At 59.6% G+C, this 57,959-nt stretch overlaps 6 protein-coding genes across 13 annotated transcripts in view; 3 read left to right on the top strand and 3 right to left on the bottom strand.

The window, feature by feature from the left end:
• Positions 1 to 11,038, bottom strand: part of EPHB4 (EPH receptor B4) — a 12,936-nt gene extending 1,898 nt beyond the window's left edge. Inside the window, exons 1-12 of the mRNA XM_040972876.1 lie at positions 10,900 to 11,038; positions 8,437 to 8,507; positions 7,995 to 8,282; positions 6,878 to 7,274; positions 5,717 to 5,872; positions 5,276 to 5,608; positions 4,923 to 5,047; positions 4,313 to 4,478; positions 2,651 to 2,753; positions 2,433 to 2,497; positions 2,234 to 2,347; positions 1,903 to 2,150 (exon numbers count right to left, since the gene is read on the bottom strand). Coding sequence (XP_040828810.1) covers positions 1,903 to 2,150; positions 2,234 to 2,347; positions 2,433 to 2,497; positions 2,651 to 2,753; positions 4,313 to 4,478; positions 4,923 to 5,047; positions 5,276 to 5,608; positions 5,717 to 5,872; positions 6,878 to 7,274; positions 7,995 to 8,282; positions 8,437 to 8,507; positions 10,900 to 10,951 — 2,118 coding nt within the window. The 5' untranslated portion in view covers positions 10,952 to 11,038. The remainder of the gene's footprint in view (positions 1 to 1,902; positions 2,151 to 2,233; positions 2,348 to 2,432; positions 2,498 to 2,650; positions 2,754 to 4,312; positions 4,479 to 4,922; positions 5,048 to 5,275; positions 5,609 to 5,716; positions 5,873 to 6,877; positions 7,275 to 7,994; positions 8,283 to 8,436; positions 8,508 to 10,899) is intronic.
• Positions 11,039 to 21,019: 9,981 nt separating this feature from the next.
• SLC12A9 (solute carrier family 12 member 9) lies at positions 21,020 to 29,670 on the top strand. Of its 2 annotated transcripts, XM_040972877.1 has the most exons (14): positions 21,020 to 21,077; positions 21,596 to 21,814; positions 21,957 to 22,091; positions 22,474 to 22,605; positions 22,778 to 23,086; positions 23,437 to 23,544; positions 23,642 to 23,753; positions 23,876 to 24,033; positions 24,150 to 24,232; positions 24,405 to 24,529; positions 24,624 to 24,816; positions 24,929 to 25,103; positions 25,242 to 25,388; positions 28,411 to 29,670. In XM_040972877.1, the coding sequence occupies exons 2-14, from the start codon at positions 21,634 to 21,636 to the stop codon at positions 29,301 to 29,303; spliced, it is 2,751 nt and encodes a 916-aa protein (XP_040828811.1). In that variant the 5' UTR covers positions 21,020 to 21,077; positions 21,596 to 21,633; the 3' UTR covers positions 29,304 to 29,670. The 2 variants fall into 2 exon arrangements, with proteins under 2 accessions (XP_040828811.1, XP_040828812.1); XM_040972878.1 differs by lacking the exon at positions 21,957 to 22,091.
• A 222-nt stretch (positions 29,671 to 29,892) lies between these two features.
• On the top strand, positions 29,893 to 33,627 carry TRIP6 (thyroid hormone receptor interactor 6). Of its 2 annotated transcripts, XM_040972887.1 has the most exons (9): positions 29,893 to 30,122; positions 30,298 to 30,440; positions 30,538 to 30,663; positions 30,885 to 31,265; positions 31,441 to 31,534; positions 31,617 to 31,786; positions 32,859 to 33,037; positions 33,121 to 33,241; positions 33,364 to 33,627. In XM_040972887.1, the coding sequence occupies exons 1-9, from the start codon at positions 30,014 to 30,016 to the stop codon at positions 33,493 to 33,495; spliced, it is 1,455 nt and encodes a 484-aa protein (XP_040828821.1). In that variant the 5' UTR covers positions 29,893 to 30,013; the 3' UTR covers positions 33,496 to 33,627. The 2 variants fall into 2 exon arrangements, with proteins under 2 accessions (XP_040828821.1, XP_040828822.1); XM_040972888.1 differs by lacking the exon at positions 30,885 to 31,265.
• Positions 33,628 to 34,720: 1,093 nt separating this feature from the next.
• On the top strand, positions 34,721 to 45,835 carry SRRT (serrate, RNA effector molecule). Of its 4 annotated transcripts, none has more exons than XM_040972883.1 (20): positions 34,721 to 34,920; positions 35,680 to 35,819; positions 39,611 to 39,739; positions 39,938 to 40,084; positions 40,210 to 40,398; positions 42,155 to 42,324; positions 42,419 to 42,603; positions 42,713 to 42,811; positions 42,895 to 43,012; positions 43,140 to 43,297; positions 43,464 to 43,525; positions 43,600 to 43,678; positions 43,760 to 43,948; positions 44,155 to 44,328; positions 44,414 to 44,567; positions 44,671 to 44,864; positions 45,004 to 45,160; positions 45,272 to 45,361; positions 45,466 to 45,571; positions 45,662 to 45,835. In XM_040972883.1, exons 2-20 carry the CDS (start codon positions 35,698 to 35,700, stop codon positions 45,735 to 45,737), a joined length of 2,598 nt encoding a protein of 865 aa, XP_040828817.1. In that variant the 5' UTR covers positions 34,721 to 34,920; positions 35,680 to 35,697; the 3' UTR covers positions 45,738 to 45,835. The 4 variants fall into 4 exon arrangements, with proteins under 4 accessions (XP_040828817.1, XP_040828815.1, XP_040828813.1 ...); XM_040972881.1 differs by having other exon boundaries at positions 45,445 to 45,571; XM_040972879.1 differs by having other exon boundaries at positions 45,260 to 45,361; positions 45,445 to 45,571.
• A 2-nt stretch (positions 45,836 to 45,837) lies between these two features.
• On the bottom strand, positions 45,838 to 46,778 carry UFSP1 (UFM1 specific peptidase 1 (inactive)). The gene is made up of 2 exons (XM_040973701.1): positions 46,761 to 46,778; positions 45,838 to 46,707 (listed from the first exon to the last, which is right to left on the bottom strand). The coding sequence occupies exons 1-2, from the start codon at positions 46,776 to 46,778 to the stop codon at positions 45,919 to 45,921; spliced, it is 807 nt and encodes a 268-aa protein (XP_040829635.1). The 3' UTR covers positions 45,838 to 45,918.
• Positions 46,779 to 46,792: 14 nt separating this feature from the next.
• ACHE (acetylcholinesterase (Cartwright blood group)) lies at positions 46,793 to 51,741 on the bottom strand. Of its 3 annotated transcripts, XM_040972885.1 has the most exons (5): positions 51,644 to 51,741; positions 49,169 to 50,266; positions 48,357 to 48,841; positions 47,711 to 47,880; positions 46,793 to 47,105 (listed from the first exon to the last, which is right to left on the bottom strand). In XM_040972885.1, exons 2-5 carry the CDS (start codon positions 50,234 to 50,236, stop codon positions 46,984 to 46,986), a joined length of 1,845 nt encoding a protein of 614 aa, XP_040828819.1. In that variant the 5' UTR covers positions 50,237 to 50,266; positions 51,644 to 51,741; the 3' UTR covers positions 46,793 to 46,983. The 3 variants fall into 3 exon arrangements, with proteins under 3 accessions (XP_040828819.1, XP_040828820.1, XP_040828818.1); XM_040972886.1 differs by lacking the exon at positions 51,644 to 51,741 and having other exon boundaries at positions 48,357 to 48,577; positions 49,169 to 50,260; XM_040972884.1 differs by lacking the exons at positions 46,793 to 47,105; positions 51,644 to 51,741 and adding an exon at positions 47,377 to 47,606 and having other exon boundaries at positions 49,169 to 50,263.
• Positions 51,742 to 57,959: the final 6,218 nt, after the last annotated feature.

Here is a 57,959-nt window from a genome sequence, read left to right as displayed (position 1 = left end):
CTGCCAGCTAGCCCTGCCTCCAATGCGTGTCCCTCCCAGGTCCAGCCACTTCTGCCTAGTGCCAAACGATAGCCTCGCACGTGTCCCCAGTACCCAGCCAGGGGGAGCTCCTGGTCACCTCCCTCTTCTACCTAAACCCCCCCCCATACCCCAAAGGGCTTCACCAGGCCCACCCACCTCAAGACCCCCACTGCTGCTCTGCTCTGATCCCTGGGACCTCAGTGTGCTCAGTTCCTGCCTACTCGGGGTTCCACCTGTAGTCTACAGCACACGACCCCATTCCTCACGACCCTTTCACACCTACCAGGGCATCTCTGGGTCTCCCGTCTTCTACCCTCCCCAGCAGCCGCTCACTGCAATGACCCCAGAGGGGAACTGGACGAGCCTCAGACTATCCACACTCCGTGAGCCTGGTAGCGCAGTGTGTTAAGTCATTTCTTCCCACACAGGCATCCCATGAGGACACCCATTTCAATCCCGCTGCTCCACTTTCCCTGCTAATGCCCCTGGGAAAACAGTGAAGGATGGCTCAAGTCCTTGGGCCCCTACGCCCACATGGGAGATCTAGAAGTTTTTCCTGGCTCCTGGCTTCAGCTTGGCCCAGCCCTGGCTGTTGGGCTATTTGGAAAGTGAACTAGCACGGAAGATTCTCTTTCTCTCTCTCTCTCTTTTTTTTTTTTTTTAAAGATTTATTTATTCTTATTGGAAAGTCAGATATACGTAGAGGAGGAAAGACAGAGAGGAAGATCCTTCGTCCGATGACTCACTCCATAGTGACCACAACGGCTGGTGCTCATCTGATCCGAAGCCAGGAGCCAGGAACCTCCCCCAGGTTTCCCATGTGGGTGCAGGGTCCTAAGACTTTGCGCTGTCCTTGACTGCTTTCCCAGGTCACAGGCAGGGAGCAGGATGGGAAGTGGAGCCGCCGGAACTAGAACCGGCGCCCACATAGGATCCTGGTGCATCCAGGGTGAGGACCTTAGCCGCCAGGCCCGATTCTCTTTCTCTGTAACTCTTTCAAACTGACAAATCACTAAAAAAAAAAAAAAAACTCCAGAGGCAGCAGCTGGCAATAGCTGGGCCTTGGTTTGGATAAGCAGCGGTCAGGGGAATTTTTGAAACCGTCAGAGAAACCAATCGGGTATTCTGCTATGTGCAGTGTTATTCTACGGAGCAGAATGTTTTTAAGAAAGCTACCTAGTAAAGCTAAAAAAAGACTGCAATTCAGTAAACCCTGGTAAAGGAACAAGAATAAACGTGCCCTGGGGCCCGCTGCCCCTCCAGCCACTTGGCCAAGACTCTGTTTGACTTCTCCCATCTGATCTGGGCTGTCCATTCGTTACTCTTTAGGCTCCCCCAGAGACCATTTGCACCCCAAGAGCAGAAGCCCCAAGCGCCACGTCCTTGGCTTGCTTCCCGGGAGTGTGGACAGGGGCTGGCAGGCAGGCCGAGGAAGTATTCATAAAGGAGCGGGATGGGCAGTCAGCATGGCTGATATTGCTCACCACACTGGGAGAGGACAGCCTGGGCCTGAACCAGCTTGGCAGCCTCTTTACTGCCTACACATTGGCACCCTGGGAGGCAGCAGGTGATGGCTCGAGTTTGTGGGTCCCTGCCACCCACACGGTGGACCCCAATGGAGTTCTCGGTTTCTGGCTTTGGCGTGGCTTATCCTGGGTTGTTGTGGGCATTTGGGCAGCAAAGAGGAGACTTTCTTTGTCTCCGCCTTTCCACCAAGTATGAGGAACCAATTTAAGGAAAAATGACAAGTGCCGACTGGATAAGTCAGCTGGATCCACAGAGAGGCCAGATGAAAAGGCAAGAACCAGGAGCTCCGTGTCTCTCAGATGGGAAACTGAGGGGACAAGGAGATGGCCCCACGGCCGGCCCAGGGCAGCTTACCCGCAGGAAGGAGTCCAGGGCGCCATTCTCCATGAACTCAGTGAGGATCATGACAGGCACGCTGTTGGTGACCACACCCTCCAGGCGGATGATGTTGGGGTGTTCAAACTGGCCCATGATGGAGGCTTCGCTTAGGAACTCCCGCCGCTGGCGCTCCGTGTAGCCACCTTTGAGGGTCTTGATGGCCACGCAGCTCTCCTTCTTCCCAGGGGCCTTGAGCCGTCCCCTGCACACCTCTCCAAACTCCCCTATGGCAAACACAGATGTGCAGCTTCAGCCACCTACCGCCTCTGGTGTGCTCCACCCTCCAACAATGCCAGCACCCACTTACCTGCACCAATCACCTCTTCAATCTTGACATAGGAGACGTCGATCTCTTTGGCAAACTCCCTCACAGCCTCATTGGGGTCTTCGTAAGTGAAGGGGTCAATGTAGACCTTCGTACCTGTGGGGGTGATACAGAGCCTGTCTGTCAGCTCCCACCACTCCTGTTCCCAGCCCCAGCTTCCCCCAGGGACAGGTGTACCCACCATGCCCGATGAGATACTGTCCATGTTTGTCCGAGTACTCCACGTCTCTCCCACTGCTCTGCTTCCTATGGCCAGTGGGAAAGAAGCACGGGATCAACCCAGACAGCATCTCTACATCCCCAGAGGAATACAGGGAAGGGGCAGTTGGGAAGGAGGACATGAGACAACAGACTGGTGGGATGGCAGGTGGCTACAGCCAGGGCTCTCAGGGCCCTTACCTGAGGCAGAGGATGGCGATGACCACGACTACCAGCACCAGCACCACTCCCATGACTGCTGTGCCAGTGATCAGAGCCAGCTGCTCCCGCCAGCTGTCACCCTCTAGGGGAAGAGGAGCTGGTCAGCAAGTGGCCCCTTGCAGGACCCAGCCCTGGCCCTGAGCCCCCAACACAGCACCGCACAGTGTGGCACAGCATGGAGCCACCAGGAGCTGCCAAGTGCTCCTCATGGCAACAACAGGAGGCAACAGCTGTCCTGACCCTATTGCTCCCAAAGTAGGTTCGATTTTTATTCCATGACCAATATGAAGGAACCTCAGAAAGTTCATGGAAAATGAAATTGGGAACTAAGCTGATCGTGGGGCAAAAACACATCTTTGAAATTCATGCATAGTTTCTTAACATGAAGTTGGGGCGGGGGGCATCATTGTGGCATGGCGAGTTAAAGACTCCACTTGGGCCATGTGGGCACCAGGCTGAGTCCTACTGCTCTACTTCTGATCTAGCTCCCTGCTACTGACTGGAAAGCAGCAGATGACCCAGGAGTTTGGGTCCCCGCACTCTGGTTGGAAGCCCAGATGAAGCTCCTAGTTCCGGACTTTATCCTGACACAGCCCTGGCCGCTGCAGCCGTTTGGGGAGTGAAGCAGTGAAATAAAGACCCCTCTCTCTGCCTCTCCTTCTAACTCTGGCTTTCAAATAATGTTTTATAAGGTAAAATAGGAAGCTTTTAGAATATTAATTTATTTAAAAGGCAGAGCAGCAGAGAGAGAGGGAGCAAAAGAAAGAACAGAAAGATCTTCCATCTGCTGGTTTATCCTCCAAATGGCCACAGCTGGGGCTGGGCCAGGCAGAAGCCTGGAGCCTAGAACTCCATCCAGCTTCCCAGAGGGGTAGCAGGGGTTGTATGCTGCCCCCTCAAGTGCATCCACAGGGAGCTGGATCGGAAGTGGAACAGCTGGGACTCGAACCAGGGACACAGGGTTCCAGTACCAGAAGCTGCAGCTTAATCCATGACAGCATATGAATGTTCCACCAATTTTTTGAAGGTCCCGTGTACTGAGATCTAGAAAGAGCCTCATCTGGAAGAAATCTCCCAAAGGCAAAGAATTAAAAAACATATATAGCCCTTGAATGGAAAACCTGAGTGTCTGTGGATGTATATGGGAATACAGTAAATGTGTTGGATCAATGCAATGGGTTATTCCTTAGCCACTGAAGAAAACCCAAATACTCATTCATGGGCCAACACACATGAACCCCAAAACAAGAAGGAAACTGCAAGCTTTGGTCAGGCCAGAGCACGCAATGTGGATCCTGTTTGCATGAAATGCGTAGAATGCCTGAGTCAGTGCGGACAGGAATGAGGCAACTGTTTGCTAGGGTGGGGTGGCCACGGGAGGAGGCTAAGGGATACTGGGCTGCTTCCTAGGGTGCTGGGAAGCACCCTCAAATGAACTGTGGTGAGTCTCGCATCACCCTTAGAATACATGAAAAATCCACTGGATTGTATGTCTTCCATGAATGGGTTGACAGGCATGGGAATTACATCTCCAGTTCTTTGAGGAATATTGTGGGTTGGGAGTGGGGACGGGCAGGGGACCCTTGAAAGGAGGGGCATAGGTAAGACCTCCTGCCCATACCCCGCTCGCCGGAGGCTCACCATCCAGCTGGGTCTGGCTGTGGTGCTCCTGGCCGAAGGGCCCATAGCCAGCTTCGGATCGCGCCCGCACCTGCACCAGGTAGCTGGCCCCGCGCTTCAACCCCCGCAGCTCAGCCCGATTTTCTGACGTCTTCAGGAACCTCACGCTGCTAGGGCCCTCTGCACCCTGGCCGGAAGGAAGAGGGGTCTGGGGGTAAGTCAGGGGCTCCCCAGCAGCCCTTACCACTCTTTCTGTCTTCCCCTGCCCTCACCCCAGTCACCAACCCTGGGATCCCCATGGCTGGCGTGGCGGTCCTGATGAAGCAGCGGCAGCCTCAGAAGTCCCACGTAGGTATGTGCCAGGTGAGTTACTGAGCAGCCCTCACCCCAAACACTTGGGCCTATCCATCTTTTTCCAGCATCAGGCTTAGAATAGCTGCATAAGCCATATTGTGCTATGGTGGTTTTAGAATCTGAAGCTCACCATGCACGTTATGTTTATACCACACATGAGACACCGAGTGTGCAATGTCCTGCGTGCAGTGTCAGGTGCAGGAAGTTAAAGATCCTGGTGCCTTTGCAATTTGGAGGCAAGGGTTGCTACCCAACCCGTGTGGCCAGGCATCCTCACCTTCTCGTGGTACTTGACCTCATAGTCCAGCACTGCCCCGCTGGGCGCCCGGGGAACTGCCCAGGCCAGGCTTAGGCTGCTTGGTGAGGAGCGGGTCACCCGGATGTCAGACACAGCGGGAGGCACTGTGGGAAAGAGATCCCGGGGGCACTGTTGGGCAGCCCCTCTCCTGGCTCAGCCTGCTGCTACGCTCGGGTTGGCCACAGATTTTTGCCTCCCAGCCCTTAGCCCTCCCGCCACCCCACCTTTCTCAGTTGCTCTCTGCCTCTTGCCCCAGAAGCCCCAACCCTCTATGCTTTCCACACCCCATCTTCCCTGCCATCTCCCTACCCCAGCCCGACCCCCAGTCTTACCTTCCCGGTCGGTGGTGACATTGACGACCTCAAATGGGACTGGCCCGCTGGCCAAGGAAGACACCCCGTTCAAGGCAGTGACCTCAAAGGTGTAGGTAAAGTCGGGACGCAGCCCCCGCACTACCACCCTGGGCTCCACCAGATCTCGGGGGCCAGGGTCAAAGGTCAGGTCTCCCCCACAGGGCGTGCAGGAGCCCCCAGGGCGGCACTCTCGACAGCGGATGGCATAGGTGAGGTCATTTCGGCCGCCCGACTCAAGGGGGGCACTCCACTCCAGGTGCAATGCCGAGCCATTCAGGCGGGGAACCACACTCCGCGGGGCAGAGGGCAGAGCTGCGGAAATCAGAGTGTCAGCAGAGGCGGGGAGGGGACAGATGTGGGGTTAGGGGAAGGGAGGGTGGGTAGCCAGCATGCAGGGGAAGGGACGCCCCGTGAACTCACTCGTGCAGGGTGCACTTTGGGGATCTGCACGGGCCCGGTAGTACCCAATGCGACACTGGCACATAGTGGACCCGATGGTGTTGGAGTGACTGTTGGGTGGGCATGGCTGGCAGGAGCCCTCCCCCGACAAGGCCTTGAAGGTTCCCTGGCCGCAGGCTGAGAAAGACAGGGAGAATCACCAACAAAAAAAAGCTGCTTTTAAGGTTGCATGAAATGCCAAGATGGGAGAACAGCTCCTGCCCTTCCCAACCCTCATCTTGGCCACCTGGTGGGGCCCAAACACCCTGTGTGAACCTACAATTTTACACAGACATCATGGAGCCAGCAATATGTCCAGATGCATATAACTGAGTACTGGTTTGAGTTCCAGCTGCTCCACTTCCAACCCAGATCCCTGCTAAGGAGCCTGGGAATGTAGCAGCAGATGGCCTATCCTGCATCCACATGAGCAGTTCCAGGCTCCTGGCTTCAGCCTGGCTGAGACTTGGGGAGCGCAGTCATTTGGGGAGCGCACCAGGAGGTGGCAGATAGATCTCTTTCCTTCTCATGCCTCCCTCTCTCTAAATCTTCAAAATAAGAAAGTACGGCCCAGCACCATGGCTCAAGTGGCTAAATCTTCGCTTTGGAAGTGCTGGGATCATATAAGAGCACTGGTTCATGTCCCAGCCGCTCCACTTCCCATCCAGCTCCCTGCTGCGGCCTGGGAAAGCAGTAGAGAATGGCCCAAGCCTTGGGACCCTGCATCTGCCTGGGAGACCCAGAGGAAACTCCAAGTTCCTGGCTTTGGTCTGGCCATTGTAGCCATTTGGGGGAATGAACCAGCAGATGGAAGATTCTAAGATTTTCTGCCACTCTGCCTTTCAGATCACTAAACTTAAAAACAGAAACCACAATATCTTTGTCCTGAGCCCAACAAGGTGTCCCCTAACCAAGGATAGTCCTGCACCCCAGCCAGCTTCCAAAAAGAATGCAGAGAGATGTGCTGGGAAATGTCTGGAAGAAAGAGAACACTGCCCATCATGACGGGGGTGCCCCAAGAAGAGGCCCTTCAGCAGCCAGGGCCCAGGAGGCAAAAGCTGCTCCCAGGAGATACTTCCACTGGCCCAAGAGCAGGGGACCACATGCTCCCCGCCACAGGAACCTCTGCTCCCCAGCTCTCACCTCTGCATTTGGTGTTCCCCTCAGCGGCCTCAAAGCCTGGACCACATCTGCAACCTGTGACAGGCTGCTCGGCCCACTGGCCATCCTCCCGGCAGTACAGGCTAGGGTTGGGGCCAGAGGCAGGGACAGCGTCCGCCACGCAGATCCCGGCCACAGGCACCACGAGTTCGCGGGGCACAGTCTCTGGGAAGTAGGTAAGGTTCAAGGTGAGCTGTGCACACTTCTTGTAGAAGAGATGCAGGGAGAGCAGGGCCATGCAGGCGCCCTGGTCCTGGAAGGCCAGGTAGAAGCCGGCCTTGCTGAGCGGGCCCAGACGCAGCGTCTTGATGTTCACCTTCCCCGTGCCCTTGGTCCCAGGACGCTTCCGGGTCAAGTGCTCTGCGGCCACTGTGTCTACCTGTGGTGATGGGAGACACCTTGCCACTGTCCACACAGCCCTGAGGACCCCAGCAGCAGCCCCTCCCCAACCTCCTCGGTATATACCAAGAAGGTTCTAGAACCTTCTCCCCACCTTCTCCAGGGACCTTCTCTTCCTTCAGGCTCCAGCACTATCCAGTAATCCCAGCCTGTATCCTGCACATCTGCCCCACCGTCCACTGGCATCTGCCAAGATCTGAGCCATACCAAGCTCTGACCTGAGCCCAACTAACAGAGGAGTGAATCGCAGGAGAGTGGGATTAATCCTCCACCTGCAAGCGCTGAGATCCCATATGGGCACCGGTTCGTGTCTTGGCTACTCCCATCCAGCTCCCTGCTTGTGCCCTGGAAAAGTAGCCCAGGTCCTTGGACCCCAGCACCCACATAGGAGACCTGGAGGACACTCTCACATCCCAAAACGCCCAGCTCTAGCCAGTGTGGCCATTTGGGGAGTGAACCGGCAGATAGAAGATCATTCTGTCTTTCCTCCTCATAGTTAAATCTGCCTTTCCAATTAAAAATAAACAAAAACCCAGATATGTGGTTAAGGAATGGGAGAAAGGCAGTGGGCTAGAGCACAGTGGGGATTCAGTGGCCCAGAAGAGGGAGGGCCTCCACGGGCAGCCCCATTCAGCCCCCTCAACCCCACGCTACCCCACCCTTCAGCCATGCCTCAGCTGTTGTGAGGTACCCAGGGTACCTTGATGTAGGGGTTCTCCATCCAGGCTGGCGTGAGGGCTGTGGCAGTGTCGGCGTCGCTCTCATAGTAGAAGACGGTGAAGGTCTCCTTGCAGGAGCGGCCAGCCCGGGGAAGTGACAAGCACTCCAGCATGGTAAAACGTAGTGTGGCGTACACATGCACAGCGCCACGGCGAGGAACCCAGCCTGTGCGCAGCCAGTGGGCCGTGCCCGGGGTGCGCTGCAGGTCACACACCTCGTAAGTGCGCACGCTGTGTTGCTCCTCATCCAGGCCACTCAGCTCCTCCCACTGCATGGAGAAGGACAAGCATGTGTGGGCACAGGGGAGCGGCTCGCAAGACCCCTGCCCAGAAGGGAACAGTGAAGCTGGCAGCAACAGTGCAGGTACCCTGGCCCCCTCCTCCCGCTCTTCTCCACGACCCCAGCGCCTGGCCCCGGCTCACCTGCCCATCTGCCTGAGGGAAGGTCACCCACTTCAGGTCGGCAGTTTCCAATTTTGTATTCAGGAGGGTCTCTAAGAGAGGGGTGGGCAGACAGTCAGTGCTTGGGTGCAGGGTGCTGTCGGGAAACGCAGCAGGTATACCAGGTTACCTCTCAGCTACGATCAGCAGGTGAACAGACAGGAGGGGGCACACTTGCCCTCTGCAACACCCTCCCCTCGGACTTCTGGCACCACCCCCAGCAGCTGGCAGGCACCAGCTGGCCCCAGATTCCCAAAAGGGCTGTGCCCTGCCAGAGGGAACAGAAACCAGGAGGCTGCAAAGGCAACAAAGTTCGGTGTCTTACACAGGGTTAAAACGAGAACCCTGCCCTGGCTCTGACCCCACCTGGGTCAGGGCCCCCTCCCACCCTGCCAAGCCAACACCCCTCCCTGCAAGCCCATCTCAGGCCCCACATTCCTGTCCAACTCCCCCCACCCCCTACCATTCCCAGAACAAATATTCTGCTCTTTCTTTCCCTCTCTCACCTAGACAGGGCCCTGGGGGGGGGGGGGCGGACACCCTCCTCTAACTCCCACTGCCCCCCAACTCCAGTTTGCCACTTTCAGAGGGAGAAGCACAGAGGCCTGGAATGCTGGGTGCCCAGCCCGGCCCCTGCAGGGGCCTCACATCTGGAGTCATTTAGGGCAAGGAGAAGGGGAGGAGGCTGCAGGGGTGTGTGAAGGGGGGGCACACCTGGCTTGCTCCTGCACTGTCAGGACAGGGAGGGGTCCAGGGAGTAGAAAAAGCCCCACAGGTCTTGGTAGGGGAGGGTGAGCGAAGTCGGGGTGGAGGGGGGGCATGTGAGGAGGCCCCCAGGGGAGGCAGCAAGTGAGGTTGGGGGTGGACTCGACCCAGGCCAAGGCATGATGGCAGGGGCAGTGGGAACACAGCCAGCCCGAGGTGAGGCCCAGGGCCCAGATGGGTGTCAGGAGACAACCCCGCTGGCTGGGGACAGGATGCCCGGGGTTCTGGGAAGAGGGTGGACAGACGCAGCCGTCTCCACCCTCCATTGTTCCAGCGTGGATAGTGTTTTCCTGTCTCCAATTTACACACTGTCTCTGCCTGGGCGGTCCTGGGGGCCAGTGCCCAGCAGCCCTGCTGCACTGGCCCTCCCACCTCCCCGGTGGCCACTGGCCATGGTCACCTGCCTCTTTCATCCCGCCTACCCCACTTCACGTCCATTCCTCCTCCTCCTCCTTCTTCCTCAGCCTTCCCCCTGCCACCCTCCTTTAGGGGGAGTGGCACAGGACTTTACATACATGAACATTTCCCAGCCTCAGTTTCCTGATCTGTAAAATGGGAGATAGTCTCCCCTCCCACCCCCATGGTGGAAGTGACATCTGCCCAGGGGTCAGCCCAGCAGAAGGACAGGGGGCTGGATGGGCATTTCCCCTGGCCATCTCTCATTCCTTCTTGCCACCTTCCTTCTCTCCCTCTAGCCCCAGCCTGGCTCACACAGTCCTCCTTTCAATGCCCCCCCAACACACACACACCCTGCCTTTGATCCCCAGCCCAGAGCAGAGCTGCCCAACCGGGTGTAGCCTTTGATTCCTCCTCTCCAGGTGCTTTCCCCATGGCCCACTCCCTCAGAGACTCCTTTAATTCCAGGCAGTAAAGGGGGCTGGGGAGACAGGGAGGCAGATCAATGAAGGGAGATTAGGGATGTGAAAAGGTTAGCTTGGGGTTCCTGGACCTTAAGGCTGCATCTGGAAGGGAAGGCAGGCAAAAGTGGAAATCTGAGAGCCCCAAGAAGGTGGTGGTTGGGGGGGTAGGGGAGCTCATGCAGCCTAGTTTCTTGGAGCTCCTAGGCCTGGGGAAAAACCTGGTGCTCAGGCAGGGTTGGGATTTAGAAGGCTGGGGTGCAGCCCGGGGTGGGGGGTGGGAGGAGGGCAGGGCGTCTGCAGAAGCCAGCGGCTTGGGAGGCTGTGGAAAGGGCCGGCCTGACGAGCAGCACCGAGTACAGATCAAGGTGCGACAGTGAGGGAAGAGGCGGTGGAAGAAGGGGGCAGCTAGGGGCCCAGCGCAAAGTTCCACCCTCCTGGCCTCCGCTCCCTCTCCCCGCTGCTGGCTGCAGTCGCGGTGGGGAGATGGGAAAGGGTCGGGGTGGCAGAAACTTTGGGGATAGTTTTGAGGACTGGGGTGGGGAGGAAGCAAAGGTTGCCAAGGATCTCTGGCGCCGCGAGTACAAGTCTAGGGGAATGTCCCGAGCAGGAGCCCGGCTCCATCGTTTTCCCAAACAAAAGAAAGCTCCACTCCCCGCCGGGCGCCTCCTCCCTGTCCACCCCCCCTTCCTGCGCTATTGGTCCCAAGTGTTTGGAAGCGGGGCTGCCGGGGTCTGGATGGAGAAAGATCGGCCCCTTCGCTCTCAAGCCCAACTTGTGGGGGGCCCCCGGGAGTGGTGGGGCGCCCCTTGAGGAAACTCACCTTCTAAGGCGGCGGCGAGGGAAGCCCAACAGAGCAGCGCTCGGAACTCCATGGCGCCGCCTTGCTCAGGCTGGATCCGATCCGAGTTTGGGGGGCCCTAGCCCCCCCAGTTCTGACCCCCAAGCCTGGCGGGTGGACGCCGACTCACCACCCTCCCAATCCCCTCTTCGCGCAGGACACCGGGTCCGAACCCTCAGCGCGGGCCCATGCGGGCGCGCCGGGCACCGGGGCGGCAGGCGCCCAGGTGTGGCCCCGCGTCTCCGCCGCACACGCGCTGACGACCGGCCGGCCGGGGGGCGTCCAGGCAGTGGCTGCGCCGGGCGCACGCTCAGTGCAAGACGTGGCTGGAGTTGGGGGTCCCTCCGGAGCCTCGGGGTCCCGCCCCGGCTGGGTTGGAGGTGGGTCGGCCGCTCGTCGTCTCCCCCCCTCCCGGGAGTGGTGCTGCTCACGCAGCTGGGCTGAGCGCTCCGGGGCGGCCGGGGAGGGTGGGAGCCCGAGCACCGACCGAGTGGGAGGGAGGGAGACTGTGGAGCCGGGTGGGCCGAGCCGAGGCCGGGCCGGGCCTGGGCCGGGTGGCGCCTGGGCCGGGAGGGAGGGGCGCGCGGGAGCAGCTTCCCCTCCACCCCGTCGGAGCGCGGCCGGGGGGTGTTCGGGTGCGCTGATTGGAGCGCTCGCTGCTGAATAATTCATGAGGGAAGAGGAGCGGGGCGCCGAGCGGAGCAGGTCGGGAAGTTGGGAGAAAGTTTGGGGAAGGGGGAGGGGCGGCTGGAGTAGAGCTCGGGGACCGCCCAGACGTGCCCGGCGGCCGTGCTCCTTGTCGGGGACTGCGAACGCGTGTTGGGGCCGGGACCCAGGGACCCTCCCCGTCCCCCGACTCCTGGAACAGGCCCGAACCAGGCCGATTCCACGAGGAGGAAAACGCGCCCCATAGAGAAGAGGAGTGCACCGACGCGCGGGAACGTGCACAGCTCACACAAAGCCGGCTCTGACCTTGCCGCGGACTTGAGATCGCGCGCGCTTGCCAGAGTTGGCGAATGGGGGCTACGTTTGCAAGAGCAAAGGGGTGCAAACTTTTTTGAAGATAGAACAGCCCCCTAGGGAGCCATGCCAGCAACGTTAACCGTGGAGCGAAGCTTCACGCAGCCGTTGCACAAAGTCGAACTTGAGGAGCTTGAGCGTGCACGGGCGTTAGAAAGGGGGCGGAGGACTGCGAAGCAGGGGAGAGAAAGTGTCCGGAGCACGGGTGTGGGAGTGGCGGGAGATCGAGGGGTTCACCATCGTCGGCAGTGACCCCGGGGGCTGGGGCTACCTCGGCTCTTTCCTGAGGCAGTTTCCTGTCTGGCTCCTGGGGGCCCTCGGGATGGCTGGGAGGGGCCCTTCCTTTCATTGCCAACATCCCCCCCCCATCCATCACTTGGTTGGCGGGAGGGTCCAGGAAAGCCGAGCTCTTCCCACCTTCCCTTTCACGCTGGGGTGGGCCACCTACGGAAGGGGGTTCCTGCTGCAGGCTTTGGCTGTGCAGCCTGACTCGGAAAATCATAACAGGGGGATGATCCAGTCCTGGGGAGCTGAGCGCCCAGAGAGGGAAAAAGCCCAGTATCCTTGGGGGAGTGAGGGACTGCCCAGCACCCTGAGCTCCCCCTTCCCCAGGACAGCCAAGCCAGCGATGACTTGTCCCTTGGCACTTATCTTCCAGTCACAAGAGGTGCTCCCACACCCCTGCCCTTCCTCGTCCCCCTGAATGGGTCCTGCCCCGGAGTAGGGGGTCACAGAGGGCAGGAAACAGCCGGCTTGGCTGGAGCCAGGCAGACCCGGTGGAGCTGGGAATCCCCGCCTCCCTCCTGGCGCGCCTCCACTCAGCGTCTCCCTGCAGGTCCCCCCCAACATGCCCGTACACATGGATGCATACACACGTGCATAGGCCTGCACACACGTGCTGAGCAACATGTGTGTATGTTGTGCATGCTCTCTCACAAACACCTCCTCCTGGGGTTCTCTGCACCCAGACCCCCAACCACTCAAAGCCAGGTCATCCATCCGACCACTTTCACACGGGCTCATGCTTAACTGCTTGGATGTTTTTCAGCTTGGGGGTGGCCCAGTGTGTGTTGGGGAGGGGGCTGCAGAGAAAGCAGGCAGGTGTCCCACCGGGGTTGGCTCGCCTGTGCCTCGGGCCCTTCCGCTGACAGCCAACGTCCACCCTGATGGCTTGTGTGTTAGCACAGGGGAATGAAGACGGGAAATGTTCACTGTGCCTCATGCCACACCCTGTTCCCCCACCCCCCACAGCACCAAGACATGCCTCCTGTCCTCAAAGATCATCCAGAAGGAAATGGATTGAACTTGATATAAAATCCCACAAAGTTCCCTTCCCGAAATGGCCACAATGGCCATGGCTGGACCTTCCTAAGTCCAGGAGGAACCAGGAACTCATTCGGGGTCTCCCACGTGAGTGGCAGCTTGGGCCTTCTGTTGACTCGCTGAGTGTGATAGCAGGGAGGTGGATCAGACAGCAAGATGGACAGGACTTGAACTAGCTTCCTGAGGTACACCAGCCTTGAAACAGCTGCTGAACCTGCCACACTGTAACACTGGCCTCCTCAATCCATTCCTGTTCCCAAACACCACCTGGATACCTCTCTGCACAGGATTGGGGCGTGCAGGACACGCCACTGTCTGCCTATGTGAGGTGTCACACTTGCTCTGAGATGACAGCAACGTGCTGTCATCACACAGAACCCTGTGTGCTCACATTTGTAGGTGCAAAAAAATTTTTTTTGAAGGCCTAGTGTTATAGAGTGGCGGGCCAAGTCACTACCTACAATGCCAGCAACCTCTCTAGCTGCTGGTTCTAGTCCCGGCTGCTCTGCTTCTGATCCAGCTCCCTGCTAGTGCCAGCAAGAGATGGTCCAAGTCCTTAAGACCCTGTTACCCGCGTGGAAGACCTGGATGAAGCTTCTGGCTCACTTACCGGGCCACTGCAGCCACTCGGGGAGTCAGTCAACACATGGAAGAAAAACCTCTGTCCCTCTCTGTAACTCTGACTTTCAGATACATAATAAATAAGTCTTTAAAAAAAAAATTTGAAACCCACATACAGGCTTTTCATACTTTGCATCTTAAACAAACTTCTTTGAAGAATCCTCCTCCATAGGAGCCAAAACATGGTCTGCATCCAAGTAAGCATCTTTCTTACTTTCACTTGTCCACAGACATGCTGCCCAGAGCCTGGTTGAGCCACCTGCTGCTTTCTCCTGGCCACTTACTGTGTGGCGGCTCTCTCTGAGCAGTCTCAGGGGTAGAATTTTTGGTGTGTAGTTATCAGACGACATACAATGAGAATTATTCCCTTTTTCCCTGTATGGCTGCACTCACAGGTTTTGTTTTTTTTTTTTTTTTTTTTCCCACATCCCAGACTTCCCGCTTTTAGCCTGCCCAACTTAGGCGCGGGCAAAGTTCAGGCTTATCTGGGAGCTCGCAAGTTTCCAGCGTGGGCAACCCTCACCTGCCTGTCTCTTTCCTGCCAGAACCCTGGTTAATGAGTGCCCTCAGCTGCTGCAGCTCTGAGTGGCAAGTGTCCCCTTGAATCGTCTGGATGCTGTGGCTAGCCCTGCATCGTAAAGTTCAATGTGTGAACCCTCTAGAATGAAAGAAAAACCCAGTCAGACATGTTAGAGCAAAGACAGAAACAGAAAAGGTCTTGGGGTGGACCGCAGTGGACACTCCAGGAAGGCACTTGGGCGCCGGATCAGAGTCCAGTGTCCATGCCTGCCCATGCGTCCACCTTCCTGCCAGAGACCCAGGGGTGGGGGGCAGGGAACAGGCATGGCTCAAGGAGTTGGATTGCTGCCACTTCCAGCATCCTACCCTACTCCACCAGGAAGGGGAATTTGCTCTCTGCTCATTTTGATGTTCGATTCAAGATAAATAGAGGAGGGGTTGGTGCTGTGGTGCAGCAAGTTAATCCTCTGCCTGCAATGTCAGCATCCCATATGGGTGCAGGTTCAAGTCCCAGCCGCTCCACTTCCCACCCAGCTCCCTGCTTACAGTCTGGGAAAGCAGCAGAAGATGGCTCAAGTCCATGGGTTACTCCACCTAGGTGGGAAACAAGGGAGAAATTCCTGACTTCGGATCAGCTAAGCCCTGGCCATTGTGGCCACTTGGGGAGTGAACCAGCATATGGAAAATCTTTGTCTTTCCTTCTCTTCAGAAATCTTTCTTGATCAAAATAAATCCTTAATAATAAAAAAACACAGATGATCAATTTTAATTAAAAAGACAGATGAGACCTTTGATCTGCTCATTCACTCCCCAAATGTGTGCAACACTCAGGGCTGGGCCAGGCTGCAGCTGGGGTGGGGTGGGAATCTCCCTGATTCTCTCCCACTGGATGGCAGGAACCCAAGGACTTGGGGGCTGTGGGGTTGCAATGATCACCATTCTCACCACCACACCAGAAGCCCACCTCTCACTTTTTTTTTTTCAAAGATTTATTTATTGAAAGAAAGACAGAGAGAAGGATAGAGAAAGATCTTCTGTGTGCTGGTTCACTCTCAAATGTTCACAACAGCCAGAGCTGAGCTGATCTGAAGCCAGGAGCCTTTTCTGGATCTTCCACATGGGTGCAGCGTCCCAAGGCCTTGGGGCCATCCTCTGCTGTGCTCGCAGGCCACAAACAGGGAGCTGTACTGGCATGAACCAGTGTCACTGTCCTTCAGCGAACAACTTGGTTCATGGAGACGATGATACCGGTGGACTACTAACTAGTGGTCGATAGCCGAGTTTATTAACAGCACCAGACTTTTAAAGGAAGGTTGTCTGATAGGCATCTAGGGAGGAGGGACTTGAGCCATTCACATCTCAACAGCAAGGTGCACTTCTCCAAAACACAGCTTGTTCCTCTAGCAGGTTCTTTATCTAAACCTGTGAACCAAGATGCTTCCTGCTCATTAGTCTCCTTATCAATTGCTCCTGGCGCCTTCTGGGGAGATTCTACTGGCTGTGTCTTTCTACAGACCGGTGCCCAACTGGGAATTTAGGCTTATACAGGTGGAGGATTAGCCTATCAATCTGCTGCACTGGCATCCGCTTTTCCCTATTTTAAGGACAGTCTTTCCAGACTAGATAAACTTCCAGATCCACAAAGCCAGACTCTGCCTGGTCTGCTGATTCCAGAGGCTCCAGACTGGAGCATGCAGGCGTTAACTGACTCATTAGTCACTGCCCAAATTTCCTGGCTCGGGGCTTCATGGCTCAGGAAAGCAGGTGTGCAGTGCACGCCTGGCCAGGGGTGATTCCTTCCTCAACTCTTTCATAAATCCAGTAGGTACTTTACCGTGGGCCAGGGTGAAGGCCAGGGACCCACAGCATGGCCCACCCAGCCTGCAGCCTCCAGCGGGGATTCTCAGATGACAACAGTGAATGAGCCAGAGAAGCAAGCGAGCATGGGCCCGCCCTAGCCACTGCAGGAAGGACTGGGAGCTTTAAAATCAAGGAGGATGACTCAGGGGCTGCTACACCAGGGAGCGGTCCAGGGATAAGGGATGGGCTCCTGCCAGGTGGGAGCTCCACAGGGCGGGCGGGCACTGTGGGGGCACCTGGAGAGGGAGACCCAGGAAGGCCCTACCAGCATCATGGGATGGGGATGGAGGAGGGAATACAGGGATGACCCACAGTGGCACTGAGGCTGTAGGTACCCTCCAAGCCCCACTTGCCAGGGCAAGACTCCCACTCACAAGATCCTGTTAAGGATTGTCTTCTGAGTTGCACTAGAGTCTTCCCACCCCAGCACTCGATGGAGCTATTCCCACCCTGCCCCCAATCTGGTGCCCTAGGACCCCGGGCGACAGCTGGACAGGGGAGCCCACGTCAGCACAGCTGATAGCCATTGGGAAGGGGAAAGGGAAGGGCAGAGGCGGCCCCTGGGCCGGGGTAGGGAGGTGGAGCCCTAGCCCAGGGGCTGGGGAGCCAGGCTGAGGAGGAGGAGAAGTGGAAAGGTGGGAGGCTGGGGAGGCTCATTGTCCCGGCAGCAGCACGGGGAAGTCTTTTGTTTCCTCTCTTCCCCTGGCAGCCTGACAGGATATGAGGCCAAGCCCCCTCCAGTCCCCACCCCATGCCAGCAGACCCCCCTCCCCCTCGCATTGAACCTGGCCCTCTCTTTAGCATTGTGTCCTGGACAGGAATGGGGGCGGGGCAGGCAACCGCCAGGGCCTAGGAGGACTGACTGGGCTGAGGCTGGGGCTCCCCGGGTGCTGCCGGGACGGGGAGACCTGGGCTGATTTGTGAAGCTCAGAGAAATGGGGAGGGGAGGGGCAGGAAGCCAGGCCTGGGTGTGGCCAGCACCGGGGGTAGCAGGTCGGGCCTGAGGGAGGTGGGCTGAACGCAGGGGAGATGACGCAATGGCTTCTCCCGCTCCTTTCCCAGCTCCCAGGACCTGAGAGCTCACCTGAAGCCTGGGCCCCCCGCCCCCTCCATTCCCCGAGGTTGACATCACCCCAGGCGGGCAGCAGCTCACCCAAAGTCCCGCCTGCGCCCTCCCCTCCCCAGGACCTGTCCTCACGGCTGTCCGCTAAGAACCCAGGCATCACCACCCCACCCCCCCAGCTCCCGCCCGGGCCGTTTTGCGCCCCATCAGCTGTTCCCGCAGGAAGGGCGCCCCGCTCCGCCAAGCCTTTTGTTTGTTGGGTCTGCAGGAAATCGGAGGGGCGGTGACCCGGGGCTCATCTGCCCCAGGGACCTGGGAGAGGGAGTGGGCTCCCAGATCAGGGATTTATAATCGCGGCGGGATCGTCAGGCCAGGGAGGAGGCCGGAGGTGGCCAGGGCCAGCGGCCCGGAGTGCAGGGAGGATCCCCCAAACCGGAGGCTGGGCTGCAGTCACCCAAAGCGTGCACAGCGAGTGACTCCAAGACCCCGAACGCTGCACGAGAGAACCCCAGCAACTGGAGAGGCGGCGGACAGCTCCCACCTAACAGTCTCTAAGACTTGGTTGTGGGTGTTTTTTTTTCCCCCTCCCCTGAAAAAATGGTGGAAAGGAGGACCAGCACGTAACCCCAGAATTCGCGCCTTCCCAGGACGCAACCGCAGAAACAAAGTGCGGCGACGTGGACGCTCTGGCAGCTCGGCGTCCTCTCGTTGGTTGCCCGCTCTATGAAGCCGCCTCCGTTGCCGCCATCTTCCCTTTCTAGGAGGGGGCGGGGCCTCCGCAGTCATGTGAGCAACCTGCTGGTTCGCACGCTGGAGAGTTCTGACAAGCAGTGAGGGGTGAAGTTCGAGCCTCACCTCCTGCGTGATCTCAGTGGGGAAGTGAACCAGCGGATGGAAGATTCTCTGTAATCTCTGTAATTTCAAATAGAAATAAGTCTTAAAAGAATAGAAGCCCCTCTTCACTGCCTGGCGTTAAGGGTAGAGGGCTGGGCTGCAGACACGCCTTGGGGACACTGCTATCCAGGTGGAATTTATTTATTTTAAACATTTATTTTTAAATTGCAAAGTCAGTTATATAGAGAGGAGGAGAGACAGAGAGGAAGATCTTCCATCCGATGATTCGCTCTCCAAGTGACCACAATGGCCAGAGCTGTGCCGACCTGAAGACAGGAAACCTTCTCCAGGTCCCCCACGCGAGTACAGGGTCCCAAGGCTTTGGGCCATCCTCGACTGCTTTCCCAGCTGGATGGGAGGTGGAGCTGCCAGGATTAGAACTGGTGCCCATATGGGATGCTGGTATGGTAGGCACAGGTTTAGCTTGATATGTCATGTCACGCTCCATGCCGCCTAAGAGCACTCCACCTTAGGGGATACAGATGGGACCTGTCCCTCCTCCCCTAGGTTGGAGCATACCTGATACAGATGGGACCTGCTCTCCAGGATGGAGTTTATCTGATATAGATGGGACTGGCCCAGTGCAAAGAACAACCAAGACACCGAGCTGGAGCGGCTGCACAGGGCAGCCTAGTGCAGAGCACTGAGGCAGGTGGGCGGTGGTGGGCGGAGAGAAGCTTCCAGTGTCTCTTCTGACGGCTTCTGTTTTCTCAATGAAATGGGAGGCAGGGCAGGGAGCCAGGACTAAGCAGAAGCACCTCTGGGGTGGTTGATGAGAGGGGTGAAGTCGTGGGAAAGGGAATAGGGCAGAGAGTGAATCAGGGGCCACTGGAGACTCACGCTGCCCTGGGGGTGTTCTGTCCACTCAGGGTCAGCTGCGTGGGGTAGGTTGTGGTTTTGGCCAGCAGGTGTAACACACACAGTGAGCCAGCATGAGGAAATTCAGGCACATGCCAGGGAGTACTTGTAGTGGACCTTGAAATTTTAGCTGTTGGGCCTGGCGCGGTAGCCTAATGGCTGAAGTCCTGTCTTGCACGCACAGGGATGCCATATGGGCACCAGTTCGTGTCCAGGCAGCCACGCTTTCCATCCAGCTCCCTGCCTGTGGCCTGGGAAAGCAATTGAGGATGGCCCAAAGCCTTGGGAACCTGTACCCGTGAGGAAGATGCGGAAGAGGCTTTGAGCTCCTGGCTTTGGATCAGCTTAGCACTGGCTGTTGTGGCCGCTTGGAGAGTGAATCACTGGATGAAAGATCTTCCTCTCTGTCTCTTCTCCTCTCTGTATATCTGACTTTCCATGAAAAATAAAATAAATCTTTTTTTAAAAAAAATAAGGTTGGCTCCCCACAGTAGCCTAGTAGCTAAATCTTTTTTTTTTTCTTTTTTTATTTATTTATTTTTTTTTTTTAAAGATTTATTTTTATTATTTTTTTATTGGAAAGGCGGATATACAGAGAGGAGAGACAGAGAGGAAGATCTTCCATCCGATGATTCACTCCCCAAGTGACCGCAACGGGCCGATACTATGCCGATCCGAAGCCAGGAGCCTCTTCCGGGTCTCCCACGCGGGTGCAGGTTCCCAAAGCTTTGGGCCGTCCTCGACTGCTTTCCCAGGCCACAGGCAGGGAGCTGGAAGGGAAGCGGGGCTGCCGGGATTAGAACCAGCACCCATATGGGATCCCGGGCGTGCAAGGCGAGGACCTTTAACCACTTGCGCCACCGCGCCGGGCCCCATAGTAGCTAAATCTTTGTCTTCATGCTCCAGGATCGCATGTGGGTGTCGTTTGTGTCCAGGTTGCTCCACTTCCCATCCAGTTCCCTGCTTGTGCCCTAAGAAAGTAATGGAGGATGCCCCAAAGAGTTGGGACCCTGCAACCACTTGGGAGACCTGGAGGAAGCTCCTGGCTTAGAATTGGCTCAGCTCTAACCGTTGCAGCCACTTTGGGAGTGAATAAGTGAATGGAAGATTCTTTACCTCTCTCTTTTCTTCTCTGTAAATCTGACTTCCCAATAAAAATAAAAAAAAAATTTTAAGTTATAGGCAAGAACTGCGTTACCTGACAAGCTCAGAGTGGTTGAGGAGCTGCTTGCGGTCCTGCCTGCCTGAGAGAAAAGTAGGGTCACCCCAAAACTGCGCTGCCGCTGCTGAGGCCTGTGATGGGAAGGCTCTCATGTAGGGCTCCCCAACCCCACCGCCGGCCGCTGCTGCAATGAGCCCCCGAAAGCAGGTGGCAGACGGCGCAGACCGACCTCGGACCTGCGGCCAAGGGCACCCTCCAGTGGCGAAGACGAGGGAGCGCAGCGGCGGCAGCTGGCTCCCAGAGCGAGGCTGGGGGACTTGGGGGGCCGCTGCCGGGACCCTGCATTCGTTCCAGGACTTGGAGAGATGGCAGGACCAGGACTCCGAAAGGGGCCAAGCGCCCCACATCCCGAGTTCCTCGGAGATGCACCTGCGCCAGGTGTCGCGGCCCCGCCCAATTCCTTCCGCCACCTCCGCGCGCGCTCCTGTCCAGGGCTCGGGCGATGCGCCCTACCCCATTCCGTGGGGCTGCAGAGCGCTGTGGGTGTCGTGGGTCCCGAGGCTCGCACCTGACAGCCCCGGGCTGCACCTTGAGGGCGGGAGCACGTGGAAGCTGCGGCCGCGCCGGGGACTGGGCGCCCCCGGAGGGGCGGGACGTTCCCGGACGCCCACGGGGCGGGACCGGCGCCCGGGACCAATGGGGCGCCTGGCTGGGGGGATGGGGCAGGCTCCGGGCCTGACATCCCGGTAGCCGCTGCCGACTGCTCGGCGGAGCCCCCCGCGCCCCGCTCGGCGCTCCGCGGACCCCTGCGGCCCGCCCGCGGGGCTCCTTCCCCGGCTGGTGAGTGGGTTTACCGCGCCGCAGCCGTGCCGAGGGGTGGGCCTGGCCCGGGGATGGAGGTCCGGCGGGCCGCGAGCCGGTCGGGGTGATGGGGCGGGGTGTTTGTGCTGGCGGGGTTGCGGTGGGGAGAACCCCGTGTGACTGTGTGGAATCTGGGACGGGCGAGGGGGTGCTAGGGAGAGGAAGGGATGGGTTGGCGTAGGGTGGGGCTTTGGGGAGATTTGCAAGTTTCTAGCTGCTGGTGGGCGATGGTCGGGGAGCAGCCCGAGTGAGCGGCGTCCGGGGCAAGGGGTGAGGCTGGCCGCGGGACGGGAACTCACTTCCCTTTTGGGGGATTCGCTTCCTTCTCGCACAGCCTGGGGGAGCAGCGGGCCTGTGGGAGGGGGGTTTCATGTCCTGCCTGGTGGGACATCTGAGATTGCTGCGAGCCTGTGCATGTGTGTGCGCGCGCGCGTGCGCGACTGGGGTTTTTCTTGGGGAGGGGGCTCCGCAGGTCATTGCTGTTGTGTGCTTGGCAGGCCCGTTCGTGGCATCCTCTGCCCGCTCTTGCTCGACCATGGCCAGCGAGAGCTCGCCTCTGCTGGCCTACCGGCTCCTAGGGGAGGAGGCGGCCGCCTTCCCCGCCGGTGCTGCTGGGGGTCCCGGAGGGGCACCTGCACGGAAGCTGTCCACTTTCCTCGGCGTGGTGGTGCCCACGGTGCTGTCCATGTTCAGCATAGTAGTCTTTCTGAGAATTGGTGAGTGGGGCGGGGCGCGGGGGGGCAGGGGTGGGGACTTCTTGGGGGAGGGGTGGGCCTGGAGAATGGGGAAGGTGTGGCTTTGGCCTGGAGGCTTGGGGCCCCTCCCAGCCCCTTACCTGCCTTGCCCTTGCTGGCCCAGGGTTCGTGGTGGGTCACGCTGGGCTGCTGCAATCCCTGGCCATGCTGTTGGTTGCCTATTTCATCTTGGCGCTCACCGTCCTGTCTGTCTGTGCCATTGCCACTAACGGCGCCGTGCGTGGAGGCGGGGCCTATTGTATCCTCCACAATGGGGCTGGGGTCCTGGCTGTGCTGCCTCTGGGTAGGGTGGGGTGTGTGTAAGGGGAAGGGTCCTGGCTGCCCTGCCTCTGGGTGAGGTGGGATGGGGTGGGGTGTGTATAAGGGGAAGGGTCCTGGCTGTCCTGCCTCTGGGCGGCGTGTGTGTGTGTGTGTGTGTGTGTGTGTGTGTGTGTGTGTGTAAGCGGAAGGGCCATTCTGGCTGCACCTGTTAGGCTCTGTGCTGTCCTGCAAATGATGAGACAGTTGTCAGTGCACAGCTAGCAGGCAGCTGTGTCTGGTCTTAGCCAGACAGCCCAGTGTATGGCCCCTTCTTTGGGCTCCATTCCCGTTGCTTTTTCCTTAACATTCACTCCCTGTAGTCATGATCAGCCGGACCCTGGGGCCCGAGGTTGGCGGTAGCATCGGCCTCATGTTCTACCTGGCCAACGTGTGCAGCTGTGCCGTGTCCCTGCTGGGGCTGGTGGAGTCTGTGCTGGACATCTTCGGAGCTGGTCTGTGTTCTCTTCCTGCTGTGGGCAGCTCTGGGATTGTGGGTTGAGGAAGGGGGTCCCTTGCTGTCCTGAGCTGCTGTCACTCATGTCGCCAGAGACAGGCCTCCTTGCCCACAATGGGGAGCTGCCAGCCCTTCTGCCTAAAGCTTACGTTGTCCCTGCCTCTCTCCAGATGCCACAGGATCCAGCGGGATCCGGGTGCTGCCCCAAGGCTATGGCTGGAACCTCCTCTACGGCTCCCTGCTGCTGGGCCTCGTGGGTGGGGTCTGCACGCTGGGCGCTGGGCTCTATGCCCGGGCCTCCTTCCTCACCTTCCTGCTGGTCTCTGGCTCCCTGGGTTCAGTGCTGGTCAGCTTTGTGGCTGTGGGGCCCAGGGACATACCCCTGACCCCTCGGCCCGGCACCAACGGCTCCTCCTTGCCGACCAAGGTGGGCCATTTCACCGGCTTCAACACCAGCACCCTGAGAGACAACTTGGGTGGTGAGTGGGGTGGGGTGTGTGTGTGTTGGGGGGCTGGGCCCTTGGGGTCCCTAGAGATGGGAACAGAACAGGTATAGGAGGGAGGGTGAAGAGTTCAGATCTGTCACACCCAGAGAGAGCATGAGATGGTACCTGCCTTGGGGTAGGCAGGGGCACCCACCCTAGGAGGCGGGGGCACAGGTGACGCCATGGGAGAGTGCGGGTGAGGGTCTGTGGGGAGGAAGAGGAGCTGATGGGTCCCTCAGAGGTGCCAGGGCTGGGGTGCTGCGTGCAGGTGTGCAGGGGCAGCTGGAGAGGGGTCGCCTGGCCTGGGGGAGATGAGGAGGATCCTGACTCCCTATTGCCTTCAGCTGGCTACGCTGAGGACTACACCACCGGAGCCGTGATGACCTTCGCCAGCGTCTTTGCTGTCCTTTTCAACGGCTGCACTGGCATTATGGCGGGGGCCAACATGTCAGGTGGGAACCCCCACCTGCTGCCTCGCTCCAGGACACGGTGCAGGGGGTGGGGATGGCTGGAGGGCTAATCGCTTACCCCTTGCTCCCTGCCCTGCAGGTGAACTGAAGGACCCCAGCCGGGCCATCCCTCTGGGCACGATCGTGGCCGTGGCCTACACCTTCTTCATCTATGTCCTGCTGTTCTTCCTCTCCAGTTTCACTTGTGACAGGTGACCCGGGTCATCCCGGCAGGGGTGGGCAGCAGCACAGGCGGAGTAGAGGGCTGTCAGGGTGAGGGGCTGTGAGGGTTGCTGGTGCCCAGCCTGAGGGCTGCCCTCCGCACCCCCACCAGGGTCCTGCTGCAGGAGGACTACGGCTTCTTCCGCGCCATTAGCTTGTGGCCCCCGTTGGTGCTCATCGGCATCTATGCCACCTCGCTGTCGGCCTCCATGAGTTCTCTCATTGGCGCCTCCCGCATCCTGCATGCCCTGGCCCAGGATGACTTATTTGGTGCGCTCTCCTCTTCCTGTACCCCTCTTCCTGTATACCCATACCGTTCCCAGCCCCCTTGCACCTGCCGGCACGGCCTAGGCTGACCTGTCTCAGCCTTGGTTCTGGTTTCATAGGTGTGATCTTGGCCCCAGCTAAGGTGGTCACCCATGGGGGGAACCCCTGGGGAGCAGTCCTGTACTCCTGGGGCCTGGTACAGGTAGGTCTTTCTCTTCAAGCTTCCCCCATGGCTGGGGCAGGTTAGGGGTGGGCTGGAGTCATGGATGGAATGGTGGGGATGTTGGCTGGTCTTCTGTGGAAGGGTGCATCTGTACTTCCGGAAGTGCTTTGATACCCTGATGGATGTCCTGCCCCCCTTGATCCTTGCCCAGCTGGTGCTCCTAGCCGGAAAGCTGAACACGCTGGCCGCTGTGGTCACTGTCTTCTACCTGGTGGCCTATGCCGCCGTGGACCTGTCCTGTCTGAGCTTAGAGTGGGCCTCAGCGCCCAACTTCCGGTGAGAGACGGATGAAGGGAGCCACCGGGGTTGATGCTGTGCCCCGACCCAGAGCCTTGGCCCTGAGTTCCCTCCCTTCTCTGCCCGACCCCAGCCCCACCTTCAGCCTGTTCTCCTGGCACACTTGCCTGCTGGGCGTGGCCTCCTGCCTGCTCATGATGTTTCTGATCAGCCCGGGAGCGGCTGGCGGCTCCTTGCTGCTCATGGGCCTGCTGTCAGCCCTGCTCACAGCCCGAGGGGGCCCCAGCAGCTGGGGCTATGTCAGCCAGGCCCTGCTCTTCCACCAGGTGAGAGGTGCTTGGGGGGACCCCACTTCCCGTGACTGGGTGGGTATTTCTGTTCAAGAGGGGGGAGGCTGAAGGTGGAAGGTGGATGCTCATCTGAAGTCCCAATCCCCAGGTGCGAAAGTACCTGCTCAGACTTGACGTCCGCAAAGACCACGTGAAATTCTGGCGGCCCCAGCTGCTGCTGCTGGTGGGAAACCCCCGGGGTGCCCTGCCTTTGCTGCGCTTAGCCAACCAGCTCAAGAAAGGGGGACTCTACGTGCTGGGCCATGTGACCTTGGGGGATCTGGGTGAGTAGTCCGCTGCCCTTCTCAAATGCCCCGGGGGACTCTTCCCACCAGCGTTGGCTGTGCCCAGTCCTGGGCTTCAGGTGGGCTTCGACTGCCTGGAGACCTGATCCAGAGCTGCTGTCCTGCTCCTGCCCGCAGACTCACTGCCCTCGGACCCTGTGCAGCCGCAGTATGGGGCATGGCTGAGCCTGGTGGACCGTGCCCAGGTGAAGGCTTTTGTGGACCTCACCCTGTCACCTTCCGTACGGCAGGGGGCTCAGCACCTGCTGCGGATCTCGGGCCTCGGTGAGCTCTGTTCTCCCTGCTGTCCCCTCTGTGGCCCCATTAAATCTCGGTTCACTTCCTGCCCACAACAGACCGCAGATTGTAAACTGCAGAAGGAACTGGGCCCTGTGCCGATAGGAGGAGAGCTGAGATAACTGCCAGCCACAGCGGCTGGGGATAAGGGTTGCTGCTGTGGGGTTTCTTCTCTTTAATAACTGTTACTTATTTACAGTTTATGTGAAAGGCAGAAGATCTTCCATATCCACCGGTTCACTCCTCCACATGGCTGCAGTGGCTTGGGCTGGGTCTGGGCTGATGTCAGGAGCTGGGAGTTTTTCAGGTCTCCCACATGAGTGCAGGGGCCCACGGACTTTCCCAGGCTCCTTGCCAGGGAGTTGGATCGGAAATGGAGCAGCTGAACCTGCGCTCCTTTGTGATGCTGGCATTGCAGGTGGCAGCTTGACCTGATGGGCCGTAAAGCTGACCCCACTTCTTTTTTTTTTCACAATCCAAAATGGGAGTATAGATTTTGAAGAGCGTGTGAGGGTTTTTCAGAAAGTGTATGGAAATGGGGCCAGTGCCCTGTGGTGTACAGTAGGCTGAGCTTCCACCTGTGGTGCCGGCATCTCATATGGGTACTGGTTTGAGTCCCAGCTGCTTTACTTCCAAGCCAGCTTCTTGCTGATGTGCCTGGGAAAGCAGTGGAAGATGGCTCCAGTCCTCAGGCCCCTGCACCCATGTGGAAGATCTGGAAGAGGCTCCTAACTGGCATTTGTGGAGTTGGGGAATGAACCAGCGGATGGAAGATCCCTGCCTTCTCTCTTTCAAATTTTAAAAAAAAAAATTATCTTAAAAAGAAAAAGTTTATAGAAAGGGAGTTTTTAGTGCAAAAAACTTAAAAATCTGTGTATGTGAGAGTTTCTCAGTAAGTCTACAGAAATTGCATATGATGAAAAACTGAGTGGATTTCAACTTTTGGTGGCAAAACACGCTTATCTTTTAATTCTGTTTTCCACCCACTTGCTGAAGGAGGCTCATATTCCTAGGACAGTAGGGGCATTGTCTGGGTCTGGGGCTGTCCCATCAACCACCAGAATTCAGAGGAGCCAGACCACCACGCAGTGATGTGGCCAGCAGAGGGTTTGTGGAGAGGCTGGCTCTCAGCCTGGCCAGTGGGTAATGGCATGGCACAGCCCCAGCCACCACAAAGGACGCTGGAGGGCACGTGGTGATGCCTCACATGGAGGGAATGGAGTGTTTATTTCTCCCTGAAGACTCACTGATTTATTTGAAAGGCAGAGTTATAGAAGGAGGTGAGAGAGAAAGCTTACATCTGCTGGTTCACTAGCTGCCATGGCTGGGACTGGGCCAGGTGCACACCAGGAGCCTGGAACTCCATCTGGGTCTCCCACGCAGGTGGCAGGGACCAGACTCTGCTGCTTTCCTAGGCACATCACCAGGGGACTGGATTGGGGACGTGGGTTGTCGCAGGCCACAAAACCAGCTGGAGCACTGCCACTCCAGCCCCAGGCCCAGGCTCCTCTGAGTCCCCGCCTAGCTTCCCGGCTTCTGTCACCTGAGTGCACACTTCCTTCCCCATTAAGAATCTGGCTCAAGTTCAAGAGTGTTGGACATCGCCCTGGCTGTGAGAATCATTATCCTGGAAACAGCCCAGGACGGGCGGGGCTGGCTTCAAGTTGCTAGAGCAGTCACTGCCACATTCATAAAAACGCAAGCTTTGTAGGGGCTCAGCAGGATAAGCTATTGCTCATGATGCTGCCATCTGCTGGTGTTCCTTAGCTGAATATTGGATCGAATCCCAGCTGCTCCACCTCTGATCCAAGCTGCCTACTTATGCTCCTGGGAAGACAGCAGAGGATGGATCAAGCATGGGCCCCTGCCACTCATGTGTGTGCGACCTGGATGGAATTCTGAGCTCCTGGCATTAGCCCAGCCCAGCTCCAATTGGGCCATTTAGGAAGTGAGCTAGTAAAGACTCCTTTCTCTTTGTCTCTACCTCCCTGGTGCCCTGCTTCCCCTCCAGCTCCCTGCCCATGTGCCTTGGAAAGCCGAGGAGATGGCCCAAGTGCTTGTCACCCATATGGGGAGACCTGGGTAGACTCCACTTCCTCTGGTCTCCTACATGGATACAGGATCCCAAGGCCTTGGGCTGTCCTCGACTGCTTTGCTAGGTCACAGGCAGGGAGCTAGATGTGAAGTAGAGCAGCCAGGATTAGAACTAGCGCTCATATGGGATCCTGGCACTTGTAAGGCGAGGACTTTAGCCACTAGGCTATCCTGCCAGGCCCACTTAAAAAAATGTTTTTAACTCTGACATCAAATCAAAATATATATGCCAGGAGGATTTTCTACATAGAGAAAATTCTGCTTTTCCTGGGCCATCTTCTGCGGCGTTTTATTTTATTATAAAGTTTAGTTTTTTGGGGCCAGTATAGTGGCAGCCTAGTCCTCCCCCTGGCATCCCAGGAGGGCACGGGTTCGTGTGCCAGCTGCTCTACTTCGATCTAGCTCTCTGCCTGGGAAAGCAGTCGAGGCTGGCCCAGGGTGTGGGATGGCTTCACGTGCTTGCCCCAGGAACCTGCCACCTCTTGAGCTGCTGGGTCAGTATCTTCCCAGGGCTCTAGATGAGCAGCTTCCTGCCTCCCACTTCCTCACAGGGGCGGCTCCTTAAACAGACTCCTCAGGTGATTTTGGCTTCTTTAAAGTGGCGGAGATTAGCCACAGAGATAAGCAAATAGATGCCTGTGGAAGCGATGAGGAAAGCTGTGTGATGTTGCCTGGGTATCCCCCAGCACCCGTGGGAACCAAATGCAGACGGTGGGAGCGTGGGCGAGGGCTCAGGCACGTGAGAGCCTGGCGGGAACCCAGCGCGGTTGAGGGTGAGCGTAGGAGAGTCCAACACCTGCACCCTGCACAGGGGGTGCGCGGGGGGCGCATGTGAGCCTGGCCTAACCCTGCCAGGGTTATAGCCATCACCTGCCTTCCCTGCCTAACCACCTCCCACCCCCCCACTTGCCCGCAGGTGGCATGAAGCCCAACACGCTGGTCCTGGGTTTCTACGATGATGCCCCGCCACAGGACCACTTCCTGAGAGATCCTGCCTTCTCCGAGCCCCTAGACGGTCCCCAGGAGGGTGGCGCCCCAGCTCTGAGTACCCTCTTCCCGCCACCCCGGGCTCCTGGGAGCCCCCGCGCGCTCAGCCCCCAGGACTACGTGGCCACCGTAGCGGACGCCCTCAAGATGAACAAGAACGTGGTGCTGGCCCGGGCCTGCGGGGCCCTGCCCCCTGAACGGCTGAGCCGGGGTTCCGGGGGTCCCGTGCCACCGCACCATGTAGACGTGTGGCCCCTCAATCTGCTGCGACCCCGGGGCGGGCCCGGCTACGTGGACGTGTGCGGCCTCTTTGTACTGCAGATGGCCACCATCTTGGGCATGGTGCCCGCCTGGCACAGCGCACGACTCCGCATCTTCCTGTGTTTGGGCCCGCGCGAGGCCCCCGGAGCGGCCGAAGGGAGGCTGCGGGCGCTACTGAGCCAACTGCGGATCCGGGCCGAGGTGCACGAGGTGGTGTGGGGCGAGGGAGCCGGGGCCGACCGGCAGGAGGAAGAGGATGAAGGGGACTTTGTAAACAGCGGGCACGGGGACGCCGAGGCCGAGGCCCTGGCCCGCAGCGCCAACGCCCTGGTGCGCGCTCAGCAGGGACGCGGCACGGGTGGAGGGCCTGGTGGCCCGGAGGCAACAGCAGATGGCCAGGAGGGGCCTGCCACGGCACTCACCTTCCTGTACCTGCCTCGGCCGCCCGCCGACCCCACGCGCTACCAGCGTTACCTGGCGCTGCTGGAAACTCTGAGCCGTGACCTGGGCCCCACGCTGTTGGTGCATGGCCTCACGCCAGTCACCTGCACTGACCTCTGAAGCCTCCGGAGGCGTGGACGCTGCAGGAGTGGGGATCAGGGATGGGTAGCCCTACCTTGGGACCCTGGAAATTCCCAGGGGGTCCTGAGCTCCAGTGTCTCCCGTGTCCTTTGGGAGGGGACCCAGGCTGAGCACAGGGGCTGGCCGGGGGTGGGGGACCATAGACCCCCACACCCTCTTGCCTGCCGGCCTCTCCCACCTTGGTGCCTTGACCGCAGGGGCCGGCTCCGCTGCGGACCCCAGGCTACCTCAGCTGGCCGCCGCGAGTGGGTGCGTGGGTGGGTGGGTGGGTGAATGGAGGGCCATGTTTTCCTTGCGGTGTCATTTTTCTAACTCTGCGGACCATAAATAAAAGACTGAAACACTACAGGCTGGCCTCATGCTGCTGGCGGGGACGTGGGAGGGAGGTGCCAGAGCTTGCACAGGCCCTACCCAGCTGCCACGTGCAGGCCAGCGCCTCCCGCAGCCCCCCAGGATTGCACGCCCACCAGAGAGCCCGCCCCTCGCGCCTCGGGGAGGGGCCGCAGAGAGGGCCTCGGGGCCCACGTGACCCTCCCCCGGAATGCAGTGACGTCACCGGGGGCGTGGCCGTCCCCAAAATTGGGGAGGAAGGGAAAAAAAAAAAGCAGAAAAAGTTTCTTTCTTGGAGTCCCATACCAGGCCTTGGACGGAAGAGGTGGCCTAGGCCATAGGCTCCTCCAATCCAGACCATGTCGGGGCCCACCTGGCTCCCCCCAAAGCAGCCAGAGACCACCAGAGCCCTTCAAGGGAGGGCGCTCTCCCGGGGCGCCCCTGGGCTGCCACCCGCCCACGGAACAGGTAAGGCAGGCGCATTTGCAGCGGGGCAGGGCTGGGGCGGAGGGGTGCCCACCTCGGGGCCCCTCCCAGTCTGCTCCTGCAGCCCCTTACCTCCCACCCAGGTGAGGGGGTGGAGGAGCGGAATGGCCCTCTCCAGCCTCGTCCCCACCTCTGGTCTCTCTCCCCCCCACCCCAGCACTCCAGACCCACCCCAGGGTCAATTTTTGCCCCCTCCCGTCTGACCAGTGTTACCAGTCCCCAGGGGGTCGCGAGGACCGGGGCCGGGAGGACTGGGGCCCGGCCTGGGTGGGGTCCCATGCAGCACCCCAGCGTCCGCAGGTGAGAATGGCGGTGTTGGGGTGTGGTGTGGTGCAGGGGGGAACCCTGGGAGATGGCTTCCTGATATGCCTCCTCCTGGTTTTGGCTCCTTCTCCAGGGCCTCCCCCCAGAAAGGGGGGCGCTGCGCCCAGGAAGTCTGGATGCTGAGATTGATTCGCTGACCAGCATGCTGGCCGAGCTCGATGGGGGCCGGGGACACCCTGTGCGGAGGCCTGACCGACAGGTGACTTCCCATGTTTTGCTCCTGTCTCCCCTGCCTCGACCCCAGCCTGGGACCGGGCGCCAGTTCCCCTTCCCTTTTCCCTCCACCTGCCCCTACCACCTCTGCTCCATGGGACTCACTCATCACCCACCAAGGTGGGGGTCAGGTGACTTTCCCCAGGTATGGGGTCGCTCCTGACTTGGGCTTTGCTCATTGCTTCTGATCGATCTGTTTCTCTCCAGGCTTACGAGGCCGCTCAGCCCTCTTCCTACCGCTCTGGCTCCCTGAAACCCAATGGAGGGAGCGTACCCCTTCCACTGCCAGCGTCCCCCTATGGGGGCCCCACCCCAGCCTCTTATGCTACAGCCAGCACCCCAGCTGGCCCAGCCTTCCCGGTGCAGGTGAAGGTGGCCCAGCCCGTGAGAGGCTGTGGCCCTCCCAGGCGGGGAGCTTCGCAGGCCTCTGGGCCCCTTCCTGGCCCCCACTTGCCTCTCACAGGCCGAGGTGATGTCTGGGGAGTTGGCTACCGGAGCCACCGTGGGCCAGGGCCGGGGGGGAAAGAAGACGCTGTTGGGGTGTCTGGTCCTGCAGGAGGAGGAAGAGGAGGCGGACATGGGCCACAGGTGAGCCCCTGGGTGTTAACATGTAGGGGCTTCCTAAACTGAGAGTGAGAGGAGGAATGCTAAAGATCCTGGTTTGAGAGCAGACCCTGAGAAAGACCTGGGGTGTGGAGCAGGAAAGGGGTTCGAGCAGGCTGGATGCCTGGGGGAACTGAGCCCCATGCTGCCCACCTCTCAGGTGCCCCTGAGCCAGCCTCCTGAGGAGGAACTGGAGCGACTGACCAAGAAGCTGGTGCAGGACATGAGCCACCCGCCCAGCGGCGAGTACTTTGGTGGGTGTCTGTGTGGAGCGGGAGGGAGGCTGGCCAGCCCAGGTCTGTGGCAGGCTGTGACCCTGTCCTTCCCTGCGCCCAGGCCGATGTGGTGGCTGTGGAGAAGACGTGGTTGGGGATGGTGCTGGGGTCGTGGCCCTGGACCGTGTCTTCCATGTGGGGTGCTTCGTGTGCTCCACTTGCCGGGCCCAGCTCCGGGGCCAGCATTTCTATGCTGTTGACAGGAGGGCGTACTGTGAGAGCTGCTATGTGGTGAGTGGCTGCGGCTGGCGGGGACTGTGGCAGGAGGCAGGGGAGCTTCCTGCAAGGTGGAAGCCAGATGTCCAAGGCCAGAAGAGGAATGAAGGAGGGGAGGGTGGTGGGGGGGGGAGTTTCATGGAGAAGGTGAATGGAAACATTCGCAGAGAAGGTGAATGGAAACATTCGCAGAGGAGCCGAGTGCTGGAGGGAAGGCTCACCGTTCATAGAAGGGATTTTCTTGAAAGTCATTGTTATATGAATTTGCAAGGCACACAGACAGATATTGCTCCTGCTGGTTCACTCCCCCAACACGTGTGGGACAGGCTAGTGGGGCTGGGCTATATCGAAGCCAGGAGCCTGGCACTACATCCAGGGTTCTCATGTGGGTGGCACCATCCCTGCTACCCACCTGGGTGCTCAGGAGCTTGACTGGAAGTCTTTCTGACATGGGATGCAGGTGTCTCAAACAGTCTCTTAAGGGAGTGGGTACCATGGCAACACCACCCCAGCAAAACCAGATATTACTCCTGATTACGGACTAACAGGATGTTGATGTTCAGGGAACTGGACTCAGATTGGTTCAGTTCCACCTCCCACCAAGTCCTAGGGAGGCTGCTACAGAAAACAGCCCTGGGTGGGGGATGAGGAGTGGGGCTTAGCGATGGCTCAGTTAGCCAGTCCTCCGCCTGCAAGTGCCAGGATCCCATATTGGGAGCCAGTTCATGTCCTGGCTGCTGCTATTCCTTTTCCATCCAGCTCCCTGCTTGTGGCCTGGGAAAGCAGCGGAGGATAGCCCAAAGTCTTGGGACCCTGCACTTGCATGGGATACACCAAAGAAGCTCCTGACTCCTGGCTTTGGGTTGGTTCAGCTCTGGCCTGTGTGGCCATTTGGGGAATGAACCAGCAGATGAAGGATCTATCTCTTTGTCTCTCCTTTTCTCTGTAAATCTGACTTTCCAATAATAGTAATAATAATAGAATCTGAAAAAAAAAAAAAAAGAACCCCAACTAAAAGCAAATTGTCTGGAGGAAGAACTAGTGCCTCCTGCCTCCCCCTGACCTTCCTGGCTGTCCCACACACCAGGCCACCCTGGAGAAATGTTCCACATGCTCCCAGCCCATCCTGGACCGGATCCTGCGGGCCATGGGGAAGGCCTACCATCCTGGCTGCTTCACCTGTGTGGTCTGCCACCGCGGCCTAGACGGCGTCCCCTTCACAGTGGACGCTACCAGCCAAATCCACTGCATTGAAGACTTCCACAGGTGGGGACCCCTCCTCTCCCCCACCTCTTATCCCCCAATCCCCTCCTGCTTCCCACCATCCCTTGGTTCTCTCCCATACCCAGGAAGTTTGCACCCCGGTGCTCTGTGTGTGGCGGGGCCATCATGCCTGAGCCGGGCCAGGAGGAGACCGTGAGGATCGTTGCCCTGGACCGCAGTTTTCATATCGGTTGCTACAAGTGCGAGGTCAGGGGGCCTGGGTGACAGTTAAGGAATTGACAGTCTAGGCTACAGGGGGAAGAGCTGGGGGACTGGGGGTATAGGGTGGGAGGGAGCTGCTGGGAAAGCTGTTGTTTCCTTGCCAACAGGAGTGTGGCCTGCTGCTGTCCTCGGAGGGCGAGTGCCAGGGCTGCTACCCACTGGATGGGCATATCTTGTGCAAGGCCTGCAGCGCCTGGCGCATCCAGGAACTCTCTGCTACCGTCACCACTGACTGCTGAGACTCCCTGGTGGGCAGCGCACGTGCTGCCTGCCGCCTTCCCAGTCCCTGACCTTGCCAGCCCTGGCATCTGCCTTTGCAATTTTGTTACCAAATGTCTCCTTCTTGGTGAAATAATAACCCCTGAGCATTCCACAGGTTACAAGTCTTGTCTGATTGTCCCAGTGGCCACAACACAAGCACACCTATTGTTTCTAATGTGTATATATATATATATATATGCAAAGTCACATGTACAGAGAGGAAGATCTTCTACCTGCTGGTTTACTCCCCAAGTGGCCGCAACGGCCAGAGCTGAGCTGATCCAAAGCCAGGAGCCAGGAGCTGCTTCTGGGTCTCCCACATGGGTGCAGGGTTCCAAGGCTTTCCCAGGCCATAAGCAGGGAGCTGGTTGGGAAGTGGGGCCACTGGGATTAGAACTGGCGCCCATATAGGATCCCAGCACATGCAAGGCAAGGACTTTAGCCACTAGGCTACTGTGTCAGGCCTTGTAATTTTTTTTTTTTTTTAACGCCAGAGTTGTGAACAAGTGGGCTGGGGGAGATTCCAAATTGATGGCACAGGGTTCCAGAGCTGGGTGCTTTTAGCTCTGGTGCAGATTTTAAAAATCATCATCATTATTATTATTGCAACTCCTATCCTTGCAGTGATGGGAGGTATGCTCACATTGAAGTCACGAAGAGGCTGTACAGGGTGGGTCAGGCCAGATTGTCCCACGCGCCTGTACCTCGGGTCCTTAAGGGTCACTTATGGGACCTACAGCCCATCTCGTGTAAGGGTTGTTCAGGAGCTGAGACTCGCACCCTGAGAACCGTGGGTTTTCCTGGGAGCTCACACTGGGGTCTCTATCCAAGCTGGGTTTTTTTTTTTCTATGGGAACAGAAAATGGTGGGAGGAGACAGTTTAAAATGGTCGCTTCGGTCGGTCCTAGTCCCTAACCGCTATGAGGGGGCTGACACCACTCTCCCCATCCCGACCCAGCTGAGGAGGCGTCCTGGGCTGGGAGGGAAATGGCGCAGATCCCGGAGACTCCCTGGAGCAGCGACCCTCTTGCCCAGCCCAAAGCCTTCGCGGGGCCCCGCGCGGCTTCCGTCGTCCCTGATTCCTAGGGAAGCGCGCGAGACTTCCGAGGCCCGCCCCTTCCCGTCAGCCCTCGCTCGGCTCGGGGCGGCCCCTGTGTGTCGGGGCCGCGCACGCGCGAGCGAGGCGGCGGCGGCGGTTGGCGTGCCGCGCGCGTGCGCGCCTTTTCTTGGCCGCTCCACTGCCCCTCGCCCTTCTGCTTCGGGGCCGCTGGCTTGGGAGATCCTCTTTCCTTCCACCCCCCGTTCCCCGTGGCCCCGCAAGCTTCTCACCCTCGTCGCGCGCCCGGGTGGACCGGAAGATTAGCCTGCCTGAACGCGCGCCCAACGGTCGCCAGCGCTGCCAGGTGGGGGAGGGGCGCGGCGCTGCAGCCGGGGGGCGCCCGCCTGCTCCCCATGGCTGCCTTGGGGGGTGGTCGGCAAGGAGGCGGGGTGGGGGCGCCCGCCTGCTCCCCATGGCTGCCTTGGGGGGTGGTCGGGAAGGAGGCGGGGTGGGGGCGCCCACCTGGTCCCCCAATGGCTGCGTGGGGGGGGTGGTCGGGAAGGAGGCGGGGTGGGGGCACTCACCTGGTCCCCGTGGCTGCCTTGGGGGGGGGTGGTCGGGAAGGAGGCGGGGTGGGGGCGCTCACCTGGTCCCCCAGTGGCTGCCTTGGGGGGTGGTCGGCAAGGAGGCGGGGTGGGGGCGCCCGCCTGCTCCCCATGGCTGCCTTGGGGGGTGGTCGGGAAGGAGGCGGGGTAGGGGCGCGCCTACCTGCTGGTGATGGCGCATAATCGGGGTGTGTGTCGGTGGGTGGCAGTGTAAGGGAGTGTCCACCTGCTGCCCATGGCGTGCAAGGGGCCTAGGAGTGCCAGTTAGGGAGCAGGCGAGAGAGGAGGCCTTGTCAAAAGTGGCGGGTTAGGTGCTGGTGAGTGGCAGTGTAAGGGGTGTCCACCTGCTTGCCGTGACTGCTCTTGGTGGGGACAGGCAGGCGAGGAGGCCGGATCCGCGGGGTCGGGGGCGTCCCCATGCTGGTGATGGCCAGCTAGGGGGTGGGTGGCTCCCTCACTCCCTGGGCTTGTCCTTTGCCAGCAAGGACTCCCGACTGCCTCTCTTCCCTGGGCCCCAGGCCTTCTTGGACCGCGCCATGGGGGACAGTGATGACGAGTATGACCGCAGACGCAGAGACAAGTTTAGAAGGGAGCGGAGCGACTACGACCGTTCGCGGGAGAGAGATGAGAGGCGGCGTGGGGACGACTGGAACGACAGGTGAGGATCCCTTTGCGCATTGGGGCCCTGGGTTGCGCTGCCTCCCCACCCGTGGATGCCGACCGTATTCCTGTAGGTTCCGGACTGTGTGTTGCTCCTGTCGTAAGGGTAAAGGCAAGAGGGGTCTGGGGAGGAAGGCCCAGGGTGCTGAAAGCGCTATGGGTGCTGGTCCAAGCAAGCCTGCTTGTGGTGTTGTTTTACCCTGGCTAAGTTATGCCTAAAGGAGGTTGTATGGGGGGAGAAGGTGGGATACGGTGTGGATCTGTGGAGATGAACTGCCGCTTGGCATGGCTGCATACCCCGCTGGTGCCTGTTCTGTTTTGGCAGTTCCACTCCTGCTCCAGCTTCCTGCTGGTGTGCTTGGGAAGGCCCAGTGAGTGGTGACGAGGTCTTGTAGGAGACGCCCCCGGGGAGGCACAGATGGACTTGTAGCTCAGCCTTAGGGGTGGCAGCCATTTGGTGAGTGAGCTGGCAGATGGGGATCTCTGTCTTTCTCTGGCACTGCCAAGGAAATTAACGAGTTGGTCTGTCTAAAAGTAAAACGGACAAGCGGGTCTGTGGGTCACTCAGGTTGTGCCTTTGGTGACTGTGGACACCACCTGGCACCTTGGTTTCCTTGGTGTAGTCATTCATTCACTTTTTTTTCTTCCTTTAAGATGCTTCTTTGAAAGGCAGATGGACAGAGAAGGCTTTTTTCATCTGCTGGTAAACTCCTCAAATGAGTGAAATGGCCAGGGCGGGGCTGTACTGAAGCAGGAGCTTGAAACTCCAACCTGGGTCCCCTCCGTGGGGAGCGGGGTTCAGATGCTAGGGCCACCCTGCTCTGCTTTCCCAAGAGCCTTGGCTGGGCGCTGAGTCAGAAGCAGAGCAGCTGAGGTGTGGTGTTCTCTAGGAAAGAAGGGATCCTGAATTCTGAAGCCAGAAGTGGTGGGATTATTGCTCTGGGGAGCTGACAGGAGTGCAGCTGGGGAGCACGAGTACCCTGGGGATATGGTGCAAGTGTGCGCTTGTAGGACCTTGTTGCGAAGCTCTCAGGGACAGAGTGGTGTGGCGTCAGGTGAGCTACCGGGAAGGGACCCTGGGCCTCACCGGTAAAGGTGAGTGGGTGAGGCGAGCACCTTGGAGCTGTGGACCCAGCGTGGGTGCAGGGGAGAGCGCAGGCTCCAGTGTGGTGGGAGCAGTGGTTCACAGTGGGCCCATAGACCAGTATGGAGGGAGGTGTCTGTGCGGTTCTAATGACTCAAGGGAGTGCATTTGGGGTGCGTGTGCTCTGTGTCCTGGTGTTGGGAGCCTCAGCTCTGCTGCTTGTCCCAAGTTCCCACTAGTGCACACTTTGGGAGGCAGCAGGGATGGTTCAGTGCTTTGGTCCCTGTCACCTTCATGAGATGGAGTTCCTGGCTTCCTGCTGCCTGGCCCAGACATTAGGGGAGTGACCCAGCAGACAGATAGTCTAGGTCTGTCTGCCTTTCAAAGAACTGGAAGTAATTGAATAAGTCTATGAAGTTACTTTGGTAAGGCTAAGCTGTCTCTGATGGTGCTGTAAGTAGTGGTGGGTAAGAACGCTGATGCCTTAACGCAAAGACCACAGAGTTTAAAAAAAAGGCCAGTGTCACTTAGTGGGTAAGGTGGACTTGACCCTTGGCCAGGGAGGTACGAGGAAAAAGCTCAATTGCCAGCTGAACCCATGGCTGTTTTGCCCAGGAGATGCCATTCTGACCTGTGTGACTGTGTCGTGGTAGGTGCTCAGACATCCAGTAGACATTTTCTTTTTTTTTTTTAATTAACTAATTTTTTTACTTTGAATTTTTGAATTATGTTGTACAATTTCATATAGACTGGGATTTACCCCCCAAGCTTCCACTCCCCCAACAGATTTTCCCCATTTTACTACAGTGGTATAATCCTTCATAAGGAATCATAATTCCATCAGTCTCTTATTTAAGTGCATCCCAGCATTGCTGGTACAAAGTCAGACAGTCCAGCATCCCATTGCGGCAGACATTTTTCTTAAGGAGCGGTGGCAAGTGAAGCTTCTGGTGAAAACCAAAGATTTGGGAACTGCCAGTGTGGGCTGGCCAGCTTCCCCACACCTGCAGGCTTGGGAGGTGAGGTCAGGACACCTGCATGGGCCAAGATGGGGCCACCAAGGGTGGTGTGCTGCTGTTGACTTTTGGGGTGCATGTTAGGGTCATCTAGCTGATAGCTGAAACGGGGGTTTACCAGTTGCCCAGGGTAAGTGCTCACAGCTAGGTGTGTGTGGGCTGGAGGCCTTTAAGTTTGGGGGGAAAGCCCAAGGGCCAGAAAGGGGGCACTGGTGGAGGGAGTTGGCTCCCCAACCTCAGGTCTGAGGCCCTGTATGCCCTGTGGTCAATCTCTCTAGACCCCAGCCAGGTGTCACCCATGAATGCCAGCCTACAGCAAGGGCAGCTGGCTGCCCACTGTGCCCTGAGTCCTGTGTGAGCTCGTGGGATGCCCTGCCAGAGTGGCATCTTCCTAGGTTCCAGTCACACACTGGTGTGAGGCCACGTTGTCTCCATGTTTTCGAGCAAAACAGCACACAGAGTGAACATGGAAGACAGGTCTGTGAAGCTGTTCTTGAAGAAATTTGTAAAAATAGAAAAAGCAAAGTGCCACTTTTTAAAAAAATTTTACTAAGATTGTATGGGAAAGTTAGGTTTTTTCTTGTAGGAACAAAATGACCAGGTGTTCAAGTTCTGTTTGCTTCTGAAGGCAGTGACCATTGCAGGATATGAGCAGAAGTTCTGTGGCTTTGACAGTTTCAGAGACAAAAGAGTTTGAAAACCACTGGGCTGGAAGAGTTTGTTGTTAAGATGAGTAAAGGCTAAAATAACAGAAAGCAGAATTCTTTTTTTAAAGATTTATTTATTGGAAAGTCAGATGTACAGAGAGGTGGAGAGACAGAGAGGAAGATCTTCTGTCCAGTGATTCACTCCCCAAGTGAGTACAACGGCCGATGCTATGTCGATCCGAAGCCAGGATCCAGGAACTTCTTCCGGGTATCCTACACGGGTGCAGGGTCCCAAAGCCTTGGGCCATCCTTGACTGCTTTCCCAGGCCACCAGCAGGGAGCTGGATGGGAAGTGGGGCTGCCGGGATTAGAACCGGCGCCCATATGGGATCCTGGCGCGTTCAAGGCAAGGACTTTAGCCGCTAGGCCACGCTGCCTAATTTTTAAGTATTTGTTTGAAAGGTGGAGTTAGGTCTTCCATCTGCTGATTTACCCTCAAATGGATGTAGCAACTAGAGCCAAAAGCCAGGGTCTTGGAGCTCCTTTGGGGTGTTTGGGGTGCTGGGACCCAAGCACTTGGACCATGCTGTTTTGCTTTCCCAGGTGCATCAACAGGGAGCTGGATGGGAAGTGGAGTGGCCAGGACTCAAAACTGGTGTCTAAGGGGAGGCAGCCTCAGGAAGCAGTTTCTGCAGCTTACAAAAACCTGGTTCCAGGAGAATGGGCAGGGATGGGAGCAGAGGCTGAGGAAGGCGGGGAAGATTGTTCTGTGACCGGCTGTGAGGTGGGGCTTAAGAGGATGGTGCAGGATTAGGGTGAGGCTCATGCTGGGTAGAGGAGCAGGTGGTGGGACTGGGCTGCAAAGAGGAGGGGCTGGGTGAATTGAAGGTGAGGGGGGACTCTGCTGGGGTTGTTAGTGCCAGCTTGGCTGGCAGCTGTCTGTGAGTGGTAGCAGAGAGGTGCTTTTCTGGGTGTATAATTTTTGGGCAAGAGGGGCTGCCAGGGGTGTGGCCTTGGCTTATGGGTACTTGTTCTCACCCAGAGACTGGGACCGGGGCCGGGAGCGCCGCAGTCGGGGCGAGTATCGGGACTATGACCGGAACCGGCGAGAGCGCTTCTCTCCTCCCCGCCATGAGCTCAGTCCCCCACAGAAGCGCATGAGGCGAGATTGGTGAGATGACGAGTTTCTCTCCTCTCTCTTAGCCTGCCTGCCACCTGGGCCTCCCTGAAAGTGGCATTGGCTCTTCCCGCACAGCCCTTCCCCTGATGGTTTCTGTGTTCCCTTGAGCCCTGGGTGAGAGCTGAGCTTCCGGGTGCACCCTCCCTGTATGCTGGCTGCCTGTCTGACTTTGGTGTCCCTCACTCTCAGGGATGAGCACAGCTCTGACCCATACCACAGTGGTTATGAGATGCCCTACGCTGGGGGCGGTGGGGGCCCAACTTATGGCCCCCCTCAGCCCTGGGGCCACCCAGACGTCCACATCATGCAACACCACGTGCTGCCGATCCAGGCCAGGTAAAAAGTCCCGGGGCTACAGGCTGAAGGAGGTGGGATGTCCTTGGTGGGCAAAGGAAGGGGTAGCAGCTACCTCGGTGCCCCCACTCCCTTTCCCCCATCCAAGATGCCCTGCTGGCCCCCAGGCTGGGCAGCATTGCGGAGATCGATCTGGGTGTGCCACCGCCCGTGATGAAAACTTTCAAAGAGTTCCTGTTATCGCTGGATGACTCTGTGGATGAGACTGAGGCTGTAAAGCGCTATAATGACTACAAGCTGGACTTCCGGCGGCAGCAGATGCAGGACTTCTTCCTGGCCCACAAGGACGAGGAGTGGTGAGTGCCCCTGCCCTGCCACCTTTTCCCTGGCATGCTCCCCCTGGCCTCTCCCCATGTCCCTTGATCCCCAACCTGCAGGGTGGGGGAGGGGAAGGGGACAGCGTTGGCTGATGGGTCTCCTCCTTCCATGTCTGCCACGGCCTTCCACCCTCTCCCTCTCCCACTGGCCTCAGTGAGCGGGCACCTCCAGGCAGCCGGCCAGAGCCCCTGGGGGCAGTGGGCAGGCTGCTGCGCACCTGCTGCTGTCGGGTCATTGTCCTCCCTGATCGTCAGGAACCCTGTGTGGCTGTGGCATCTTCCCAAACACGACGAATGAATCCAGCAAGAAAAGCAAAGATCGCAGGGTCGTTTGAGAGAAAAATAATTAATTTTTTTCCTTTTTGTGGATGTTTTAATTTTAATCAACCATCTTTTCCCCCCTTCCTGCTCCTCCTACTCCTCATCCTCTTTCTGCTCCTCCTCCTTGAAAAGAGCCAGAACTGGGAACTACACCCGCTCATCGTCGGAGCTCGGAGCAAACCCACCTCCACCCCCACCATGCCCAGCCCATACATGAGCCCCCGGGCTGAGCCGCGCTGCCCCGGCCAGGCAGACAGGCAGGGCACCGCTGTGCACAATGCAGCGGCTTAGCTGAATGTGATTGCTCAGGCAGTCAGTCAGGCAGGGCCCCCCCTCGGAGTCCCGCAGGGGGGGCATTGGGCCGGGCGCCCCAGCCAGGAGCCAGCCAGCATGGGCCCTGGGCACCGCTAGTTAAATCTTGAGCTCTGTTTGACCAAGCAGCCAAGGTAAAGACCCTGGAGGCGACGCCTGCAGCTTCCCTTCCTTCCACTCGCCTTGTGCTTCTGTCCTGTCGCTGTCCCTGTGGCCGCGCGGAAGGCCCTGTCTCTGTCTCTGCTGTTCCTGTCATTCTCTCTGGCTCTACTCTGGCTCCCTGCCTAACACCCTCTTCTTTTCTGCTTTTTGGTTCCTTTCCCCACCCCTCCAGTTTGGTCTTTAGTTGTTCCCTTTGTTTTCTATTTCTGGAACTTTCTGTCAATTTCCCCTCTTTATTTCCTATTCCTGCTTTCTTCTGGTCCCCCTCCCCCATTGTCCTTTTGGAAGTGTTTTATTTTTCATGTTCTACCTGCCCCTCCAGCTCTGAGCGCTCTCCCTCCCTCTCCATCTGTCTCTCTCTCCTTCTCCAGCACCTGTGACTATGAGGGGACTTGAGTCTCTCCCTTTGGCCTCTCTGTCCCTTCACCATCTTGCCTCTTCCCAAGGGGGGAGAAGGGTATCCCTCCTTTGGACTTAACGCTGCCCGGTACACTGGAGGCCTCCTCCTGTCTCCCACCTAGGGGTGGAGGGAATCAGTGGGAGCAGTTCGTTAACGACAACTGTTTGGGGCTGGTGAGGAGAGGGAGGTTCCTTGGGGCCTGCCGTTGCCTTGGTGTTCCTCTGGTAGCATGGGGAACTAGCCTAAATGCATAGTTAGTTTCCTGGAGGCAGTCGTGGTGAGCTGCCCCTGCAGCCACTGGTCTGGAACCAAAACTCTCAGCTGCTGCTTCTCCCCCAGATGTTGGCAGAGCACGGCCTCTGGGGCCCCTCTGGGGTGCTGGGTGGTTCAAGGGTGCCTCCTACCCTACCCTCTTGGCTTTTATGACCTTTGTGGGTGGGAGAGGATGGGGGTTGCGCCCTGACTTTCCTGGGCCCCTCCCCACTCCCAGGCCCTGGCCTCCGCTGACTGTCGTCCTCCTGCCCCTTCCCTGCCTCCCAGGTTTCGCTCTAAGTATCATCCTGATGAGGTGGGGAAGCGTCGGCAAGAGGCCCGGGGGGCCCTGCAGAACAGGCTGAAGGTATTCTTGTCCCTCATGGAGAGCGGCTGGTTTGATAACCTCCTCCTAGACATAGACAAAGCCGACGCCATTGTCAAGATGCTGGACGCAGGTGTGTGCTTGGGGAGTGGGCAGTATCTGGTGGGTCGCGTCTGCTAGGAGGTGCCAGCTGGTGGGCTGAAGCTAGGGCCTTTGCTTTGACGCAGCTGTGATTAAGATGGAAGGCGGCACAGAGAATGACCTGCGCATCCTGGAGCAGGAGGAGGAGGAGGAGCAGGCGGGGAAGCCGGGGGAGGCCAACAGGAAAGAAGAGGGCCGCACGGGGCCTGTCGTTGCGGATGGTGAGCGCAAGGCCGCAGATAAAGAGGACAAGAAAGATGATGGCAAACAGGTCTGCCTGGGCCTAGGAGGGAGGAGGGCACGGTGACCCCAGGCCCAGGTGCTGGTAGAAGGTGAAGGGACAGTAGGGACAGTGGACACCCTGTATCCTCTGCTTGTAGGCAGAAGATGACAGCTGTAATGATGACAAAGCGAAGAATCCTGAGGGTGAAGGTGACAAGGATGAGAAGAAAGATGACCTAGAGAAGGATGCCAAAAAGGTGAGGTGTGCGCTGCTGGCTCGGGCGGCCCTGGGGCGGGACTCCTGCCCTCTGACGCATCCCCTCTGCTGTGGCGATCACAGAGCAGCAAGAAGCGGAACCGTAAGCACAGTGGGGACGACAGCCTGGATGAGGGCAGCGCATCCGAGTCTGAGTCCGAGTCCGAGAGTGGCCAGGCAGAAGAGGAGAAGGAAGAAGCTGGTAGGCTCCTTCCCGCTGCCCCGTGTGGGAGGGGAGAGGCTGGAGACCTGTGTGTTTGTATATGTGTGTGGGGAGGGGGGTCAGTGCAAGTCTCCTTCCCCCGCCCGCTCACCCTTCCTTCCCGCAGAGGAAGCCCTGAAGGAAAAGGACAAGCCCAAAGAGGAGGAGAGGGAAAAGGCCAAGGACACCACGGGGCTGGAGTGCAGGCCCCGGCCCCTGCACAAGACCTGCTCGCTCTTCATGCGCAACATTGCGCCCAACATCTCCCGGGCTGAGATTGTCTCTGTGAGTGGGCACGCGTGGGCACGTGATCCCTCCCTGGCTGGTCCCTGTCTATGAACCCTTGGTTGGTGGCTGGGTCTGGATAGCTGATCCGCGGGGGTGTGTTGTGGGGGTTAGAGGAAGGGAATCCTGAGTCACTGCCAGAGCTGTGTCCCTCTGCTTATTGCAGCTGTGTAAGAGATATCCTGGCTTTATGCGTGTGGCTCTGTCGGAGCCCCAGCCGGAGAGGAGGTGAGAGATGGGGCGCCTGGTGGAGAAGGTGGAGTGAAGCCCGGCTCCCAGGCTCATGCAGCTCTCTGGTGTAGGTTTTTCCGCCGTGGCTGGGTGACCTTTGACCGCAGTGTGAACATCAAGGAGATCTGCTGGAACCTGCAGAACATCCGGGTGAGTGCTCAGCGCTCCAGCGGGCAGGCAGGCAGGGAGGGAGGTCTTCATGGTTGTTGGACTGACTGCCTGCCCCTGCAGCTCCGGGAGTGTGAGCTGAGCCCTGGTGTGAACAGAGACCTGACCCGGCGCGTCCGCAACATCAACGGCATCACCCAGCACAAGCAGATCGTGCGCAATGACATCAAGCTGGCTGCCAAGCTGATCCACACGCTGGATGACCGGACCCAGCTCTGGGCCGCGGAGCCTGGGACAACTCCTCTGCCAGCAGTCAGTGACACCTGTGGGACTGTGGGCTGCTCTGACCTCTCACCCTGATACCCACTCTTCCTCACCCTCGCCCCAGCTACCAGCTAGAACAGACTGGTGTTGGTGTAAAGGGGCAGCACTGACAGGTGTCAGTGAACAGGGGCATCAGTGGAGCCTTGTTCCCTGCAGGGCCTTCTCTGCCTCACTTTCCCTGCCTTTTCTCCCAGAGCCTGCCTTCCCAGAACCCCATCTTGAAGAATATCACGGACTACCTGATTGAGGAAGTGAGCGCAGAGGAAGAGGAGCTGCTGGGGAGCAGTGGGGGACCCCCTCCTGAGGAACCTCCTAAGGAGGGGAACCCTGCGGAGATCAACGTGGAGCGAGATGAGAAGCTGATCAAGGTGCCTACCACAGCTGATGGGCACAGGGTGTGGGGACATGGGCCACAGGCCAAAGTGGGGAACCTGTGCCTTCCCATTCTGTCAGGTTTTGGACAAACTCCTCCTCTATTTGCGCATCGTGCACTCCCTGGATTATTATAACACCTGTGAGTACCCCAATGAGGACGAGATGCCCAATCGCTGTGGCATCATCCACGTGCGTGGACCCATGCCGCCCAACCGCATCAGCCATGGAGAAGGTGAGCCCCAGTTGGCTGCTCCATTCCCTAGCCTGTCCCTCTGTCCTGTCCTCCCCTCCCCTCCCTGCTCCATTCCCCAGCCTGTCCCTCTGTCCTGCCCCAGTGCTTGAATGGCAGAAGACATTTGAGGAGAAGCTGACCCCACTGCTGAGTGTGCGCGAGTCTCTCTCAGAGGAGGAGGCCCAGAAGATGGGCCGTAAGGACCCTGAACAGGAAGTGGAGAAGTTTGTCACCTCCAACACCCAGGAACTGGGCAAGGATAAGTGGCTATGCCCTCTGAGTGGCAAGAAATTCAAGGTCTGGGATGTTCTGGAACTGGCATGCTGGGGGTGGGGAGGGCAGAGGCAGAAAGCCTACTGCAGGCCTGGGGTGTGTAGACCCCCCTGGGGTGGGTTCCCTGTTACTGGCCGTGTCCCAACCTGTCCTGTCCACTCAGGGCCCTGAGTTTGTGCGTAAACACATCTTCAACAAGCATGCAGAAAAAATTGAGGAAGTGAAGAAGGAGGTGGCATTCTTTAACAATTTCCTCACTGATGCCAAGCGCCCTGCTCTGCCTGAGATCAAGCCTGCCCAGCCACCTGGCCCAGCCCAGAGTAAGATACGATCCGTGAGGGTCTGCCCTAGCTGTTCAGGAGTCCCTTCTGTAACCTGCCCCTCCCCCCGCAGTAATTCACGTGCCTGTCCCTGTGTTGTACTCCCCCCAGGCCTGACTCCGGGACTGCCCTACCCACACCAGACCCCACAGGGCCTGATGCCCTACGGGCAGCCCCGGCCCCCCATCCTGGGCTACGGCGGTAAGCATGGTGTGTGTGGGGGAGAAGGCTGTGATGTACCGCAAGGACTGGGTGTTAAAACACTCTGCTCTCGTGTTTCGCAGCTGGTGCTGTCCGCCCTGCAGTTCCCACAGGGGGCCCTCCATACCCCCACGCCCCTTACGGTGCTGGCCGAGGGAACTATGATGCCTTCCGAGGCCAGGGAGGTTATCCTGGAAAACCTCGCAACAGGTGAGCCCAGATGTGCCGGCTGCTGTGGCCGCTTTGCCTCTGCACCCCTTGGGCCCCTGACTTCATCTTGGTCCACCCCGTGTTTCGCAGGATGGTGCGAGGAGACCCCCGGGCCATCGTGGAGTACCGGGACCTGGATGCCCCTGACGACGTGGACTTCTTCTGAACTTACGCTCTCACTCCCCTGCTGCCATGCTCACAGCCCCCACGCCTCAAGCCCGTTTTTACATTCAGCCCAACTACCAATAAAGCACTTCCACGGTGGCTGCTGCCTCCCACACCCCCGCGGGGCAGGGTGCACTGGGCAGGTGCTTTATTCTCAGCGATAGTGGCCTTTTCCCCTCCCCTCAGTCCGAGGCACGACGGCTGGTGAGGCACAGGTTGTAGAAGGACCTTGGGTCAAAGGCCGTGCCCACTTCCCGCCAGCTCACCCACCCGGCATCCTGGAGTTCGCTGGGGTTCTTCGGGGCGCCCCAGCAGTGAGGGTCCAGTACGAGGACATGGGCAGCAGAGCCGGGCCCCAGGCACACGCCCAGCAGGGCCTTGGACTGGGCGTCGGCGTCGCCCCCGACCATGACGGGCCCCCCTCCTCCCGTGAAGTGCGAGTGCAGCGTCTCCAGCTGCCCGGCGAGGCCGGCTCCGCGGGGCACGTGGCAGAGGCGCGCGCGCGGCCCGCCGAAGTGCTCGAGGCAGAGGCTGGCCTCCACGCAGCCAATCCAGTCCCGCGAGCCCCGGAACCCGCGTGGCTTGTCGCCCATGTCCTCCAGGGCCGCCTGCACGGCCAGCAGCCCGGGCACGCGCGCGGCCTGGCCCTCCGGCCACGAGCACAGCGTCTGCAGCGTGCGGTAGCCGCAGCCCCAGCCCCGGTCGTCCAGCCCGTCGCAGCCGTAGTGGTAGTAGAGGTAGTGGCCCGAGAGGACGGCCAGGCTGGCGCGGTCGCCGCGCGGCGGGGCCAGGCCCAGGTGCACGTCCCGCAGCGGCTCCAGGGCGCCGGCGGCGGCAGGAACTCCACGGGAAGGTCGGGGCTCCGAGCTGCTCGGGACGCGCTCGCCGGACCCGCGAGGACCGTCCACGCGGTGCGGGCCGCCGGAAAGGGCCGGCCTCGGAGCTCCCACAAGGCCTCGCGCCGGGCCGCACTACGCAGGCGCGAGTCCTTCCTGCCGCCCCACGGGGGGGGGCGTGTTCCGGCGCCTTCCCCGCCCTGCATCGCGCACGCCCTTGTGGCTGTGAACAGTTTATTGGCAGCCCGGGAGGGGCGAAGGCACCGCGGGGGTGGGAGCTCGACCCGAGACATGCAGAGGACGGGGGAGCCCCGGGGGAGGCGGGGGCGCAGGGGCTGAGCGCGCGTGTTGGAGCCCAGCCCGTCAATAAATAACAGTATGTACAGGCGCGTTGGGCGGCGAGCGCGCCGCTCACAGGTCGGAGCAGCGGTCCTGCTTGCTGTAATGGTCGAACTGGTTCTTCCAGTGCATCATGTAGGAGCTCCAGCGGTGGAACTCGGCCTTCCACTGGCGCTCCGCCTCGTCCAGCGTGTCTGTGTTCGGGGCGCCCCACGGGGGCGCGCATGGGAACGGGAAGGAGGAGAGGCGGCAGGCAGGCAGGAGGCAGAGGCGGGGGGGGCCACAGGGGACCAGAAGGGAGGAGGAGGAGAGAAGAGACAGAAATGATTGACGGTTATAGCCCCCTGGGGAGCACTGTGAGGGCCCTGGTCCCCTAGTACCGGCCTGCCAGGAACGTCGGCTTTCCCATTTCAACAATAAAGGGATGTGGGTTCCTGAGATGGGTGGGAGCCCACCTCGTCCCCGGCCACTCCCGCCAAGTCCTGTCTGAGGGGGAGGGAAGCAGGGAGGGGATGTCCTCGATAGAGGAGGGGGTCCCTGAGATGAGTGTAGCCCAAGAGAGACTGGTCACAGCCCGAGGAGCTGGGAGAGGAGGAGGAAGACCAGGAAGAAGAGGGGCAGGGGGAGGCTAGGCACAGGCCTCGGGGCGGCCTCCCCGTGGGCGGGGCCCGAGCAGGTGCAGGGGGCCTCCGTGGCTGGTGGGATGGGGGAGAAGACAGGGGTTACAGCCGGCGGCTCCCAGCCCCCTCGCTCTTCGTCCCTTCTCCTCCCAGCCATGGGCCGATGGCCCCCCGCGTACCGGTGGCGCTGAGCAGTTTGGGGAGGAAGCGATTCCAGAAGGCGCAGGCCTGGGCACGCAGTCCCCTCCGCACCTCTGGAGGCCGCAGGTTCAGGCTCACGTACTGCTGCGCCCCTGCGGTGTACGGGGGCCACTGCGGGGCCTTGAGGTCGCGGGGGTCATTAGGATCCCTGCAAGCGGAAGGGAGAGGGAAGGCTCAGTATCCCCATCTCCGCAGGCCTGCCTCTCCCCGCCACACCCCGCCACAGGGGTGAGGATGGGCAGAGGACAGCAGCGGGCACCTCCTTCTCTCCGCCCTTTCCCGTGTTCCCAGCATCTGGGAATCCCTCCTCTCGCCCTCAGGCGTCTGGATACATCTTAGCTTCTCCCATACAGCTTTGTGCCATTGATAAACCCTACGTGACCAGGGCCAATCTTGTCTGCAAAACCACTTTGGGCAACAGCTGCCTGATGCTGGACAAGTGAGAGGTGTACAGGGGGCCCAGCTAGGAAGGCCCCATTCACAGACTCCATGCATCCTGTGATCTGCACACCCCTCCTCACATCACTGTCTCCTTTCTGTGCCTATTTCTCCCCCACTCCCACCAAGTTCCTGTCTTGCCTCTATCCTGAGCCCCCTGCCTCCCACCCAGCCATCAGTGCCAACCCGGTGCGGGCGAAGTTGGCCCAGTATCTCATCAGCCGCTGGGCAAAGGTCCTCTCCTCGGCCGTGTAGTTGAGCGAGGGTTCCAGAGGGAGCCCGAAGATGAATTCGATCTCGTAGCCATGGGGCACGCCCATCCAGAGGGGCCAGGAGAGCGTGGAGGCACGATGCTCGAAGACGTAGGCATACACCCGGGCACCCTGGGCGGCCAGGCGCCCAGCCAGCTGGGCCACGGGGCACACTACGTTGTGGTCGCCCACCACGTCACTCAGGGCATCCCTCAGCCGTGCCGGGTCCTCGGGGTGCAGCCAGTCTGTGTAATGCAGGACCACAGCCTCGGCCGCCAGGTCGCTGGCTTGGGGAACCCCGACCCGCACCCCAGCCAGGAATTGGGCCCGGCTGATGAGAGACTCGTTGTCTTTGCTGAAGCCTGGGGCCCCGTAAACCAGAAAATAGGTGCCCTCATCCTTCACCACACCCACCAGCACCTGGTGGGGAGGAAGGGAGGGGAGGGGAAGGAGGGAGGGATGGGGCAGACAGATGGGCAGACGGGCACAGAGGGGCAGACAGCCAGAGACGAGAGAAGTGAACGGTTATAGAATCAGAACCTTGAAGCCAGAATGTGAGGTGGGGCAGGGCTGGAGACAAGAGGAAACTCACCCATAGGCCCTGCCCTCCCGGCCCTCCCCCCAGGAGTGGGTCTGGAGGAGCCTGCATGCCTGAGTCCCTGAGGGAGGGGAAGGGTGTGTCCTGGAGGAAGAATGTCTCCCCCTGCCCCCTGCCTTTCCCCTCCCCACACCAGCCACTCCAGTCACCTGTAGGCCCTGGAAGTCTCCAGCGTTGATGAGGGCCTCCGGAGTGTCGGTGAGGAAGTCCCCATCCACCACGGGCACAAAAGAGAAACGGAAGATGCTCTCTTGCGGCAATACATGCCACTCGTGATCCACCAGGTCCTGGGCTGGCCGTGTCCGTAGGCAGGCCACCAACTCTGTGTCATTGCCACCGGTGCCACCCGGGGGGCAGCCCACCAGCCGGGCCAGAAGCGTGGCCCTGCGGCGGGCCTCGCCTACACCCACCGTGGCCCAGGGCCCATTGGGAGCACCACTCTGCAGCACTGCCCGGTGGAACAGGCCCCGGCTGGGTGGGGACAGCAGGTGCAGGCCCACGGAGGCCGCACCTGCACTCTCCCCAAACAGCGTCACCAACCCGGGGTCCCCACCGAAGGCTGCTATATTCTCCTGCACCCACTGCAGTGCCAGCCTCTGGTCCAGCAGGCCCACGTTGCCCGGGGCCTCCCGGCTGCCCGGCAGGGCCAGGAAGCCAAAGGCGCCCACCCGATAGTTCATGGACACCAGCACGGTGCCCTCTGCCCGGGCCAAGAAGCGGCCGTCGTACACGTCCAGTGAGGAAGCACCACTGTAGAAGCCACCTCCGTAGATCCAGACCAGGACTGGGGCGGGGGCTGTAGGCCGGGGGTAGGGCGTCCACACGTTGAGGTAGAGACAGTCCTCGCTCAGCTCGCGGTTGGGGTTCCACATCTCGGTGCCCTCAAAGCCAGGGTACAGGGTATCCACATACTGATAGCAGACACTCTGGAAGGATGTGGCGTCCAGCACTCCCGACCAGGGCCTCTTGGGCTCCGGGGGCAGGAAGCGCCGGGGGCCCACCGGAGGCTCCCCGAAAGGGATGCCCAGGAAAGCAGAGACCGGGCCTCCGGGGGCTTTCAGGCGGATACCCCGCAGCCGGCCCCCGCGCACCGTCACCAGTAGCTCTGGGTCCTCCCGGCCCTCAGCTTCTGTCCCTCTTCCCAGCAGCGCCAGGAGGACAAGCAGCAGTGGGGAGGCGAGGGAGGGCGTGTGCGGGGGACACCAGGGGGGCCTCATGGCTGCCAGGGCAGGCCGCGGCGGCGTCTGCTGGGAGAAAGAAAGGCAAGGAAGGGGTGAAGGTCCCTCTCCCCACCCTGGAGCAGTCCGCAGGCTGCAGATTAGGCAACCTTCTCGCCCCGGCGTTATCGCCTAGTCACAGAGGAGGTGGGGCCCTGGTCGGCCAGAGGAGGAGAGAAACGGAGCCGGGGAAGCTGACTGGAGGGAGGAAGGGGCAGAGGTCGGGCGCACACCCTCCCCGCAAACGCAGGCTTCCCCGCAGGGCCCAGTGCGTGCAGTGCGGACATCAGGGCACAGGACAGAGGCGGGTCCCTCACGAACGGGCGGCGCCCTGGGGGGGGGGGGAAGCCTCTCCAAGGGTTGGTCAAGACCGAGGGGTGGTGAGGGGTGCCCGAGGGTAGGTGGGCTTGGCGTTCAGGGAGCCCCAAGCTCCAGTGCTCTCTCAAATCCTGTCTACTTCACATCCTGTCCACCCTGCGTCAACCGCTCCATCGTCTGGCTCGGCACACGCACCCCCTCACCCCGGCCCCAGCCCCCCAGCGCGCATGCCCTGGCCCCCCAAAGACTCAAGCCGTCAGCGTGTCCGGCTGCAGTGCGCGCCGCCGCCAGCGGGGGTCAGTGGAGACGCAGTCAAGGACGGTGCTCCCCACCCGGGAGCCGGCGACTTTGGGGTGGGGGGTCTGGGGGCTGGCGGGCAGGGCGGAGGGGCATGAAGGGCGAGTGGGGACGCCAGCGCTCCCGCAGCTCCGGAGATCCCCGGCTGGAAGGGCGGGGGCGCTATTTTAGGGGCAGCAGCTGCTGCGGTTCCGGCGCCTCCAGCCAAGGGATCAAAATTCCCTGGGTCGGAACTCCCCCCTTTCCCGGCGGTCACCCCTCACCCAGCCCTTGCGCTGCGTGGCCGTCGCGGCCGCTGGAGATTAACTCGGAAACCCGAGTGCGGCTAATTATAACTCGGGGCTTCCGCTGAGCCGCCCCTTCCCCAAAATAGCTCCGGAGTCTCCGCTGCAGGAGGTCCTGGGCCTCTCCGAGGGGAGGGGGCTCGGCCGCGAGCTGCGCTGGGGCGCCGGCGTCGGGGTCCGGCGTTGGGGTGGTTGGGGGCTTCCCTAGCCGGACGCCAGGAACCTGCGCAGCTCGGGTTCTGCCCCCCCAAACAAGGGGCATCTTCCAGTGGCTCCAGGCTGGGTGGTGGGGGGGCGAGCGGCGGTGGCGAGGGGGTCTCTGCAGGCTTTGCAGCGGAGAGGCGGCGGCTGGCCCGCGGGCCGCGGGTGAGTGAGCGCCGGCGAAGGAGGCGCGGGGGGGGGGGAGGTGAAGGCGCGGCGGCGGGGGGCGTCCCGGGTGTGTGTGTGTGTGGGGGTCGGTCCCGCGTGGGGCGCACGGACCCCCTCCCTCCCCGCAGGGGCGCGCGGCAGGCCGCTGGCCGGGGCGGGGGCTCACCTGAGGCGGCCGGGCCGCGCCGGGAGCTGGAGGCGGCGACGTTCGCCGGCGCAGGCTGAGCCGACTCTGACAGCCGCCGCCCGCGGCCCCCCGCACACACCCCCTCCGGGCCGCGGCGCCCCCGCCCGCCCCCGCCCACTGCTCCGCCCCCGCCCCTCCCGCCGCCCCCCCGCCCCTCGGGGCCGGGACCCTGGGGCTCGGACGCAGACAGGCGCACAGAAACGGGGGGACGGACGCCAGCCGGGCGCCCACGCGAACCGGACGGACGGCTAGCCCACCGCTACGGCACGCGAACGTGAGGCCGGGGACCCTCTCGAGGTCTGCTGGTCCTCCGGGGACAGCAGGTGACGTGGGACACTGCCGGGGACGACGGACACCTGTGGGAATGGAGACGTGGGCGAGGGATGGGGGTGGTCCTCAGGACCCCCGAGGGGAGAAGGGGGGTGACTCGGGGACATCCAGGAAGGCCATCGCAGGTGCACGCGCACGGCTGCGGGTGAGGCCGCGCTACGCCGCAGTGGAAACTTCCGGAAGCCCCGCGGGTGGGCTCGCACCGGTCCCTTGACGGGTGACCTCGGACTTTCGTCACCAGGGTCCGGTCGGGCCATGACATCACCAGGCCAAGCTTTCATTGGCTGCAGCGAGCGTCAAGTGGGAGCGGCCAGGCCAGGGAGCCCCCTAGCCTGCTCCGAGGGGCACCGCGCCCCGCCCTGCAGGGCTCGCCCCTGTCCGGCTCCGGGGATGCTGCAATACACCAGCGAGCAGCGCGGTGCCCAGCAGCGTCCTCCGCGTCACGGTCCTTTCCTCCCTCCCGCGGGGGACCGTGCTCCAGAGCTCGCGGGCCGAGGCGGGGAAACGAGGCCTTGGCGTGCAGGCGAGCGCCGGGCTGGCGTGCGCGCGTGCGGCGATGCGGGGCCCGGCGGGCGCGCGCGCGCACGCACGCTCGCCTTGGCCGCTACGTCCTCCGCACCTGTCGGACTGCGGTTGAGCGACGTGGGCTCGCGGGATCTAGCTGAGGATGGAGAGTGCTTCTCCAGTCCTCACTCGAGTCCGGATCTTTCGGCTCCTGGATTCCGTAGACAGGCGCTCCTGTCCCGCCGCAAGTGGCCCCGCAGGCTGGGACACCCGCGCTCGGTCCGCTCTTGAGCGGCGACCGCCAGGTGGAGCGCAAGGCAGCAACTTGAGAGACCAGCCGGGGATGGGTGGGGTGGGGTGGGTGGCGTTAGGGCGTTTCACTCTCACCCTCTGGACCCGCTCGCGCCTCACGTCCCCATCTGGACCTTGAGACTTTCTGCACCTACCTGGTCGGGAAGATCGAGGTCGCCCCGTGCTTCCTGAAGCCCAAGGCGCAGGGCTGTGGGGCCAGCTAGATGGACAGGGTGTGTGTGTGTGTGTATACGGAGCCTTTTGGGAAAGGAGGCTCGAGGGGAGGGTAGTGAGGATTAGCGTGATGGTCACCAATGATGGAAGAGTGATTAGGGGCAGTGCCAAGGTGGTGAATCTCCAAATCTCTGTAGTCGTGAATTCCTAGGCCCGTGGGAGGGACACAGATCAGGGGAGACCAGTGCTAACTTAGGCTGGAAGGGGCTGCTGCTGGAGTTCAGGCTGGGCTAGGACTCTCCAGGAGGGAGACCCTGAATTCAACTGGGTGGGGTCAGTGCCTGAATATGTGTTCATGGGATCAGCGTGAACCAGGTGGCGTCTGTGGGGGTTAGTGCTTGCTTGGGGTGCCTGGGAAAAGAGGAGAGGGTCGGGAAGTGTCTTGCCCATCAGTCGGGACTCAGCCGCTTTCTTTGGGGCAGGTCAGCAAGCAAGGCTGGGGAAGACCTGGCGTTTCAGGATATGAGGCAAGGGAGAGGAGGCAGCTGGCTATGCCAGAGTTCTCCAGCTGCTTGGGTCTGGGAGGGCAGGGCCGTGCAGGAAGAAGGCTGAGGGAGGGGCAAGCACACCTGCAGGTAGGGGCTAAGCTGGGGGCCAGGGAGGTGTCCTGCGCTCGCAGGTGCACCTGCAGGTGGGAAAGGCAGGGGGCGCTCGAAGCCCAGCCAGGTAAGTCTCCATGGGTCTTGGGCAGGTGCGAGCGGGCCTTTTGGCTGCCTCTGTCTGTCCAGGGGTTTCTTGGTCTTGCTTCTTCTCCACCTGAGAGAACAGCCCCACTTTGCTGCTATCTCTGTCTCCTTCTTTTTCCAGCGCAGTCCTTACTCTGCCCCTGGTTAAGCCTTGGTGCAGGAGCAGACATGGACCTGAGCTGCCTCTCGGGGCATGGTCCTCCCGTGTTGGAGTTGGGATCCCAGCTCCCCTTCCAGCTCCAGCTTCCTGCCAGTGAACAGCCTGGGGGGAAGCAGGTGATGACCCCACTCCTGGGACTCCTGCTACCCACTGGAGGATCTGAATTGAGTTCTGGACTCCTGACTTGGCCTGGCCCAGCCCTTGCTCTTGAAGCCACCTGGGAAGTGAACCCGTGGGAAGATCTTTTTGTCTGGACCTCTGTTTTCAACTTAAAACAAAACAAAACAAAACAAAACAAAAAAAACCTCCAAACCAGGACCTGGTGTGGTAGCCTGGTGGCTGAAATCCTTGCTTTGTACATGCTGGGATCCCATATGCTCGCCGTTTGTGTCCCAGCGGCCTGCCTTCCCATCCAGCTCCCTGATTGTGGCCTGGGAGTGCAGTCGAGGATGGCCCAAGGCCTTGGGACCCTGCACCTGCGTGGGAGACCAGAAAGAAGCTCCTGACTCTTGACTTCAGATTGGATCGGCTCCAGCCGTTGCAGCCACCTGGGAGAAAAACAGCAGATGGAAGATGTTTCTGTCTCTCTTCCCCTCTGTATGTCTGACTTTCCAATAAAAATGAATAAATCTTAAGAAAAAAATCCAGTTTAGCTGTGTGAGACAGAAAACCAAATAATAAGAATTTAAAACAGAATAGAAGTGTTGTGTGCTTTATAGAAGAGACCTACAAGGCATTCATGCTGCAGCCTGCCACCCTGACATCCTGTGTGTACACCAGTTTGTGTCCTGGCTGCACCACTTCTGAGCCAGCTCCCTGCGTATGACCTGGGATGGCAGTGGAGAATGGCTCAAGTTTTTGGGCCCCTCCCCACACCCCCATGGGAGACCCGGATGAAACTCCTGGCTTCAGCCTGACCCAGTCCTGATTGTTGCAGCCATTTGAGGGGCGAACCAGCAGAAAGAAGATCTTTCTCTCTGTTGCTCCCTTTTTGCTATAATTCTTTTAAGTAAATTTAAAAATTTAAAGCACCTTCAGAATGTCTCATTCCAGTCCTGGTTCCAGTTCTAATTCCAGCTCCCTGCTAGAAGCTGGGAGGTTGTAGGTGATGGCTCAAGAACTGGGGTCCTTGTCATTCACATGCGAGGCCTGGATTGAGCTCCTGACTCCTGGCTTTGGGCTGACTCAGCCCTGACTATTGTGGCTATTTGAGGAGTCAACCAGCACATGGAAGATCTCTCTTGTTTCCTGTCTCTGCCTTTTAAGAAAAATGAGAATAAATATGTAGGAACTTTCAACTCGCTCTTCTTGCTCTTTCTCTCATTGTTTCGGCATGTAGTCCCATAGTTAGGATGTATCTTGGGACACCCCACATCCCATGTTGGAATGCATGGGTCCCAGTTCTGCTTCGGATCTGGCTTCCTCCTATGCACACCTGGGAGGCAGCTCGCTCAGGCTGCTGGGTCCCTGCCATTCATATGGGAATGAAGCTACCGGATGAAGTTACCAGCTCCCAGCTTGGTACTGGTTTAGCCCTGGCTGGCATTGGCCTCCGAGGAGTGAACCAGATGATGAGAAAATGCAGTCTGTCAATTTTCTGTAAAAAAACAGGGCATTTCACCCACTCTCCCTGCCCCACCCACTTCTGTCAGGTGCAGCTTCCCTCTCGAGATTTCTGTGACCTTGGCACCCCCTGCCTCCAGCTGCGTGTGTCGATGGCCAAGGTGGCTGTGTGCTTTAGGGCCAGAGCCAGGGCCAGGGTACCTGGAGGAGGGGGTGTGTGGATGCAGAAGGAACAGCCTGGGTGGGGCTGACAAACTTGCTGGGGTCCTAGTCAAGGGGTGAGTGGACTTTGGCCAAAGACATTGTCGTAGGGTGTTCGTGTCTGAGGCTAGGGGGCAGCCTGCTGAAGTCATGGGCCAGCCACCCCAACGCCAAGCGGTGGTGTCGCCTGGCAGAGGTGGCAGCTTGCCAGAGTCCCTCTTCCCTCTAGCCACTGCTGCCAGATGCACTGTCATTTCCTTTGTGCCGTGTGCTGGCCTGGTGCCTTTCACACCATTGTTTTCTTTCTTGAGCTGGCCTCTGATGGCGTCACTTTATAGCAGCCATCGTAACTGTTCTGGCTAGTACAGGTTTCCCACATGGCCTTGTTCCTCTTGGACCCCCTTTTTTTTTTTCCTTCAGCTGGGAGCTCTCTGCCCAGCCCTTTGCTGGGAAGGGGGCGGGGTCTTTCTCAGGATTCCTGGCTGCCCTTTTGGGAATGCTGCACCCAGCAGGGTGACTCTGTACTTCCTTGCATTGTCCCTGGCTGCCAGCCCGAAGCTCGCTCAGATGCTCAGGCCCAGCCAACTCTTGATGCGGGTTTTAGATTACACATTAGCTACGTGTCTTGGGAACAGCTGGCAAGTTGGCACAAGGTGCTATCAGCAGCGTTTGATGCCCACGGAATTCCTGGAAAAAAAAAAATCTTCCCAGCAACTCCTGACCACTATGACTGTGTCGGGTGGCCCAATGACAGCCACCTTGGCTGTGGGCCCAGGAGCAGGGAGCTCAGGACCCTGAGGTAGGGCAGATAGACATGGGGAGGACCTTCCTGGAATCCCTCTGCTTGTCTCAGGGGTGGGTGGGTTGTGAGGCTGGCCCTGTGGCCAGCTGTCGTGCTGCCAAGCCCCTCCGTGAATGTTCCAGCATGGGTGGTGTCAGCAGGGTGTGGCCATGAGTGACCCAGCCATCTGTCCATTCGTGTGTGTGTGTGTGTGTGTGTGTGTGTGTGTGTGTGTGTGTGTGTAAGCATCTTCCTGGGCACTTTGTATCTCCCTGAACTCCTCTGCCTCAGGGCGGGAAGTGGGTGTAGGCCCTGATGTCACTACCACATCACAGGCAGGAAAGCAAAACTGATGCCAGGGTCATTCTGTGCACGAGGCTGACCCTGCCTCTGGCAAGTTGACAGCCTCAGACCTGGATTCAGATTTGACATTGATGGGCTAGCGTGAGAGAGAGAGAGAGAGGATCTTCCATTTACTGCTTCACTTCCCAGATAGCCACTTTGGCCAGGGCTGGGCCAGGAAGTGCGGCACCTGGGACTTGAACTAGTGCGTGTATGGGGTGCCAATGTGGCAGACTGTGGCTTAACTGGCTATGCCCCAACATGGACCGCTCACTCCGTTGTGGCTCCTGGAAAAGCAGTTCCCAACACTGTGGCCGACAGCACCTGGCAAGAACAGGGTGAGAGAGAGGAGGCGCCGTGCGATTGAGACAGACACGGGATAAAGATGATAAAAGTGGGTGGCTAGAGGCAGGCCCCCTTTCTCCAAGAAAGGAAGGCGGACCTAGAAGGCTTGCTGCCCCAGGCTCTTACTGACTCAAATGACAGGAATGGATGTGGCACACACATTGGCATCCACATCCCACAGTGCTGTTCACCAACCGGTGGTCCATGATCAGGAAGCAACAGTGGGGCCCCAGGGGAGAAGTCAGTATGTGACTGTCTTGAGACAACCTTAACGCGCACGCACTGTGGTCTTGGACAGGCCCCTTGGCCACAGGTCTCGATCATGGCCTCTGGCACCAGTGATCTCAGAACTCAGGATACTGGGCACAGTATGCCCTGCTCTCTTATCAAGCCAGGCTGGTCCGAAGTTTTTTTATGTTTTCTCTCCTCCTTCCTGTCCCTCACCACCCTCCTCCTTTTTTCTCTTTGTCTCTCTCCCTCTTGGGCCTTCATGGGAGATCCAGGAGGCTGTGGCACCTCCCTGGCATCCTCAATGCTGTGGACAGGGGGACGAGGTAAGAGGGGGATCCCCAGCATGCCGAGCGGAGACAGCAGATGCAGAAAGACCTTATTCCGGGGGGGGGGGGGGGAGACATCAGGGCTGGGTGATGGCCTCTGCAGCTTGCAAGGATCCTTCCTTTTTCCTCTCGGGACCTCATCCCCAAACCGTCATTCCTAGCCCCAACCCCTGAGCATGGGATGTGTGACCTTCAGTGCCCTCCTTCTCAGGGCATCCGTCTTTAGCTGCAGCCCAGCGCAGCCCCCAGGAGCCACTGCAGGGACATAGGACAC

This window comes from Ochotona curzoniae, unplaced genomic scaffold (genome assembly GCF_017591425.1).
Source record: "Ochotona curzoniae isolate NIBS_2020 unplaced genomic scaffold, NIBS_Ocur_1.0 contig_2321, whole genome shotgun sequence".
In the NCBI taxonomy this organism is placed as follows: Eukaryota; Metazoa; Chordata; class Mammalia; order Lagomorpha; family Ochotonidae; genus Ochotona; species Ochotona curzoniae.
This window is presented reverse-complemented; position numbering and strand designations above follow the sequence as displayed.

Excerpts from the sequence above, each read along its gene's own strand:
- SLC12A9 (XM_040972877.1), top strand. The coding sequence starts at position 21,634 with ATGGCCAGCGAGAGCTCGCCTCTGCTGGCCTACCGGCTCCTAGGGGAG. Across the intron at positions 21,815-21,956 it reads AGTAGTCTTTCTGAGAATTG|GGTTCGTGGTGGGTCACGCT; the intron begins GTGAGTGGGGCG and ends TTGCTGGCCCAG. Across the intron at positions 25,389-28,410 it reads GCTGCGGATCTCGGGCCTCG|GTGGCATGAAGCCCAACACG; the intron begins GTGAGCTCTGTT and ends ACTTGCCCGCAG.
- TRIP6 (XM_040972887.1), top strand. The coding sequence starts at position 30,014 with ATGTCGGGGCCCACCTGGCTCCCCCCAAAGCAGCCAGAGACCACCAGA. Across the intron at positions 30,123-30,297 it reads GCCACCCGCCCACGGAACAG|CACTCCAGACCCACCCCAGG; the intron begins GTAAGGCAGGCG and ends CCCCCACCCCAG. Across the intron at positions 33,038-33,120 it reads TGCATTGAAGACTTCCACAG|GAAGTTTGCACCCCGGTGCT; the intron begins GTGGGGACCCCT and ends TCCCATACCCAG.
- SRRT (XM_040972879.1), top strand. The coding sequence starts at position 35,698 with ATGGGGGACAGTGATGACGAGTATGACCGCAGACGCAGAGACAAGTTT. Across the intron at positions 42,325-42,418 it reads TGTCAAGATGCTGGACGCAG|CTGTGATTAAGATGGAAGGC; the intron begins GTGTGTGCTTGG and ends GCTTTGACGCAG. Across the intron at positions 45,572-45,661 it reads CCTGGAAAACCTCGCAACAG|GATGGTGCGAGGAGACCCCC; the intron begins GTGAGCCCAGAT and ends CGTGTTTCGCAG.
- ACHE (XM_040972884.1), bottom strand. The coding sequence starts at position 50,236 with ATGAGGCCCCCCTGGTGTCCCCCGCACACGCCCTCCCTCGCCTCCCCA. Across the intron at positions 47,881-48,356 it reads GCCAACTTCGCCCGCACCGG|GGATCCTAATGACCCCCGCG; the intron begins GTTGGCACTGAT and ends TTCCGCTTGCAG. Across the intron at positions 47,607-47,710 it reads CAAACTGCTCAGCGCCACCG|CCACGGAGGCCCCCTGCACC; the intron begins GTACGCGGGGGG and ends CCATCCCACCAG.